This window comes from Haliotis asinina, chromosome 6 (assembly GCF_037392515.1).
Source record: "Haliotis asinina isolate JCU_RB_2024 chromosome 6, JCU_Hal_asi_v2, whole genome shotgun sequence".
Taxonomy (NCBI): domain Eukaryota; kingdom Metazoa; phylum Mollusca; class Gastropoda; order Lepetellida; family Haliotidae; genus Haliotis; species Haliotis asinina.
This window is the reverse complement of record NC_090285.1, coordinates 34,277,796-34,338,743: the sequence shown is the minus strand read 5'-3', so window position 1 is coordinate 34,338,743 and position 60,948 is coordinate 34,277,796. Positions and strand designations below refer to the sequence as shown.

The window sequence follows — 60,948 nt, the reverse complement described above, 5'->3', positions numbered from 1 at the left end:
CAAGACCTATCGAGCACTTACGACCATCGCCACTAATGTTGAGACCTCTAGAACATTTGTAGTAGCCTCGTGTTATTGTTATTCAAAGGGTGGAAACTCTAAAATACTGCCTTAGAGGCGTACCGCTTCAATAATTCTCTGTAGGAAATGTGACCGATAATAACTAACACTAAAAACCTTAAATACTGTGACCCAATTACAACTATATAATAATTACTAACAACTCAAATCACGGAATATACACTCTCGTAACAACTCACTCACTCATGAAGCATCACTGATAAAATCTACTGGGAGGAATGATACAGGTACTTACAATTACGACCGTATATTTTTCACCAGCTGTACTCGTCACTATATGCTTTAAATAATGCCGATGTGACGTAAAGTTCAACCTACCAACTGTATTTGTTAAACCAAAGACAGAAGGGTTATAACAGATTAGGTTGGTATTTGCAAACTGAAAATGAGATTACAAATATCCAATATGTTTACCTTACAAAAACATACAGTATTGACCATTTGGTATGAATTGATACTTTTCTTTTAAAAGAATGCTATTGAAAATTAATAATCTTAGGACAACACATACGATAACCTGATATTATTGACGTGGTTATAACTTGTTGTTTTATCTCACATTTGTAACAGGCAGCCAGTTTCATCACATACGTAAAACTCGGATGCCCATTACGTTTAAGTGTAAAAGGGAGAAAATAACAAAGGATGCCTTAAGTTAATCTTTATTAATAACATTGAACAAATGGAAGCCCGGTGGTTGACTGGTTGCAGTCACCAGTATTCCCACAATTTGGTGACGGTCTGTAAACAATCAAGTCTCGACCAGACAATTAAGTCATTAACAACATCTATAGCTTGTTTTTATATTGCATTGTCCATATAATGATGTCAGTTTTAACTTTCCACGCTAGTTTTAATGCTGATTGTGATATTCTAGTTGTTTTACTGTCCTTTTCATTATTAAATGTTCTCGTCACGATATGGCTGAAATATTGCCAATGTGACGTTAAATATTAACTCACTCACTCACTGACTCACAGCATGGGCATCGACCTACTCAACGATGGATACGATGAAATGAGCCAATCAAATCAGCAAGCATGGGCACCCGATCCCGTTAGTGTTAAATGTTGCAAATTGATCCCTGTAGTTCCGTTTGACGCTAGGTAATGACAGTTGTTTGACTGGATACTGCAGTCGTGGTTCCCTGCTCTTCCCTATCAAACACCCTTGGAGCGCCTTACTCCATTTGTATCGATAACTTGCGCATATATAATACACTAGAATAACAGTCGAATGTACTGTTTTTAATAAAAACGATTTCACAGCAAAAACGCGCCTTCTGTCGAACTTAAGGTCATGACGATGGTCTCTATTTTTGACAAAGACACCTTATCATTCAACGTGAAACGACTTCCAGATATGGCTATTTTAGGAAAGGTTTTTACATGCTGATCTAAACATTTTCCATTTCGAGTACTGTTTACCTGACCCCTGAACATAAATATTTGAGATGTATGGTATATATGAGTTAAGAAGCCGGACTATGTTACAGATAAGACCAGATCCAGAAAACCACCTGGTCCAGACCCAGGACAGGTTCAAGGTTGAGGACATCACCAATACACGTGAACAACATCTAAAATACTTTAGCAAGGCTAAGTGCAAACTTAAAGATGTATAGTCGATATTTCAGATCTTGTGATAAGAGTGGAGTAATCTTGTGGAAAAGGTTTGTGATGGCCGACTTAACATAAACAGCCTTGTGGGTATTCTAATGATGTCGATCAAGTCTGGCTTTAATGGAAATGCGCCATTCTCCGTAAGTGTGTTTGTTCACAGAAATAAGAGAAGAACCGACTGTGGAACATAACCATAAACAGGCGAAAATATAAATGCTGTGTAATCAACATGGAGGCGAGACTCATCGTGTTTATGAGAATCATGTAAACGATACATATATTTTTGACCAGCTGATAAATTATGAAATATTTGACAGTATCAGTCACAAGTTATCTTAATATTAATGGTGATAATCTAATTATAAATGTTAACCCCGTTTAGTAATTCCACGAACTTTTTGATCCCTTGGCATCAAAATGGATCAAACACATAAGTGTCTAAGATTGTCTCCTGTTTACAGATATGTGCTAATGCACTTTAACCTGGCATTAAATGTAGGGCAAGGACAGCTGTCACAATTCCTAACGTAATACAGCAATAATGAAAACAAAGTTGAGAATTACGATATGTACTACCATTTCAGCCTTTCTTAATCTGGTTGGTGCAACATTTACAGTAACTTTATTACACCGGTAATAGGCACAAGTTAATGTCTATGCTAATATGCACTGAAAAGGTTTACCAAATAATACTAGATTAAATACAGTCGAACTGATGTAATAAGCATATTCATTTTAATGATCAGGGGAAGACTTAGATCTCATAACTCACGATATAGTCCTTGAAAACGTCTCCAAAACTTGAAACATACTCTAAAGTTTCTCTAAAAGTTGGTTACTTAAAAGCATAAAGAAAGGCGAAAATGAAGCGGACCATCTGGCCCTGAAGAATGCACTGGAAATTCCTTTCTCGGATAATTTACGATAAGAGGATCATTATGTATAAAAGTGGCCACACAGCTAATGAAATCCGACCGAACCTTGGAACAAGTCGTACGTTGATAGCAAGGTGGACTCAAATAATGCTTATTGTGAGTATAAACATCGTTGTTGGCTGAAGATTGTTAGGTGCACGACCTATCGTCAGAATTAACAGTTCGTCTTGCATTTCGACGTCTCCTGGCAGACTGATTCCATATAGGGTATTAGAGAGGCAGTAGCTGGAAATGGAATGGAAAGACAGTACTGACGAAGGGTTGCGTACCAGGTTGCGCCCCAAAGACAGTCCTTTTCCTTCTCTTTGAATATACCTGAGTTGCTTATGATGGATTAAGAACCCTATCTTATTCAATTCAAAATTATTCAGTATATGTGACACTTTTCGGCCGACTTCATTTTTATATTTTATGATACATATATTTATTTTATCAGCTCTACTTTGAATCGTATGTACCCTGATACAAATACCCCATATTAAACTATTTACAAACTGTAGCACTGATATGGAGTTATACATAATAGTGGGGTAATTATCTATAAATAAATTTACACATGTCTGTTACGTGGCCCTGTAAACACAGGTAAATAGTGCATATATCAGCTGCCGATTGACTTTATACCGTTATAGCTAGGTCCATAAAGCAAACGATTATATTAATCACAATGATAATATTAATATTGAAGATGCAATCTCGCAAAGGTGCTTTGTGGTAAGTTTCAAGCCAATAATCAAATGGTAATTTAACTTGTCTTTTAAGGCTTCACAGAAAATGAAATGGACACTGGTCTACGTCACTTTGGTCCTGGCAGTCGTCGGTGTATACAGTGACACGACGGTGACAATCCACCCTCAGTGGCTGGCACAGGGAAATAAATGTCTTGAGTTAGATATGATCTCTGATGGCAAAGAGAATGAAAATACAATCATTGATGTGTCACTGGCACCATGGCCCGACAGTAATCTTTCCTGTGTAAATGAACTGTGTAAGTGTAAATATAAATTCCCAAGGCACCAAGCCTCCGAACCAAGGAGGTTTAATTAAGTCACATATTTGTTCCAGAAAATGGAGTGGATACTGGTCTATATCACTTTGGCCTTGTCAGCAATCAGTGTCTACAGTTACACGACAGTGACAATCCACTCTCAGTGGCTGGCACAGGGAGGTAGTGCTCGCTACGACAGCAACAGATGGAACAAGCACAATAGCCTAGATCAGGAAGATTATATTTCCAAATGTCGGAGCTTTCGGACTGATGCTGGGCGTTGGAACAACAATGGCCTTTCGTATCAGCTCTTTGCAGATGTGAGACCATCTTTTACGTAATAATCAATTTCGCTAAGCTACACCTCTTTCAAACAGATATTGCAGCTCAAGATGCAGACAATCCAGTGTCGATTATTTTGTGAGGGATTTGCTTGGTTTCAAACGTTATTACATGAGAACCTTCATACATTTAGATTGAACTCAAAAGTTTCTCAGAGCAATGTGTTACGACCTCAATTTGTTTACTATGTGTCAACATCTTTCCCAGTAGCATTTCACACATCAGTTATAATTTCCTCACCACTACTGCACGCAGGAATGAGTGTGACGCTGTATGATTTCAACTCCTTTGATGGCACAATATATACATTGCAAAATAAGTGTGCTGTATGTGTTAAAAATTGTGCTAAATGTAATTTGACACTCGAATTGTCAATGGGTTATCGCTGAGTTAGTAGATAGGTTTGGAGTTAGACATACGAACGAGAATAAAGCGTACTTGTCAGGAATACCGATGTTGGATTCATAGAAGTACAACGAAATCGACCAAATCGTACTGCCTATGTGTGCATGAGCGCCAAAATAGATTGCTATGGATATAGGGTGCTCGACATATTTTACTTGAAAGTAGGAATATCCAATAACACCGTCACATTGGAAAACACATATTTTCCTCTACAGTGAATGTATACATTGTGGAATAAAACTTTAATTCAGTGGCCGGAGGACCCAAACCGTAGCGGATACCCAGATCCCAACTACTTGAAGAATGCAACCAAACAGAAGGAAGTGTTTTCCTTGTACGTTGATAATATTAATAGTGGTTATGAGAACGACATGATCATGATGTCAGAAGGTAAGACAATATTTATTCACTGAACCTTTTATTTTATATTTTAATTCTTTGGGTGTCGAGAACAAATGATGAATTCTGTTTTGGCATATTTTCAGCTCTTCAAGTGTGCAAAATTTCTTGGATAAATTCTTATTAAACTTGTACTGTAATCTAACAGGTTTAGGTATGCAATATGTTGGTGTTTATTTATTGTTAGTTTCAAACACTTACACAATGCTTTCATTTAATAACAAACACTGAACTGTCCATGCAACGTCATTGTCAGCGTAAACATTGAATACTTATGATATACGTTTCTCAATGTTTCTTAATTAAGTCATACATTCGGAAGATGCGGTGTTAAACAATATTCAATCAGACCAAAATCCTTTTCATATGCTTTTCTTTCTTCGTGTGTTTGTCTGTTTATAGGTCTTGGTATTTACCCGAGTTGGTTGAACCAGTCTGAACACTCAGGTCAGTTCCCAAACAACGTCGATGCTGCCGCAGAGTTCATGATGTTGATGGTGCAAGGTGTTTACGACTTCACCAATGGACGGATCCCACCCTACATTGAACCCATGAATGAACCTGACCCCAAATCTAACATCTTGAATTTCACAACTGTTGCCCAGTTCCACAAACTAGTTGCGGAGAAGCTCCACTCAAGATTTAACATGAAAGTGGCTGGGCCCACACTCGATGGTTTCGCCAGAAATTCAGATCAAAACAACTTTACCCACTGGAAAGCTATTTCGAATTTCATGGACGTCACTCGAGGCTATTTGGACGTGTTTTCCTTTCATTCGTACAACTCACTTATCCTTTCTGGAAAATCTCACAAGTTTACTGGGATGAACGAAGCACGATTAGTAGCATTTGTCGACCTGGTCGAAAGCTATACCCATCAGAAAACAGGGAAACTCGTTCCCCTTGTTATCAGTGAATATGGTCGTGACATTGTGGAAGGAATGAACGAAACTACTCCATCACCAATAGTGGACTTCGCAACGATTTACCACTCTAATGCCCATCGATTCACTCAACTGGGTCTCCGGGAATACATCGACAGGGCAGTGGCTTTCCTTTTAGCCCAAGGACGATATCCGTATAACAACTGGTCACTGTTCACTCGTCAAGGACAACCTAGAAGCGTCACCGACGTATACGAGTTTTGGTACAAATTCAACTCCGACTACTCATTTATCAGAACTACCAGCCAGTATGATGGAAAGGAACGAATTGTTTCGCCGTTAGCAATGTCAAGTTCACTGAATAATGAAACAGTCATTCTTTTGCACAGCTATTCTCAGAAATCACAGACTGTAAGGCTCAACTTTGAAGACGACTGGATCAAACCAACCACCGGAGAAGCTACCTGTGTCACCATTAAGGACAATTGGTACCCAATCATCACCTTCAATGTCACATTCGACATCCAAAAGACCCAAGGCATTCTTGAGCTTCCGCCTGAAGCAACCTGTCATTTTACATTCAAGACATCCTCAGATCATCTACCAAGAGTCACACTCAATGAAACAACATATTACGGATCTGATATACTTATTCCAGTCAAAGGCAATATTGCCATGACAATAATATCTCTACCAGAAGCCCAATATCACAGCGCAAGACTGAGGGTTTCCGCCAGTTGGCCGGACAATGAAACAAACAATGTAGCATATCTTACCTTTAATGACCATCGCCTTGACTCATTCTATCAGTTGTATGACGCCAACTTGATTAAAAGTACCACCTACTGGGAGGTTTGGGAGTTTATAGTCCCTAACTCCCTTATTGTCTCTGGGGCTAACCAGGTACAAGTTTACTTCTCAAACATGACGGCAGGATATGTATCTTCGGTTGCTCTTGTTACAGCTCAGCTCATTCCTTCTGACATGACGTCACTATAATGATGGTCATTTTGAGAAATTACCCAATTGTACATTTGTAAACAATTTCCATCAATAAATCGTTGTTACCCGAGGTCAAGCGTTTCCGCTCCAAGTGTTTTTTTTCTGATCCACAAGTCTATATTAATTACCATGGCATTAAAATAATCTGCATGACACAAACGTTAATTGGCGAAGAAAATATACCGATGAGCTGTTTGACGACATGGTTGTAAAAGGCTAAAGCTGCCTGAGTAGACTTTTAAAATTCTGTTTTTTGTTTTCAGTTGTTGGCACATCTAGCACTATTGTGAGGCCAACCATTAAGAATCGTCTCGGGTGGACAGACTTTCTGAACTGTGATACATTGGCATTTGTAACCCAACTGCATAGATCGGTGCTCATGACGTTGGTCACTGGATTTCCTTGTCCAGACTGGAACATTTACCGACCGCCGCCACAGCAGGAATATAGCATGACTACAGCGTCAACTAACTAACAAACAAACCTCAGTGATGCCTGGAATATATGATATTGTTTCGGGTTGTATGCCTGCTTAGTTGCATCCAGGGGTATAGGGTTGATTTATACGATCTCTTGAGCTTTTTAAACCCAAATTGGCAATATTCCATGTGAGTGTCTTGTACAGTCTCAACTCCCAAGACAGATCAGTGTCTGGTGTTGCCAGCAACATCCACAACCTGATTAGTATTCACACTCTTTTATGAAAAGGCAGACTGAAGAATGTCATATAAGGTTGTAACAGGCTCTTTTTCAATATGCCACCATTCACACTTGATGAAGGCTGAACTGATTTCATCGATTTATTTCATGTACTGTTAGAGATCAGTGTCCTGCCTCAACTGACTGAACAATGAAGAAACGTAACCCAGCTGAAATACAAATGATCTGCATTTGACAAGGCTGTGCGTACATGTACCTATCCTATTTATCAGAATCATTTTAAACTGTACATATATGTATACTGTACATATATGTATTTGATGCTCTGTGATAGAGAGACCCGTGAAGAGAGAGAGAGAGAGAGAAAGTACCCAAGAAAATGTAACATGCATTGGCATTTAGTATTTCTTCTAAGTAAACTTATCCTCAGTACTTTTCGTACACTCCACCACTGAGTCTTACAAAACCTTATGGGAGGTCGCGTCAGGTAACCTTTGGGATTGACCAATCAGAACACAGCTTACCAAATCGCAAAAGTGCACATTCGCACATCCCTTATGAACTTTTATCTCGAAAAGGTTCGTACCCGAACGATTCCGAGTGCTATTTAGCGTACGATCGCTTCCGGGTGACGTACACGGTGTACGTACTACCATGACAACGGTGAGTAAACAGTCGCTGAAAATAGTGTTTTGGGGATTATTCAAGCATGTTATCTTGCGGAAATATTAGCTAACGGTTACCATGTCAACAGAAACCCCAAAGCATATATACTGCAGGTCAAATATCTGTTATATGCTCTGAATATTCCGTTGTTAACAACAACACGGACACAACAAATGACCGTACAAGCAGAACTCAAGTCACCACTGTAAGCACAAGGTCGGTACATCCGGGTACTACATTTGCGTGATCTTACTGCCATAGATGAGGCACAGCAGTCAGGATGCCTGGGACCATATCCGGTCAAACTGTATGAAACAGGCTCAGAGAAACTGGACTGAGAGGCAGGAGATCAGACGCTGGGCACGTACATCGTCACCACGATGCCCAAAGCCTCAGTTATCTTAAATTTGTCACATATCCATAAATTACCATACATTTCCTTCTTCCAAAATGACGTAAAAATTCTTGCACTAAAGTCTGTTTGTCGACGAGTTATGCATGTTTGAAAATGCAACACTTTCGCAACAGATATCTGCGTTATGCGGCTTTTTAAATGGTATATAGCGAAATAAAAAATCAGATTCATCAAAATTAAAAAAGATCAAAGTCATTTATGCTTCAGATTGTCTTCTGTTAGTAAAAATATATTTCTGTGTACTTTAACCTGACATAATATGTAAGAAGTCAGGTGTCATAATTCCCAACATGATACAGCGGAAATTACATGGCTAAAACGTATGACATATGGTTTCCAAATTATTGCTAGCCTTTCTCAATCCTGTTGGTGTAAGATTTACAAGTGGCTCACACAACAACCTTATCGCATCGTCACACAACGTTATTTCTTCTATTTAAGTGTGAGTGAGTTTAGTTTTACGCCGCCCCAAGCAATATTCCAGCTATATGGCGGTGGTCTGTTACTAATCGAGGCTGGGCCAGACAATCCAGTGAGCAGACTATCAACAACATGAGCATCGATCTGCGCAACTGGGAACTTATGACATCTGTCAGCCTGACCATCTGATCCCGTTAGTCGCCTCTTACGACAAGCATCGTCGCCTTTTATGGCATGCATGGGTTGCTGAAGGCCTATTCTACCCCGGATCTTCAGCGGGTCTCTATTTAACTTAATGCGTATGCTAACATGCGCTTAAAGGTTTACAAAATATCGTTCAACATATTACAGAGCATTTTCATTATAATGATCAGAGGGAAGACTGTACTGCTGTTACACGATGTTCAGTTTTTAAAAGCTTTGTACGCTCCCAGGGCAGAACATCTTGAAACCTTCACGAACGTGTCTCTGAAGGGGAATGGAGATAACGTGAAAATTAAGTAGAGCCATCTGATCCTAAAGAATGCAGTCGGAATTCCGTTCTCGGACAACATACGATAAGGAGATATCACAACAATGTATAAAGGCGTCAACTGCACAGCTGCAAGTGCTGACAGAACTCTGGAACAGGTGCTGTTGAATAATGCTTCATGTGAGTATAAACGTCTATGGTGGATCAGTAATATGAGGTATAGGGTTACGTGCACGGCCCATGATTCGAACTGACGACTCGACTCAATTCCGACCTCTCCTGGTACACTGAATCAAAATACGATAATTGATGGGCAATTGGTTGTATGGAAAGAGAATACGTAGGACTACTGGTGAGCTACGTTTGACCGGCATGTTTAATGTTTTTCATACATATGAGCTTCTTGTGAATTATTACGAAAATGACCTATTAGTGAGTTTCGTATGCCATAAGGCTCTTGAAGATCCGAGTTCAAATTGATCTTCATTAAGCCATGCTGGTCGTAAAGGCTCGCTGACTTGGTTGACACGTCATCGTATCCATTTGCATAGACCGATGCTTATACTGGATCATCAGGTACACATTCGAGTATTTACAGACCACCGCCATATAGCTGGACGTTTGTTGAGTGCGGCGTAAACAGACTCTCTCACTCACTCAAATATCGTAACACTGACTTTCTATCCTAAATGTGCCACCGATACAACTTTTGATCTTTTAGCGGAATCATGTTCTGTATAGACCTTTGACGACTCAAAAGACATACACTTTGAGGTTATGATTTAATTCAAAATTTGAAATATTCCAGACACGTTTCGAACTAAGCCAGGTACAGTGTGAAAGCGTATATATTACTTTTGTACATCAATCCTCTCTTGAATCAAATATCAGCTGGTATGTATAACTACCCTGATACAAACATTCCATACTCAACTAATTAGGATGTAACACTGATATAGATCTAAAATAACACTGACGTAATTATCCATATATACATTATACGTCGTCGGGTTTCATAAGGGTATGTTTCCGGGCAACTGTATGTATATGCTTCTGTTTATACCATTATAGAGAGGTCCACAAAGCAAAATGAGTGAATGAACGAGTTTAGTTTTACGCCGCACTCGACAGTAACCCAGCTATATGGCGGCGGTCCAAAGCAAAATGATAACGACGATGACACTAATATTTATCTCGCAAAGGTGCTTTTTAGTACGTGTCAAGGCAATAATGCAAAGCTCATTTAACTGAACTCTATAAACACAGGTAAAAAATGTCAGCTGATTGACCGTATACCGTTATAGCCGGGTCCTCACTGCAAACGATAATATTAATCACAATGATAATATTAATATTGAAGATGCAATCTCGCAAAGGTGCTTTGTGGTAAGTCTCAAGGCAATAATCAAATGGTATTTTAACTTGTCTTTTAAGGCTTCACAGAAAATGAAATGGACGCTGCTCTCAGTGGCTGACACAGGGAAATAAATGTCTTGAGTTAGATATCATCTCTGATGGCAAAGAGAATCAAAATACAATCATTGATATGTCATTGGCACCATGGCCCGACAGTAATCTTTCCTGTGTAAATGAATTGTGTAAGTGTAAAAATAAATTCCCAAGGCACCAAGCCTCCGAACCCAGGAGTTTTAATTAAGTCACACATTTGTTCCAGAAAATGGAGTGGATACTGGTCTATATCACTTTGGCCTTGTCAGCAATCAGTGTCTACAGTTACACGACAGTGACAATCCACCCTCAGTGGCTGGCACAGGGAGGTAGTGCTCGCTACGACAGCAACAGATGGAACAAGCACAACAGTCTGGATCATGAAGATTATATTTCCAAATGTCGGAGCTTTCGGACTGATGCTGGGCGCTGGAACAACAATGGCCTTACGTATCAGCTCTTTGCAAATGTGAGATCATCTTTTACATAGCACTCGATACCACTACCTATGCTAAGCCTCTGTCAATCGGGTAGTGCACCCCAAGATGTTGGCAATCCGGTGCCGATTATTTTTGAGGGATTTGATTCGTTTCAAATCATTATTACATGAAGTTCCTTCCCACTTTAGACACACTTCTAAGTAACAGACCTTACTTCTCGGAACAATCTGTCAAGATATCAATTCCTTTAGTTTGTGTCTATTTCTGTCACATGAGCGTCATTGCGTGTCAACAATCTTTGACAACTACTGTACACACTAATGAGTGTGACATCAAGTGACATAAGTTCTGTTGATGGCACCTTAAAAATATGGGCATGTGGTGTATTCTCATGGGTTTAAGATGTTGCTTAGTGGGATGTGAAACCCCTCCTCTGTTGGGAATTTGGTTAATTTAGTTGACAGGTGTGATGTATCAAAGCGTAGCATTAGACATATGAACAAGGATTCAGCATTCATTATTTTGCGTTTGGAAAATACTTTTCAGGAATAAATGTGTTGCATTCATAAAAAGTATGTGACACAGTGGCATCGCCTACGTTGTTCCACACGCATGCGTAGAAATGGATCGATATACATATTTTATTTCAAAGTATGTATATTCATTATCATCCTCGAAATCCAGTGACACATTTTCTTTTCTAAGCTGAACATTATAGAATATAACTTTAATTCAGTGGCCTGAGGACCCAAACCGCAGCGGATACCCGGATCCAAACTACTTGAAAAATGCTACCAAACAGAAGGAAGTGTTTTCCTTATACCTTGATAATATTAACAGTGGTTATGAGAATGATATGATCATGACGTCAGGAGGTAAGATTATATTTATTCACTGAGCTGAAGATAAACTATAAAGTGATGTTAATGTCTTATCGTACTTGCACTGTCATTTCACAGGTTTAAGATGCATCATATTAGTGTGTATTTATTGTTAGTTGACAAGAAACCTGAACACAATTTTGAACGTAAGGTTTTATTTGATATCAAGAAATCAAATATAATATAAATAAAACGTCTGGGCAAGATATTGAATATATATGATGCACATTCTAAAGAAAGACTTTTGCAACAAAGGTCATGTTCAACGATGCAATATTCACATGGGATGTAGGAACAAGGTGACTGCTGATGCATATTTACAAAACACATTACAAAGTTATGACATATAACACTAATTGCCAAGTCAGGTGTCTTACAAAACATGAAACAATATGAATCAAGAAGGTGGTAATATCAGTAGTCCTTTATAATGATGATATTTTGAGGAGATATGGAGTATTTTTCATTACATAGTTGATAAACGCGATTCGGGGGAAAAACTGATGAAACCGTGAATTTGACCACTGTGTTTCGTGATAAGACCATACATTCACATCGTCAAGCCATGAACATATGCAAAATGGAAGTTGCAGCGTTAATTGATATTCACTCATTGAGACCAAATTTCGTATCATTACAAGCATTCAACACTTTTCACATTCTTTGCTTAAAAAAAACAACAAATCCAACAACACTTTCTTCATGCGTTTGTTCATGTTATTTACAGCTCTTGGTATTTACCCGAGTTGGTTGAACCAGTCTGAACACTCAGGTCAGTTCCCAAACAACGTGGATGCTGCTGCAGAGTTCATGATGTTGATGGTGCAAGGTGTTTACGACTTCACCAACGGACGGATCCCACCCTACATTGAACCCATAAATGAACCCGACCCCAAAGGTAACATCTTGAATTTAAAGACTGCTGCTCTATTCCACAAACTAGTTGCGGAGAAAATCCATTCAAGATTTAACATGAAAGTGGCTGGTCCTACACTCGATGGTTTCGCCAGAAATTCGGACAGAAATAATTTTACGTACTGGAAGGAAGTGGCAGATTTCATGGACGTCACTCGAGGCTATTTGGACGTGTTTTCCTTTCATTCGTACAACTCGCTTATTCTTTCTGGAAAATCTCACAAGTTTACTGGGATGAACGAAGCACGATTAGTAGCATTTGTCGACTTGGTTGAAAGCTATGCCCATCAAAAGACAGGGAAGCTTTTACCGCTTGTTATCAGTGAATATGGTCGTGACAAGGTGGAAGGAATGAACAAAACTACTCCATCACCAATAGTGGATTTTGCAACGATTTACCACTCTAATGCCCATCGATTCACTCAACTGGGTCTCCGGGAATACATCGACAGGGCAGTGGCTTTCCTTTTAGCCCAAGTAGGATATCCATATAACAACTGGTCACTGTTCACTCGCCAAGGACAACCCAGACGTGTCATCGACGTATACGAGTTTTGGTACAAATTCAACTCCGACTACTCATTTATCAGAACTACCAGCCAGTATGATGGAAAGGAACGAATTGTTTCGCCGTTAGCAATGTCAAGTTCACTGAATAATGAAACAGTCATTCTTTTGCACAGTTACTCCCAGGAATCACAGACTGTAAGGCTTGACTTTGAAGACGACTGGATCAAACCAACCACGGGTGAAGCTACCTGTGTCACCATTAAGGACAATTGGTACCCAGCCATCACCTTCAATGTCACATTCGACATTCAAAAGACCCAAGGCATTCTTGAGCTTCCGCCTGAATCAACCTGTCATTTTACATTCAAGACATCATCAGATCATCTACCAAGAGTCACACTCAATGAAACAACATACTACGGATCTGATATACTTATTCCAGTCAAAGGTAATATTGCCATGACAATAATATCTCTACCAGAAGCCCAATATCACAGCGCAAGACTGAGGGTTTCAGCCAGTTGGCCGGACAATGAAACAAACAATGTAGCATATCTTACCTTTAATGACCATCGCCTTGAATCTTTCTATCAGTTGTATGACGCCAAGTTGATTGAAAGTACCACCTACTGGGAGGTTTGGGAGTTTGTAGTCCCTAACTCCCTTATTGTCTCTGGGTCTAACCAGGTACAAGTTCACTTCTCAAACAACATGAAGGCAGGATATGTATCTTCGGTTGCTCTTGTGGCAGCTCACCTCATTCCTTCTGACATGACGTCACTATAATGATGGACATTTTGAGACGTTCCCCAATTGTACATTTGTAAACAATTTCCATCAATAAATCATTGTTGTTACTTGGGACCAACTGTTTGCGTTGTTCTCAATGTCTCAATTTGTGCCTGAGTTTGGTTTGCCGCAAAGGTGAAAGAAATGCAGAATTATTAAAGATTATTTTAGAGAGACCATACTTGCTTCCTGATATAAGATACAAAGTTCAAATGACAAATCTTGGCCTCTGACCAGAAACAACCTTACACAAGTGCTACCTATTTTACAGCCACCGATTACCTCTCCTGGAACACACACTGCACCTTATGAAGAAAAGATGTACAAGTAATACATCAGCTAACAAAATCCTTTTGTACACAGATTCCTAAAATCAAATATATGCAGAAATAAATCTTGTAGTACACTCTCAATCCTTCCGTCATGGCACATTGACTTGTATGCATTTATTTTCCACTTTCACCTTCATCTTCATATTATCTATATGGCACATTATCGGATAGGGTTCCTATCAGTTACTGTGATTTCTTGCACTGTTACGTGGATAATTATGTTGCTAAAATCATTAGTCAAACTCAATGCATGAATGAAAGCAGTTTCATTTGACATGCATGTTAAGCTGAGTAGCGTTTGTGTGGCATACGTGTAAAATGGCTATCGCATCCTGTCGCACTCATTGACCTTTGAAGTAGTTTTCCACATAATATGCAAATTCTGTTATCTAAACAGTTTGCCTGGAATATATTTCTGCTAACAAAAGGAAAATGCCTTTTAAATGTAACTCTTCCCACAAAGCTAAAACCTGCTCTGCAAGGGAGATATTTGCAAAACTACATTTTTTTTCTCCTGCAAATTTAATATAAACATAATGTCTGGGCCAAATATATATGATGTAGTCTTTTGCAACAAAGGACATGTTCACATATGCAATATTCACAGAGGATGTAGGAGTGAGTGAGTTTAGTTTTACGCCGCACTCAGCAATATTACAGCTATATGGCGGTGGTCTGTAAATTGCGAGTCTGGACCAGACAATCCAGTCATCAACATCATGAGCATCGATCTGCGCAATGGGGAACCGATGACATGTGTCAACTAAATCAGCCAGCCTGACCACCCGATCCCGTTAATCGCCTCTTACGACAAGCTGAGTCGCCTTTTATGGCAAACATGGGTTGCTGAAGGCCTATTCTACCTTGGACCTTCATGGGTCTGGGATGTAAGAACAACATGACTGCTCATGCATATTTACAAAACACATTACACAGTACAATGACATAACATAACATAATTTCAAAAATCAGGTGCCTTACATAACAGGAAACAATATGAAGTCAAGAACGTGGTAATGTGAATGGTCCTTTATAATGATGATATTTCAAGGAGATACGGAGTAGTTTTCATCATAAAGTTGATAAACGCGATTCGGGAGGAAAAATAACTTTGATGAAACCGTGACTTTGACCACAATCAGTGTTTCGTGATAAGGCCATACATTCACATCGTGAAGCCATGAACAAGGCCATACATTCACATCGTGAAGCCATGAACAAGGCCATACATTCACATCGTGAAGTCATGAACAAGACCATACATTCACATAGTCAAGCCATGAACAAGATCATACATTCACATAGTCAAGCTATGAACAAGGCCATACATTCACATCGTCAAGCCATAAACAGATGCAAAATGGATGACTTATACATTCACTCACTCTAACCAATCGAAACCAAAGGACATGAGGAAATGTTGATGGTTGAATTGTACCTCATGGTGAAGCGGCAATAGCCTAATCATGATCAGCGTACTAAAATATATTGCAAAAAAGAACGATATTGTTAGAATACTAGTATTTGTTTTCCATTCTCCTGCAATGATTGCACCATTTTGTCAGTAACACGATGTAGATTTGTGCTGCTTTATTTGTCCAACATCTACTGAATGTGTATGACAAATGTGATGGGAATACAATTGGTTACTGAACAGTGACTTGCACTTCTTGCCATAGTGTCACCCCACCTAGAAAGTAGTGACCTTTCTTATCATATACCGATATTTATAGAGCGGTAGTGTCAACACCAGAGATAAAGGCCATGCATGGTGACTATATAAACTGTCACGACATTATTTTTTTTATGGCACATGTCATATGACAATGAAACTCACATTGGTCTTTCTCGCCTTGTTCCTGACTGTGGACTGTGCATACAGTGACACAACTGTAACGATTTATCCTCAGTGGCTGGCACAGGGACGTAGTGTTCACTATGAGACGGACAGGTGGAACAAGCACAATGGTCTGGATCCAGAGTCCCTCATACCTGACTGTCGGAGGATTCGGACGGACAGTGGGCGCTGGATACACGAAGACGATAGGAACCGTCTTTTCCAAGATGTGAGATCTTTTATTTATGTATACTTCATTATGATTAATAATATTGTATACAGCGAAACTGACAGCAAGAGGCATTCTTAACAAATACTTCGCGTCTGTGTAAGGTCAGTGTTTGGTTATTTAAAATCTTGGAAATATAACGCCATTGATACATGACACAACTTTTATATACCACATTCAAACTTTCACTGTCCCGACTTTTCATTTCCACTGCTTGTAAACCGAGTCTCATCCATCCTGACATCTGTTCCGAAGAAGTCAGAGTTAGATAATAGCAGCATATGACTGGATTCTATTCCAACACAATCTTAATCCCTGATATTTTCTTTCTAAAAGGTGGCTATGGTAGTATTTACTTAGGAACAACCCAAACAAAGTTAAACACACACACACACACACACACACACACACACACACACATATGCACACGGATACATACTGATGCACTTATAGTTGAGTTTAATGATAACAAAAATAACTACGATATGCAGAAAAGAAACCAGTGCCAATCAATGATTAGCTATTAACGTTACAATAAGTTGGAAGAACATGAAGTGCTGAAGTTATAATCGGCACAGTCTCATGCCTTCCACTTGATGAGGAGGAAAGACGAATTGCTGAAGCATTGTAAGAAGATTATTATTCCATAAAGTTTCATGTCTTCAGATGGACATTTTAATGACCATGATATCTCAATTCGTGCAGTGGCCTGAAGACCCCAACCGTGGTGGTTATCCTGACCCCAACTACTTGAAGAATGTCACAAAACAACAGGAACATTTCTCAGGCTATCTTGCCAATATTAACAGTGGCTACACGAACGAAATGATCATGATGGCAAGAGGTGAGAAAGTTCTAATAGAAAACCTATTACTGAATAGCTAAATTAACACAGAACATCTTTATGATGTATTCTTAGAAGTTGTAAAAGATAGAGGAAAACCACGTTTTTTTTTTGGATAGTCAGTTTCTTTACTGCAATGAATGCGACGTTTCGGTATAGATACTAACCCACTTATCAAACAAGTGATCACAGCATTAATATATCTGCTTCAAAGGTATGCTTTGAGCCACTTATGGTGCATATTACGCAACTTCGGAGTCATAAGTTGAAGCTTAAACAGGTAAAAGGGAATCAATCCATGAGAGAACTATGTGTGAAACCAACAAAGAAATGCGTTACATTGACAATTGTAAAGTTCACCAATCAATACAAATGGAGAACAGTACTATTAGAGTGAGTGAGTTAAGAATTTACATTGCATAGGAAATATTCTACCGATATAGCAATGAAAAAAGGTAATCAATTTAACAATCCGTCGACAAAGGACGGTAAATATAACTAGACTATCACAGATATATTATTAAAACTTGTAATGAAATCTATAATACATTAACTATAGACGGCGATACAATACAAAAATAGGCTATAGATCGTAAAAAACTGAAGGGGTAGATCACTATACTAGTGACCGTGGGGACTTTACATCATCCCTTCAGCTGCTGGCGATTGCAGAAGACATTTAGATAAAGTGAGTGAGTTAATATTTAACGTCACATCGGCAATATTTCAGCTATATTGTGACGAGAACATTTAACACTGAAGTGGAATACATATGTATTATAAAAACCTGTCGACAGAGGACAGTAAAGCAACTAGAATATCACAACTAGCATTAAGACTAGCGTAGAAAGTTAAAACTAATATCATTATATGGACAATATATTTAGTCAAAGCTGATAAGAAAAAAACCCTACTTTTTATGAGTCTGGTAAGTGTAAATCTAGCTTCGAAAGTTTTGGGTCTTGCGTATTCCCTCAGGAGGACAGTAATATTAGAGCAATAAATGCAATAATAATGTAAATGATGGCAATATTTGCAACATATGTCATATTTGGGATTTCACTTTCTTAGTAAAGTACAAATTCTAGTGCTTTCTTTGGTTGAGTCCCATCCGGGATTCGAACCCGCACCGTCACCGCGGTGGAAGTAGCGGTGGCTGAGCCGGCTAGGCGGCTGACTTTGTGTGCTGGCGATTAGGTGCCTGACTGAGGGTGTGGGTTCCCAAATATGACATATGTTGCATTTGCCCACGTTCTAAACGGCATCGTGTAATCATGGTAATATTTCTTCCTGAGTAAACAATAGGGAAGGATCATAAGCTGGTTTTCTCGTGGCTTAAGATGTAAAGGGACATGAGACGCAATAACGAGCCCCTCTCAAAAACGTATGAAAATGAAACCAGAAAAGTTGAAACTAAGACAACTGACTCTGGATTACGCCTCACAGACCTTTCCTCCCGACTCTACAGGTAAAACGTACAACATTATGGCACAACGTATAACACAGATTCGTAATAATACAAATGTGTTATAAAAATACTAGAGAATCAATTTCATGGTAGGATAAAATATATCCCTAGTAAATGCTTCGTGGTAGATTTAGAGTAAGAGACTTAAAAACAATGAAATGTTCATCGTAAGCGACTGCTTTTCCTACAGAAAAAATGGGACATGAATGTCCGAGTCGTCTAAAGTCACTGTTCACAGCTGTGTCCATTAGGTACACCACCTTAAGCTGACACTTGGAAAACATACAAAATTTTAAGAGTTCATTATAAGAATGTTGGGTTTTGTGTTAAGGGTTACGTTATGTTGTAACAGTCTTTTTATGTTAGTTTCATGTTCCCTCATTTTGTTGATTTCAGCTCATAACTGGCCAACTTGGATAAACCAATCTGAACATGATGGTCAGTTCCCCAACAATATTGATGCTGCTGCAGAGTTCATAATGTTGATGGTGCAAGGAGTATATGACTACACGAAGGGAAAACTTCCTCCCTACTTCGAGCCAATAAATGAACCAGACGCTAAACCTAACATCTGGAATTTTACTGCTGTTGCCATCTTCCACAAGTTAGTTGCGGACAAACTCCATGCTCGATTTAACATCAAGGTCATTGGTCCTACACTTGATGGAGAAACTGGGTTGGCAGACAGAAACGACTTTTCGTACTGGAAGAAAGTAGCCTATTTCATGGACCTCACACAAGGCTATCTAGATGAATTTTCCTTCCATTCGTACAACTCACTGATTGTTTCAGGGAAATCTCACAATCTTACTGGAATGAATGAAGCACGTCTGGTGGCATTTGTCGACCTTGTGGAAAGTTATGCCTCTCTAAAGACTGGGAAGCAGGTCCCTCTTGTTATCAGTGAATATGGCCGAGGATCCGTAACAGGAATCGATCCGAATGCTCCATCGGGTATAGTTCATTTTGCAACAATATACCACTCCAATGCCCACAGATTTACTCAGTTAAGTCTCAGGGAATACATTGACAGAACAGTGGTGTTTCTTTTAGCCAACGAAAAATATCCAGGACATGATAGTCTCAACTGGTCACTTTTCACTCTCGAAGGAAATGCTACACGTATTACTGACGTGTACAAGTTTTGGTACAAATTCACACCCGACTACTCCTTTATCAGAACTACCAGCCAGTATGACGGAGAGGAAAGAACGGTGTCACCATTAGTAATGTCAAGTTCCCTGCATAACGAAACTGTCGTTCTCTTGCACAGCTATTCTCAGAAAACACAAAATGTCCAGTTAGTATTTCAAGACGATTGGATTAAACCAACTACGGGAGAAGCTACTTGTATCACCATCAAAGACAACTGGTATCCAGTCATGACTTTCAATACACCCTTCGATATCCAGAAGACAAAGGGAATTCTTGAACTTCCTCCTGAGGCAACATGTCACTTCACATTCAAAACGACAACAGACCAACTACCGACTGCCATTCTCAACGAAACCACATACTACGGAGCTGATACTCTTATACCAGTGGAGGGAAATTTGGCTTTGACAGAAATAAATCTACCGAAAGGACAGTATTACAGTGCAAGAATGAGAGTATCAACCAGCTGGCCGATCAATGTTACGAACAGCGTATCCTATGTTACCTTTAACAACCGACGCCTTGACTCGTTTTACAAACTGTATGATTCTGATAAGTTTGCTCAAACCACCTACTGGGAGGTTTGGGAGTTTATAGTTCCTACGTCATTGTTTGTCTCTGGTGCTAACCAGGTACAGATTCAGTTCTCAAACAGCATGACTACGGGATATGTTTCTTCCGTTGCTCTCGTCATAGGCCAGCTTGTCAAATCTGATTGGACCTCTTCAAAACGATACTAATTCTGGGTGATGCCTCAAATGTGAAAGTTTTAATAAATTTTATTCAAAGAGTGTCGTGATATTGTTATATTCTAAAGTCTTTACACAGACTATCTGGCTATGTACTATGTTCAATTTCGGCTACCTTGTAAAACAACTAGAGTATCACAATTTCAATTAAAACTAGCATGGAAAGTTAAACTATTATCACGATTTAGACAATACAATATAAAAACAGGCTATAGATCGCCAACAACAGAAGGTAGATCACCATACTAGGGACCATGGGGACTTACAGTACCTTTGCTACCTACATGGACCACAGTTGAGTTTACACCATCCCTTCAGCTGTTGGCGATTGTAGGAAAAGTTAGCCAAAATTAAAACAACAAGAATTCTACGTTTGAAAAGCCTGGTAGGTTCACACAGACTTAAAAGGGTTTTTTGACGTACGTACCCTCTCAGGAGGACAATAATTTTACAATACTTCAACCCCTTTTAAGGGTACAGCCACTAACAATTCAAGTTACTAATGTAAACTACCAACTGTAAACTACCAAAATGCGTCTATTTACAGAACATATTACTCATAATTCAACCAAGAAATTAATTTCCTTAAAAAACAAAACAATACTTAAATGAGATCTAACAGTGTTAAAAAGGTGGTTAATTGTTTTAACTGCAACAAATTTATCTTGTGATGGAGAATTCAACACAGTCAATATGGATACGCTTGACCGTTACTCACTTATCACAAGGGATACAAAACGGAGGATCCTCACCTTTTAACGGGTATGCATGAGTACATCGTGTATGACCAATACGACATCGTCGTAAAGTAACCTCTTCAAATCTGGACTGACAACCCACGTAGGTGTAACCAATATACGGTTTTATTTCGTGTAATTTACTTATACCTACTTGGATGTCCCACTTCTTCTGCTTCAGATCACGGGTGTAGTTTCTAATGCTAGCTTTGTGAGTGTGGAATAAGAAGTGGTGTCACAGATTTGTTGAGAGCTGCTTTGGCAGCAAGATCGGCCATCGTGTTACCAGAAATGCCTACGTGGCTGGGTAACCAACAAAGGCGATGTCGTACTGGCCAGTAGCAAATTCATTATACAATTCAATGATTTCAATTGGATGTGGATGTGGAAGAAATATGTTTAATAGTCTGAAAAGATTATATACTGTTTATGTTTAGAGTGTCTTTGAATATATTTGGGAGCCGTTTGTATGGTGTTAGCTTCCGCTGTGAAAATAGAGCTGCTATCCGGTAGACTAGCAGATATTGTTCTGGATCCAATGAACGTGACCGTGCGCCACCGTCCTTGGACCTGTCTGTGAATAAGGATGTGTAATTGTTATATTTGTTTTGTTTTGTTTTTTTTATTCATGATATCCTTGTTTACAGTGTAAGTCATTTGTTTCTGATTTTAAAATGATGTTAATGTTAGGTCAACTTGTGGCCTAACCAACTGCCAAGGAGGAGAAGAAAGGAGACGGGAAGGACATATACTTTCCAGCTCAATGCCGGTAGAAGAAATAAATGGTTCAATTCTGTGCCCTACAGGTGGAACAAGAGGAGAATTTTTGTCATACAAATCCTCATAAAGCGGATTGAACACACAGTTATTGGCAGGGTTAGATTCATTAGAACAGGGGGAAATTTAGTGAATCGTTTGAACTCTGATTTCGCGTGCTTTTTTTCATCGCGTTTTTTTCAACTTTATAGGTTGAATTGGCATTTTTGATGATTTGTTTTGGTAAGTGCATACCAAAAAGTATCAGAATCTGCAAAGTTGTATTTTACGTTGCATGTGACCTTTAAGAGATATAAAGTGCGGTAAGAAGGTTAAATGAGAATCGGAAATTACACCTAAGAACTTGGCCTCCTTTACAACTTTGATGGGAGTGCCATTTAAAGATAGTTTAGGGTCCTTATGCGGCTTATATTTTCTACAAACTGTTGATCTTAATACTAAATAATGTGATACTGCCCTGTGGAACACCCTGATCCTGATTATAATGGTCAGACATGGTTGAACCCATTGGACTTGAGACTGTCTGTCCACAAGAATTGTGACGAACAACTACACACTTCGCTTTTTCACAGTCCCAGCTGTGGGAAAACGTGGTAGGATGCAGATGCTGTGACATACGGGTGTAATACAGTGTTGGGTGTAAACACTCTTGTGTTCAGATTCTAGATTTAGTGTTATTGACTTGGCAAGGTTGGGTGAGGTAACTCTAAAGCGCTACCATAAAGCCTGCTGCCAAAAAAAAAAAGTACAATACAATAAAATAAAAAATAAAAATAAAATACAAAAAGCACTGATGATACGAAATGTGACCCATAATAACAATCACTCAAAAAAACTTAAAGATTGTGACCCAAATAATAATTACTAATCAATAATACAATTTAAAGAAAATACACTCTTGCAACAACTCATCAAGACAGCGATGTTGCTGAGGTTATCAAACACTGATATCCATGCTTAATCACTTTGTGCATAACTCCAAAACCGTTCTGTATTATTCAACAAAAAATGGCACATATATCAAACAGCACCTAGTACCTTTTGCTATTTCCATTTCTTTGTCATTCGTACTTTTCTTGGTGTTTGTGTAAATGGTTTGAACTTAGTCTCAAAGGTAAGGGTGGGCCTCGTTTCCGGAGCACAACTCAAAAAACATCACGATATCTTTCAGCAAAACTTACAATATAAGTGAGGCAGAGTCTGAAGTAGTGGCCTTTGCTTTTACAGACTTTTGTGATTTATCATTTTTGGGGGGTTTGCATGGAAACGATTCAGACTTACCCTCAAAAGGGAGCGGTGGGTTTCACTTTTGGAGCACAAAGCGGAAACGTCTTTATCTTTCAGCAAAGCTTGGCAGATATGTGAGACAGATCCCAAAGTGGCGTCTTTTGTTATTTGCAGTTTCTTATGATCTATATTTCTGGATTTCCATAGAAACAATAGTTTGGACTAGTCTCATAAGGGAAGGATGGGCTTCGTTTCAGGAGCACAAATAGAAAACCTTATATCTTTCAGTATAACTTGGTAGATATAAGAAACATATCTTGAAGTTGTGCCTTTGGTATTTGATGTAACCCGGCTACTTTAACGGAAGCTTCAGCTATCTTGATTGTTTTCAAGAGGCCTGGGTGACCTAAATAGACACCTGTGTCACGATTGGCCTCAGGTAACGCTAACGGAGAAAGTTCTGGAACCTATCACCCAGGTGCGTGACCTCATTTCGGAGACCCTCGTCACACTGAACCTGATGGTATTCACTTCCCGGATCAATGAATGTCCATAGACATTGTGGGTAGCTCTTTCCCGACACGTGTCAGTTTTACATATCATATCGCATCGAATATCCACAGCCAGTATTATTGGAGTACACATCAAATGCTTGAACGAGTGTTTGGGAATAACACTTTTTATTTAGCATAACGTGAAGTTGCACTTACCCTATAATATCCATAGGAATATCACACCGTCGAATAACACATCCATTCAAAAAGTACCAATCCAGGGTGTTATGGTGTTTTGTTGGGCTGGGACAAGAAACTCATCCATGTGGAGAAAACAAATTGATTTACACTGTTCTCCACCTATGAATAAGACATTTGCCCACCCATGACGCCAATGTAAACACAAAATAGTAGCGATTTTAAAGCTATATCTTCCAGTGAAGGAAATCCGCCCAAGTATGCGTGAAACTATGTCATAGTAACGTCCCCGGTCGCCATTTTGAAACAAAATGACAGATGCTTAAAAAAATCATTTAGATGTTTGGCACACGCAATGACCAGAAAATGCAAAACTTGATTAAATACACCTTCAGTGTGAAATACAAATATACAACAAATACACTTTTACTGTGAAACTTATGTCCCAAAAAGTTCAAGGTATTTTTAACATAACGGGAACAACGTGTTTAACCTATAAAATACTGTTTAGACCGACTTACCAGTTCATCTGTTACAAAATACACAAAAATGCACCACATTTGTCCTAAAGAATCCATGAATGTAGTCACAGTTGAACTGTAACACTGCTCACACACCTGCACCAACCACAGGCCAGTCAGCATACATGTGCTCTCGCAAGCAAAGAAATTTTCGCGCGAGAATTGAGGTATATGTGTCTTCTGTCATACCAGTTCTATCGAACATGGTCAAACAAGTTCGCAAACGGCTCTGACTCAAAACGGATACATGTCCAAAATGGTTTTGTAAACCAAATACGACTCACAAGACGTGTAATTTCTAAATGCTGTTTTCTCATAATGGGAGAAAAAATACTTCGAGTTATCCAAAGTTCGACAACACTGTAGAACGGTAACTCAAAGATTATAATATACAGCGAGACACCGTAAGTTCTACTCATCAAACGTGGGCACAACAGTGTTACTTACTTAATTGTTTCAATCAAGTTGGCCATTGAGTGAGTGAATTAAAATTTAAGTCACTTCGGCAATATTTCAGCAACATCATGGCTAAAACAATATACAGATTAATAATATTAAAATTTAGATTATACAAACCTGTCATTGAAGGACAGTAAAATAACTAGAATATCACATATATACATGTAAAACTACTAATTGAATCTAAAACATTTTAGCTATAAGGGACAACACAATATAAAAACAGGCTATAGATCGCCAACAACTGAAGGTAGATCACCATACTAGGGACCACGGGGACTTACAGTACCTTTAGTTGGCCATCGAATGAAACTTAAATCTGGCAAAGGTTATTGCATATTCAGGTTAATTAAGGTTAATCACGATGGAGTAGTCTAGTAGTTAAAGCGTTTGCTCGTAATCCCTGACGTTCAGGGGCCTGTTTCACAAAACTCTCGCAAGCCTAAGATCTCGGAACTTCTCTCGTAGCTCTTGTACCTTGCATACTGTAACATAGGAGGTGCAAATGCTACGAGAAAAGTTACGAGATCTTAGGCTTACGAGAGTTTTGTGAAACGGGCCCCAGGTTAATTCCCACACACTGATGAAATGAATGGATATCTTTTAAACAGATCTTCTTCGTGATGTGAATGATTGCTGAAAGTGAGTGAGTGAGCGAGTTTATATTTAACGTCACGTCGGCAATATATATATATATATCATAAAAACCCGTCGGCGAAGGACAGTAAAACAACTAGAATATCACAATTAGAATTAAAACTACCATGGAAAGTTAAAACTAATATCGCTATTGGACAATACAATATGAAAAAAGACAAAAGATTGCTAACATCAGAATGTAGATCACCAGACTAGGGGACATGAGGACTTACAGTACCTTTGCTACCAACATGTACCCCAGTTGGATTTACACCATCCCTTCAGTTGTTGGTGATTGTAAGAAATGTTTGCCATTCAAAATACAAGAAAACCACGTCTAGAAATCATGGTAAGTTTAAGTTTACTTAACAATATGTACCCTCTGAGGAGGACAATAATTTTACAATACTTCAACTCCCTGTGACGGTACAGCCACTAACAATCTCAGTTACTAATCTAAACTACCAATAATGAAATGTTTAATTATTTCTAAGTCATTTAATAAAACTAATTCTTTAAAAACGCAATAATTAAATGATAACTGACATCATTAAAAAGATCCTTCATAGTCCGTGATTTAAAATAGCTATCCCTTGTGATGGATTGCTGAAAGAGAAGTTGAACCTTACGTATTTACAGGCAGGCCCACGGCATCCCAGAAGCCAGAACCAGCAGGTGTAGTGCACCACATTGAATGTGACTGTGGCGACACCTATGTTAATGAAACCTCCACACCACTCATACATAGACTCAAAGAACACCAGACCTCAGTTAGTAAACAGGACTCCAAATCAGCCATTGCCGACCACATCAGAGACGCCCAAACCACTCCATCAACTGGAACAACATCAAAATCTTAGTAAAAAGCCAATCAGACTACAAAATCCGCAAGCTACTAGAGGCACTCCACATCATGAAGATTGAACCAGCGATCAACAGAGAGGAAGGCTACCAAATCCCACTCGCATATAATCAATTGATAAAATAATTCTGTACTTCAATCCACTTTGTAATAATAACACCCTACTTACTTCCAATCTCCTATACCCTACTCCTTATTATCCTCTGGCCTCCCATCAGCCTGTGTACATCAACCTCATTAATTGTATAAACAACTCATCGTCTTATCATTCATTGTAACAACAAGTCATGTATATATTCCTCCACAAATTCATTACCCTGTACCATCTGCTTGACAACGACATTAGTATCTATGTCAAAACGTCGCACTCACTGAATAAAAAGAATTGTATATCCATAAATCATAGACCTCATACTTCGTGTCATATACGGCGGGGAAATTATTCAATATTGTTCGTAACAATAAGTTTCTTTTAATTTTGTTCAAGGCATTGGTGGTGCACCCACACCGAAACGTTGTTAAGCCACACATTGTTATCCTTCCTTAAGGTTCAGGGTAAAGTATCTGCCTACATGAGACACGATGGGTAGATAAAAATAGTTCATTGTCCATGGTTCTTGTGGCCTTGTGGGGATATTGCTGAAAGTGTTGTAAGCCATGCCCACTCACTCACTGGCACTAAACCGTAAGTGAACAACAGCATACCATGAAACGCTGGCAAAGAACGTAAATATAATAGAACCGAGTATATGTATTGCCTTCCTGAAAGGACACGACCAAGACCCGTGGTCTATCGCGTGTGTTATACTGCAAGACAATAAAAAATATGTGTAAACGACAACTGACTTTATTTAAACAAAACATTCAGACGTTTGGAATACAACTGTGTATGTCCGAAGTCATCAGTTCATGCCACCTGCAAAGATCGTAACGGGATCATTAAAGAAATTATTTCTGAAGTCTTGTTCAGCTGGATGTCCCTTATAGGGTGTCCACAGCTCACATGCATTGTCCGTACAATGATTGGCCCAGGTCAGGATGTAAGCAATCCTTCTTGTCGTCATACTGGCCTTGACGATGTCGAGGATCTTGTCATTCCAGAAGTTTAGATCAGTGCTGATCCCATTATTTGCCATTCCACATTCGGAAAGAGTTGGAATTTTGTTTTTGGACTCTGCCATCTCCACCAGATCAGTTAAACTCCTGTGGAAATCGGATGTGGTGTCGTTTGAAGACTTGTAATAGAAATCAGTTCCCATGATGTCAACATACTCATCGCCTGGGTAAAACTGAAGATAGTCATCTTTGTTTTGGAACTTGTCTGGACTGATGACATACAGGATGTTGTGGACATTTTTAACGTCTCGGAGATAGGTGACAATGTACTTGTAGAAGGATTTCAGATCTTCTAGTGTATTGTTGGCCCTGTTTCCATAGCCCCACCAGAACCAATCTCCGTTCAGTTCATGAAGAGGGCGAAAGAGAACAGGGATGAGTTTTCCTTCATCATCCCTTAGATTGAGGACCAGCTCGGCAATCTTGTCCAGGTTGTCCCTGTATTTCCAGTTCGTGTCTCCCCCTGGAAGAAGACGCCTGACGGTGTGGGTGACGTTGCCAGGGTCTTTGTCAACCCAAGGACTGCCGCCAGTGACTGGGTTGTCCAAGTGCTGGCACAATGTGGTGATGATTCCTCTGCTGTGGGCTTTCTTTAGGAGGTATGACAGAACGATGCTTCTGTTCGGAGTCAGCTGCCACATCCCAAGATCAAAGATGGCGGGGTATTGACCTGTGACACCCTTCACGTCTGATAGCTCATCAGGGTAATTCTCGAGAGCTTGGTCGACCTGCAGGATAACATGAACAAACGCATTGTCTATTGTTTTGCCTCAAGGTTTGTATTTAGCCAGCCAGGGTTAACGCGAACGTTTTTAGACTATGCAAGAATAACACAAGAATATTCAAATATATGTGCATTTAAGTGACTTAGTGAGTTTAGTTGTACGATCTGCTGAGCAATATTCCAGCAATATCACGGTGCGCCACACCAGAAACGGGCCTCACACGCTAAACCATGTGGCGAACCGAACCCATTAAAAGAGTTTAAAACACTTTCAATTCTTTATCAGTGCAGTTTCTCCGTTATATCCTCGGTTTGAATAAGATGTACATCTCAAAATATGTTGAGTATAATCTTATGACACGAGAGATAAGTTAATCATACGAAACAGGTTTAAACTTTCAGTACCCATGCAGTTAGTCACTGGAGTGTTTGGTCCAGATTATATCATATACAACAGGTGTCATATGGCTATTATATTGTTGAGTGCGGCGTTAAACAACAACGAGAAAAAATTACAATACAAGTACCTTGGCATGATAACACTCTATGCAAGTGTGCATTTTTCAATGAATCACAACCATTCGTTAATGAATCATTCTCCTATACTAATGATACTAACTCTTAGAAATCAATTCAAACACGTAAACTTCGCTAATATCAACGAACAAAGTCTTACTTTAACCAAACATAAAGGAACATTTATGTAGCTGACATACAGTGAAAGCCCACCCGCGGTTGCTAGTATTGGTCGTGATGTCATAAGGGGCGTGACCTCCAGTCGCTCCAAACCACGTGGAACTACTTTGGCCAAACATGATGGTGTCTGGGTTGACTGCCATTTCTTTGAGACGAGTGTACAGAGCAACAGTCTCTGGCGTGGCGTTCGGATCATTCGGCTCACACCGAACAGTTGGAAGCAGCAGAAATACAACGAAGAAACAACTATAAATGAAAAACAATTCGATATATGTTTGGGATAATTGACTAAAGAACTAAAACACCGTTCCGTGTCATGCAAAGTAGCTGATGATAACGGAAACATACAATATCTACTTACAAATACACGAAAAATAATTCATTTTTTGTATTTATGTATAAAGTTTACATTTCCACGGGTGCATTCTTACTAACGTTTATAGACAATACGTTCACGACAAACAAGAGGATAAAGGAGTAAACGAACACGTGAAACAGTGATTTCACGCTTCGATCAGTATTATTAACGATTAATGCCCTTATATGGAGTAATATCGATGACGTCACAATTGATGATGCCGTTACATGATATATGTTTAAAAACCCTAACCCTACCCCTCTGTCTGTGTACGACCCAATTTTTTTTATAGTTTTCGTTGCTGTTTCTACTGAAGCTTAGATAGTTTTAGGGAATTATTATATTGGTGCTTTTAACCCATTTATGTTACGAAATTCCTATCAGAAAGCATGTATGGTCTTCACTAGTTCAATGTAAAACCCGTTTTCTTAAATTGGATATGGCATTTGCATAACTTCCCCATTGTTTCATAATCAGTTGTCCGAAATACTAACTTACCTTGACATCTTGCATTCACACTGTCTCCAACCTCTCACATGTACCTAGTTCTTGGTTCACACATATATACATTCTTATCAGTCAGGATAAAACGTCAGCCGCTTATCAGAAGTATGATTAAAGGACACATATTGTTTGTTTATCCCACTCCTCAAGACAAGCTGTCCAGAATTCTTTAGATAAACTTCTTTGTAATTGTTTTCTGAAGTTACATTTACTGAACCTGCATGGTATGTCAGTGGTTCACCAGTTGTTCCTTCGACAAACGTTGAACCTGAGTCTAGGTTGAAGCTGAACATAAACTAACCCGAATGGGTTTCATAATGTGTTGTTTTGAAAATATATTGTTTAGCTTTTGTATGTATCAATACATTTCTTGTTTGCCTGTTGTTGAACACTGTACATAGTCCAGTCTGGTAGCCCAAAAGTTGATATCAAGAGCACCGTCCTACGCAGTTTGGATACTGTGACATATATCTCAGTCCGATGCCTGATCTGGTGGCGGTATAAGTGAGAATCGAGTCTGGACCAGACATCCCGGTGATCGGCAGCATGAGCATCGGACTCCACATAGGTGATATGATGATATGTTTCAACAGTCATTGAGCCTGGCCATCAGATCCAGTTAGTCGCCTCTAAGCGTGGGTTACTGACGACCAAATCTGACACGGGTCCTCAAGGGCGAAACAGACAGCAGAACAGCTTAATTTTGCGTCAGATCTCAGTACACGGGAAGCACGATATTGAACTATATTGCACATAATCAACAATGGTAGAGGTGTATGCTACATCAAGTGAATAGTGACAAGTGGGTGTTCTCACATATGTGAAGGTTATCACAGGTGAACTGCAACACTGAATACATTGTCATGAGACAGCTGTATATTTAAACCTCACGTCAGCCAATTAGTAGAAGAAAACGTCGAACCATACTACTGGGTACACGTTTACAGCATCCCTACCGACAAGGACATCTCTAGGGATTCTGTACATTTGTCAAGATGACCAAGTTTAAGTGCCTTTTCTGGTTTCCGACATGGACCTGTCATATCTGTTTCTGTAGAAGCCAGGACAGTATTGAATCTATCATACAAAGATTGGACCAGTTTCAGGAGGAAATGCTTGTTAATAAGGCTGATATAATCCGCTTGGAGAAAAACGTTGTAAATGGTGTTGATAATGCCAAGGCATTATTTAGAGCTGAGTTGAAAAGGAAAACGTACAACAGGAAGTGAGAAAGACCATTACGGATTTTGATCATGGCTTCAAGACATTATCAAAAGGCATGAAGAGCAGCATCTGAAACAGAGCTATCATCAGATGGAAAGTCAGTTGCATCATGTCCAAAGATCCTTAAGAAACTTCCTGAACAAGACCACCATATTTCACGAATCTCTCCTGAAGAAAACAGATATATTGAATCAAGAGAACTCCAGTAATGTCAGTCTTAAAGAGGAGCATAGACTGCAGCAGGAAACTTTGAACAAGAGGAACATACGTGAGTGAGTGAGTTGGTTTTATGCAGCTTTTCTAAATATTCCAGCAACATGGCGTGAAAAATAGGCTACGCACTTTGTCCCCATGATAAACCCAAATTTGTAACCAAAATCTGCGGCGTGACATGTAATTGTCATCGTCCGTTTATGTGACGCTCAATTCCAGACACACTGCCTTCTCATGACTCCACGTGGATAACTATCCCTGGTCATGGGACACTATCGTACTTTCCGATACATGTTCCACTCTCTGGACATCATACAGCAATGCTGCCTGTTAAACGCAATGAACTAAACATTCACATTGCCAACACATCCTCACGGGTACACGTTTTACCTTGTCAAAGAATACTACACAAATATGCCTCCTCGGGACCCGAGCCTAGGTGCCTCCACCGGGGATCGAAGCCAGGCTTTCAGTGTGACAGGCAGACGCCTTACTACTGCACTATAGAGATCCAGTTTTCAACAGCGTCAATAACGAGTGAACACTTGTTTCACAAAGACCTATAATCGTTTGATTTGATGTTCATTCACTTCATGAAAAAGTTTCGGCTTTCGTATAGCCATTTATGCATTTGGCCCTGGTAGCTCCGAGGCACCCATGAAGAGCCATTTCCTCGGGGTGGGTGCTGGGTAACGCTAAGTGTTCTTCTCCCGTGTGGATCCGGGACAGAAAGTATCCACAGCACCCCATTGCTGGCCGTAAGAGGGGACCAAATGTGACGGTAGAGAACGGAATCCTGGTGGTTGAGGGCAATTGGAGATTGGACCACCCATCCTTTACCCAACACACCACGTGCACTTTGGCCCTTACTTCAGCTATGAGGATGGTTCAATGGACCAATTCAATCAATCGGCTGGTCACGTCAAGTCGTGTGCATAGAAATTATTTTTCACACTTACATTTATGGGTATTGGTGATTTTGACATCTGGTATACACATTAATGATACATTTACCTACCGAGAGTCTTATGCCAGAAGGGTACTTTAACAAATGTACTAAGTCATGGGTAAGCTTGGACAGTTTAGCCTCATTTTTGTACATACGTTCATGGGCATTGCCAGTTGGGCAGTCATAGGGTTGGCCTGTGATTAGGGATTTATTGTTGTCTAGGGTCATATGATAGTTTTAGTCATGTGAGGTCAAACGTTAAACTTTTGGCCGATCAGTCAGGCTATTTCTTAGTCCATAGACTTGTTCTCAGTTGTTGAAATCGTATTGTCAATGCAAACTACGGCTGTAAGCGGTAGATCTGCAGTTACTTTGTCCGGCGTGTAAGCACGTTTGTTCTTCCACTACTAGCTGTGAATTTTGTAGCAATTTATTTGATTCAGAATTTGCTTTGTATATTTATTCTGTTCGTAGACGTGCGAGGGACAGGCAAGTAGGTTTTCATTAGTCATGTCTAAATCGCCTGAATTAGCCTCAGGTTATCATATGCTGCTGCTGAAATTCATCATTCTAGCGACCAGTTTGGCTTCCTCCGGGGCTTTGTCATGATTCCCGTGAGAATCTCAGACCACAGAAGAGATCTTCAACGGATGCGGGATCGTCTCAGTCTAAGAAGTCTCAGTCATTGATTTGACCGATCAGTCAGGCTATTTCTTCTTTCTGCCAAGGAGCGCTTTTCCTGCAAGAGGGCACATAGGGTAAATTAACGTATTACTTTATATGAAATCTTAGGTTGGTCATTATTCATTATGTATGTTAAGCATAACGATATTATTTGGAATACTTTCAAGATTTACAATTCAATTGCAGAGATACAGGCCAAGTTTATTTCCTAGGATATATATGTGTACATTTTGTATGCGTAAAGGTGTTAGAAATATCTTGTGTATCATGTATGTATATTATTTCAGGAAATGTATAATGTAATCTATACATGCAAGCGTAAGTGTTCCATAACCTATATCCTGTATTTATATAGTATATTTATTTGTGCAGGGCTTATATCACTGTACAGCTGAGATAATCCGGCCTGTGAACCTAAGACGAGGTAATATATTCATGTGCACGATCTTTATATAAGGGTAATATGTTTTACCTTAAGGGATTTAAAAAGCATATAGATATGAACTGTAAACCTTGAAAATATTTCGGATATTATCGTACCGTTGTGTCTATGTACAGCCATGATGTTTACGATTAAATTATGTGTGTTTTAGAGCAGATCTGGTCTACCATTTACGCAAATAAACCCCTCGAACCCTACAAATACTCGCTTGTTGTTTGAGAGAACATGAGTACTGCAGTTGCATTCATAAACTGTGTTGTAAGTGTCAGTCAAGAGTGAGTGAGTGTCAGTGACGAGAAATATTCAATACCGCATTTTTCCTTATCCTGACGCATGCTTAAATTGCTTATCTCTTCCTGTCTGTGAAGGTAGTGGAACACTTGAAATCTCTTGAAGTGCGCTTTTAAAAAGAAGCGGTCGTAAAATACACTCACGTATCGAAAGCCTCCCTTTTCCTGCCATAAAGGTCACACGAGCTGCCATGCTTGCCTCTCTTTCCTTATCGCCCGACGAGGTCGGCTGGAGGCATCTTGGGGACCCGATACGGCGATAAGTGTTGATTTATGTCGGTCCTTTAACTAAATGTATGTCGTATGCGGTATTTGGCTCATGTATAGACACCATATTATATCCAAGTTGTAACTAAAGTGGTTTGTTTTAAGCCCGTATTCCTCAAATGGGACTTAGTCTCAGTTGATGAAATCGTGTTGTCAATGCAAACTACGGCTTTCAGCGGATGATCCGCATTTAGTTTGCCCGTTTGTTCTTTCACTACTCGCTACAAAGTTCACTGATTCAGAATTTGCTTTGTATGTTTATTCTGTTCGTAGATGTGCGAGAGACAGGCAAGTCGGCTTCCATTAGTCATGTCCAAATCGGCTGATTTAGCCTCTGGTAACCATATGTTGCTAACTCCGGAAATTCATTATTCTAGCGACCAGTCTGGTGTTCCTCCGGAGCTTTGTCATGATCCCAGTAACTCGTCTGCCAGACCGCTGAAGAGATCTTCAACGGATGCGAGATTGTCTCAGTCTAAGAAGTCTCATCTCAGTCATCATCGTCTAAGACGAATTCCTCCTTTACGAAGTCGTCGCTGACTCAACATGCTAGGGCAGGTAAAAAGTCCTTCAGTGATGACATCGTCCCTCTTCAGGAACGACACATCTATGATGAGCCTCCGCTACTGCAGCATAAGGTGCAGAACGTCAGTTTGCAGAGACAACATTCACCATCATGTAGACCGGCTCCGACTACGTCGTCAACGTTCCTGGATCAGTCTGAGAGTCGTCAATCAGTTGTCAGCAGCTTCGATCATCGCATCAGATACTTCTGCGAGTCAGACGTCGCTACACACATCGCAGGCCTTTGACGCCTTATATAATTTCGGCATATATACAACATGAAGGAATTCAACAAGAAGTATCAGCTAAAGCCAGAACGCTTCATAATGAGACATCTTCCGCAGCTAAGGCTCTTCATCCGACCAGTGGACTATGTCACCAGCATCGATCCACAGGATGCATATCTTCACATCCCGATACATCGAGAATCCAGGAAATATAAGACTTCACCATCAGGCTACTATCACAGTTAGGATGGTTAGTGAATCATCTGAAGTCGGAATTGCAGCCTCAACATTATCTAAAGTTCCTCGGGATTCGTTTCATCACCACATTGAACCGAAGCATTGTCCCAGAGGACCGGTGGGTCAAGGCTCAAGCCAGGATATGTCAAGCATTATTCTCTCCGTTAACACTACGTCAGTGGCAATGTCTTCTAGGTCTTCTTTCGTCACCTCAGGACATGACATTATCTACGTCCATTACAACGGTTTCTGAATCTTCACCTAAACACCTGAGGTCGGATTCTGCTCCCTGACAATCTGAGACCATTTCGAATGTCTGCACAGGAACCTATATGTTAGAGCCGGTATACAACAACCATCTCTACAGAGATGCATCGCCACAAGGGTGGGGTGCTCATCTAGACAACGAGGTAGCAGCAGGCGTCTGGAAGAAGAAAGATCGAGGTCTTCACATCTACCAACTGGAGATGAAAGCGGTGATTCATGCTATCCATCACTGGTCGAAGGTATAGAGGACAAGCTACTGATAATTCACACAGACAACTCCACAATAGCGTTTCACATAAACAAGCAAGGGTCAACAAGATCTCCATCTCTTCTGCACCTGACCTTTCAACTCTTCCACATGGTCGGCAGTCTGAATTTTCACATAAAAGCATGTCACATTCCAGGAGCTTGCAACATCATGGCAGACGCCCTGTCTCGCTCTATCTCGTCCATCGCCAACAGAATGGATGCTCCATTGAGAGGCGTTTCAGCTAATCAGTCAGACATTCGGAGACCCACATATAAATTTATTTACAACAACGACAACCTTTGTGTCACCGGTACCAGATCCGTTAGCCAGGGCAACAGACGCCCTCAGCATTCCAAGGTGAGCATTAAACGCATTCGTGTTTCCCCCTCCTGTGCTGTTACCAAAGGTCATCGAGAAAATCAAACATGCAAAACTACTGCAACTGATTTTGATCGCACCTTACTGGCCAGCGAGAGATTGGTTCCGCAATACTCAAAGAAGAACTGGGACTACCAGCTCTACATTTACCAGATTGGAAGAACCTACTCGTCCATCCGTACACCAAGCAGGTGCAAGGCAATCCATCTGCATTCCGACTTCGCGTATGGACTGTATTTAAGCATGTTTAAAACACAGATGACATTCTACGAGAGCAGCGAAAGCGGTCACCCTAGCTCTACGTAGATCCACTTGCACTTTGTATGACAATAAGTGGAAACGGTTTGACACATACGTCAGGATGATTCATGGCTATAAAGGCTACTCATCCTCAAATAGCAGATTATTTATGTCATTTACGATATTCCAAGGGTCTGAAAGGTTCTACACTGCCTACATACTTGGCGGCCCTCAGCTCGCTTACTACTATGAAAACTGTAATCAAGCAGACAAAAGTGCCTGAAATGATTGCCTTACTACGCCCCTTCAAGCTGGAAGACCAGCAACACAGGTTTAAGGCTCCAGCTTGGGATTTAAACGTCGTACTCCAACATCTCATAAGTGATGTTTACGAGCCACTAGACGGAACATCATTTGGACCGCTGACACAGGAGACGCTGTTTGCTACTTGCATGTCAGAAATACATGCTCTAGACTTCAATCGGACAAGATTTGATTCGATTCGTCGAGAGACGGTACATCTTGGTCTAAGATAGGATTTTGTTGCTAAAAATCAACTGCCTGGTCAGCCGGATAGATCATTCCACATACAGGCATTATCTTCAGTCCTGGGACCTCATGATACCCAAGACTTATCATTATGCCCCGTCAGAGCACTGAAGATCTCATGCATAAAAAGTCTAGAAGACAACTTTTCAAGTGCCTATTTATCCCTATATCTACTGAGACATCTTCGGAAGTATCCCATAACACTATCTCAATGTGGATAAGAGCTGTTATTTGTGGATAAGAGCTGATAATTGCTCGCCGTCAGTTATAATGGAGGGCTGCTTTTGGAAGTCAAATACAGTGCTTGCCTGTCATTACTTGCGGGACATAGCCACGGAGGACATCACTGGCAATCATCAGTTTGGATCTCTTGAATTAACGGTTCCTCAAAGGTGCTGAGTTTTAATAACCCATTTATCACGTGACTTTGTGGGGACACCATTTATTTCTTTTGCTGGCATTGAGCTGGAAAATATATATCCTTCCCGTCTTCTTTCCTTTCCTCCGTGGCAGTTGGTTGGGCCACACGTTGAATTAACATTAACATAATTTAAAAAATCATATATATATATATATAATATCATTATATATATAATCTACTATCTACTACTATGTACTATGTGCTTTTCTATTTCCTTGAACATTTCGCTCCCGTTTTTTTTTTGACTATCTACTGCAGATTTGTGTCGTGCTATTTCTTCAGAATCTGCTGAATTTGCATTACGGCAAATATGAGGTGGTTGGTGGACAATGCCTTGCACGTCTTGCCACTGTGAGACCCATCCTACCCCTTATCGTGTACTACTTACAGAACAGTTGTGTCAAGGTCTGAGATAATTTATGTGATTTCGGACTATATAGGCTGTCACTACCCTATACATTAATTCAACTCTTTTTTCCATTCCAGCAACAATGAGACTGACACTTGTCTTCCTCGTCGTGTTCCTGGCAATTGGCAGTGTCTCCAGTGACACAACTGTGACGATCTACAAACAGTGGCTGGCCCAGGGACGTAGCGTTCGCTATGAGACGGACAGGTGGAACAAACATAATGGTCTGGAACAGGAGTCCCTCATAGCTGACTGTCGGAGCATTCGGACTGACAGTGGGCGTTGGATAAGCAGAGATGCGAGAGACCGTCTCTTCCAAGACGTGAGATTTCCTACCTGATTTGATTCTTTGTTTTGTCATTGTAGTTTATATATAGTCTTACAAAACGTGAGACATAAACAAGCGAGGAAATGATGGAATTAACCAGAAAATACTGGAACAACGAAAGTGAAGGGGAATCTGTTCATGAAAAGACAAAATACTTGAAAGTTTTGGAAAATAGTTGAAATTGCGAAGTCAGATAGGCAAAGAACGGTTTATGCTACCAAAGAGACAGCATTAGACTTTCGCAATAAAATACCTGATACATGCGTAACGTCATGTCAGCTCTGTAGCAATGCAAGTATTTTCATTCAACGTCCGTCTTCCTTAAATTGCTCCATGGGTTACTCTTTACAACTTTCATTCTACCTCATGACAACTGGTGGAAAATATAGACTAGCTCTAATCCAGGCTGCCATCCATTTCAGAGGAACCTTTGTTGACGCTTTCACTGTTTTACAACTTTTCTGCAAGTACAATAGTTTGTACGTCACATATAGTAGAGGTAAAAGCAAACCTACACACAGAGACCAACACACACACAAACACGTACATACACTCATACACGCACAACTGAAAGGTCATAAACAACTGATGAATTATCATTTCCATCATGAATGTAATTATGGTATTCAGAAAATGAAAAGTGCGGCAGTGTAGCCCAGTGACTAAGGCGTTCGTTCGCCACGCTGAAGACCCGGGTTCGATTCCTCACGAAGACATAGAGTGTGTGAAGCTCATGTCTGGCTTTCAACTCCACGATATTGTTTGAATATCGCTAAAAGCGGACTAAAACCATACTTTCTCACTAGATAAAAAACGAGCAAGCAGGTGACATGTAATTGAAGATATCAGAAGCTGGAAGGAAAATAATACATGAATCTTTATCCATAATAATTTCTTTCTGATTTGGAGAATTGAAAGACAAAAGTTGTTATCCACTCGGTTTTGTGTCTTCACCTGGTGAAGAGGACAATAGAAACCCTGAAGTATTGTCACAAACAAGCAACAACAAGGGTCATCCGATCGACTTTTTCATGTTCATGATATACAGTTACCTTAATTTACAATTCGCACAGTGGCCAGAGGACCCAAGCCGTAGTGGCTACCCTGATCCCAACTACTTGAAGAATGTCACCAAACAGCAGGAGCTGTTCTCCAAGTATCTCTCTAATATTAAAAGTGGTTATCAGAACGAAGTGATCATGCTTGCGAAAGGTGAGACTTCTCTAATAGAAAACTCGTTATTTAATTACTGAATAAACATAATTATTCCGGCTGTTGAACGTGCCTATCCCATGACATATGGTGCATAGAAAGTTGAGTAAGTCATAGTGAATGTCAAACGCTGAATGGCGATGTTTGGAGACATTTAGGATGTATATTATTCAACTTTTCAGAAGGATAATAATGCACGTCAATGTATTTCGAATACTCTTGACAAATTATGGGAATCCTTTTCCTGATAAGGTGAAAAGGATATCCTAAACAAAAGTTTGGAGGCAAACGTTTGAAAGCAATCCAGTTTTCTATCTACTTCAACGAATGAAGGGGATTAGTCTCCAGACCAAAAGGGCAAATGGAAGGCCAAGTCATCAAAGATTGGTGTTCACAGTTACGTCAGTGCTAGAAATCTATGACTTTGTGTTCGAATCGCAGTTCCACCCGTCTACGACCTTTCGTTTGACCAAGGAAAATAGAAGAAGAAGAAGTGCTGCAGATCATCCCTGGCTTGACCAACTTGTTACATTTCATCAGAATCTCCTTCCACATTAAGCTTACACGCCATGAAAAACAGGAAGAGTGTTCAAAGCGCCGTTGGGGTCAACTCACTCTCTATATTTGGCGCTGGAACAACGCACACACCTTGGACATACATACTAACAGGTTTCAAAAGGGAAATCAACCAAGAATGTGTAAATTATTATCAAAACACCAAATATGTTATAGTCCTATAATTGTGTTAGTTACAGGTTCCGTTCTATTTTTGATTTCAGCTGAGTACTGGCCAAGTTGGATAAATCAATCCGAACATAATGGTCAGTTTCCAAACAACATTGATGCCGCTGCAGAGTTTATAATGCTGATGGTGCAAGGAGTATATGACTACACCAATGAGGAGATTCCACACTACTTCGAGCCAATAAATGAACCGGACGCTAGCCCTGATATCTGGAATTTTACATCTGTGGCCATCTTCCACAGATTAGTTGCTGAGAAACTCCATGCTCGATTTAATATCAAGGTAAATGGTCCCACACTTGACGGAGAAACTGGCTTGGCAGATAGAAACGACTTTTCGTATTGGAAAAAGGTGGCATATTTCATGGACCTCACACAGGGCTATTTAGATGGATTTTCCTTCCATTCGTACAACTCACTCATTGTTTCGGGGAAATCTCACAATCTTACAGGAATGAATGAAGCACGTTTGGTAGCATTTGTAGACCTGGTGGAAAGTTATGCCTCTCTAAAGACCGGGAAGCAGGTCCCTCTTGTTATCAGTGAATATGGCCGCGATAATGTGCTGGGAATAGATAGATCTGCTCCATCGGGTATAGTAGACTTTTCAACTATATACCACTGCAATGCCCACAGATTTACCCAGTTAAGTCTGAGGGAATACATTGACAGAACAGTGGTGTTTCTATTATCTAATGAAAAATATCCAGGACATGATAGTCTCAATTTCTCACTTTTCACACTCCAAGGAAAACCTACACGTATTACAGACGTCTACAAATTTTGGTACAAATTCACTCCAGATTACTCCTTTATCAGAACTACCAGCCAGTATGACGGGGAAGAACGAACAGTATCACCGTTAGTAATGTCAAGTTCCCTGAATAACGAAACTGTCGTTCTCTTACATAGTTATTCTCAGAAAACACAATATGTCCAGTTAGTGTTTCAAGACGACTGGATCAAACCAACTACGGGAGAAGCTACTTGTATCACCATCAAAGACAACTGGTATCCAGTCATGACCTTCAATATTTCCTTTGACATCCAAAAGACCAAAGGAGTTCTTGAACTTCCTCCTGAGGCAACGTGTCACTTTACATTCAAGACGACATCAGACCAACTACCAAGAGTCACACTCAACGAAACCACATACTACGGAGTTGATACTCTTATACCCGTAAAAGGCAACACGGCATTGACAGAAATAAATCTACCGAAAGGCCAGTATTACAGTGCAAGAATGAGAGTATCAACCAGTTGGCAGATCAGTGTAACGAACAGTGTGTCTTATCTTACCTTCAACGACCACCGTCTTGACTCGTTTTACAAACTGTATGATTCTGACAAGTATAACAGCACCACCAGTTGGCAGGTTTGGGAGTTCGTAGTCCCCACCTCCATGTTTGTGACAGGGTCTAACCAGGTACAGATTCACTTCTCAAGCAGCATGACTATGGGATATATTTCTTCAGTTGCTCTTGTCACAGGCAAGCTTGTCCAATCTGGTTTGGAGTCCTGATGATTCTAATAATTCTGATGGATGTCTCAAATTATGCAATAAAATGTATCAATGAGTATCATACTTTTCTTGTTTTTCCATGTATGTAAGCAGCCAGTTTCAACAATCTCAACAGCCATGTCCATTTTGAGGCACACTGTTCAACAGTGTTCACACATACACACATAGACACACTCACATATTTAAACTGTTTGTTGTCCATATCTATTTACAACATTTATTGTTATTTTATAGTCATCATACTGAATATGGACCATTCCGGGTTTGTAACTGGCCTTTTCATCATAGGGAACCTGCGTTGTATCACTAAACACCTTTCCACCCGAGCAACTATAACCTTAGTATATCTCACGTCGTCTCACGTCTTCATTACTCAGATCCCAGAGCAGATCCACATCATTCCTTGTTGTCCCCAACACAAGAGCAACTATAATCTTAATATATCTCACATCATCTCACGTCTTCTATTTACAACATTTATTGTTATTTTATAGTCATCATACTGAATATGGACCATTCCGGGTTTGTAACTGGCCTTTTCATCATAGGGAACCTGCGTTGTATCACTAAACACCTTTCCACCCGAGCAACTATAACCTTAGTATATCTCACGTCGTCTCACGTCTTCATTACTCAGATCCCAGAGCAGATCCACATCATTCCTTGTTGTTCCCAACACAAGAGCAACTATAATCTTAATATATCTCACATCATCTCACGTCTTCAATACTCAGATCCCAGAGCAGATCAAGCCCTGCCACTATGGCCAAAGAACTTGTGCATATGTCGCAGCTGAGTCGAATAATCTGCTCCAAGAATTCAAAGACACTCAAACCTTGTCATCTTCCAAATTCCTACCGAAAACATTCCAGTAGAATTTTCGTGTACACTGCTATAGTTATGTTACCCTCAAATACACAATACCACGATACCAAATTTGTTACTGTTTATAAATTACTCAGATAAAAAGCTTGTGAGCCCCTTTTGCACGCTCAGTGGTTTAAAGCTTTGTGATCCATAACAACCTGAAGTCAATCAATGTGACATTTTCATTACCAAAAAAGCACCACATCCTCACATCAAAACACAAACATCCCACCCAACATATGAACTTAAACTGCACTTTCGGATGTTGGCAAACCGATTTTTCTGAAGTAGTTTGGAAAAATGCGTCTAATTTCTACGCCCTTTTACACAGCGATTACAACATTCGTCTGTTCAGAGTCGGTAACTTCTCCTAATCCATTTTATCAATGTCTTTTTCCTACTCTAAGTCGTATTATCAAAACTGTGTTGTTAATCTTAAGTAAATAGCAATTAGCTATGCATGTAAAATCATGTCAGTGAAGGACAGTAAAACTACTAGATTATCACATATTGATTTAAACCTAGATGGCATACCCAGGATCGGAAACGTCAAGAGTCACGATACCGGCCGAAGACAAATAGGTACTCATTCTCAAATGTAGTGCCCAATTCCCACAATTCAATGTCGGACGTATGAGAAAAATGAATAATGAAATATCGGCATTTATCACTTCGCATGTCTTATTGCATTCACGTATAATGTAACAGGACGTGTAATCCACAGAACAGAATCAAATCATTCATCTCACTTTGCAATTGTCATCACATTAACATGAAATATAATAAACTATTATTCATAAACGAACGTCTGATTCTTCATGAATTGACAAGAAAATAGTGACAGTTCGTTACACGTATATTTTAATGATGTGTTCCAGTTTTTTAAACACAGCTTTAAGGTTTAAATATATAGCTGAATAGCTGAAATATGAGCATTTTATGTTATGTCTAAGGGTGAGGCAACAGTAGATATGTTAAGCATTGTCACATAGGTGACATAACCCCCTGCGAAAATTATTCAATAAAATTTATCAAAGAATCAAAGTGAAGGTCATAATTTAAGATGAAATTAAATGTCACCCAAAACATAACCAGTCAACCTATCTTGATATATTGCTCTGTAGTTGTTCAAAGGAATAAATAGTTTCAAGACTCACTTTGACTTTGACATAGTGTACGAAATATGCAAAAATAGTTTTAAATAGCCCATTGAAAAATATTCAAAGGAAGTCGCCAAATTGTATGAAAAAAAAGCCGGGGAACTGTTCTTGAGATATCTCCCTGACAATCTTTACATGCAGATCAACATGCTAAAGTGTCGCCTTGACCTTGAAACTTACATGAAGGTCATCAAAATCGACCCTGCCTTGCGCCTTCCTTGGATGAAGCTTGGTGTCGAAAGTGAAGAAAACCCGGTGAACGGTTTTGAGGTATCTCTCTGACAAGCTTAAGATTCAGCTTAACATGCAAAACGTGTCTGAAAGTGTCTGTTAAAGCAGAGTCCCAGGGACGAATGGATAAGGGTGTATAATGCGTGATGCTGTTTTCGTGTACATGATGAGAATGAAGTGTCCTTTGAGGATCATATATCATTAGTATGTATCCCATGTGTTTATAGAAGTAGAGTTGTAGTTCTGCCTTCACTTTGGATAAAGATCTTTGTGGAAGGTTAGGCTTAAAGTATTTTACGCAGCGTAAATTACGTTGCAGTATATTACATACTAATGATGTAAGTGTGTGACAGGAACACAAATTAGGACTTGAACATCACAAGCGTTGTTGACATAAAACGTAGAAACGATTATATCATCGACCGTTGCGTAATTGGACATCTGTTTTCTCACTGAGGTAAGTTTAATGATTTGTTGCGAACTTCATACCGCTTCATTTTTTCACTCTGTTAATTACACGATATTAATTAGTTCTTAGAAATCGCGTGTTTACACATAACGAAAATACAGTGATTGTAACGTTTATCATACAATGTGATTTGAAGCGAATGGCAATTATAACTGTTTAAATGTGTTCATTTTGTTAGTGGGAAAGTGGTCAATTAGTAGGGTATACAATAAGTTTAATCTAGGTCAACAATGGGAAATTATGGCCACGTTTTTCTACTCATACAGTTTTCTCAACATACAGAGTCCAGTTCGCGCTGCGCGCACCAATAATTTAGCTACGTCATGTAAAAGCGTGCATTTCCAGTTTGCACAGACGGCCCATACTGACAGAGGTGTGCCCCGGGAAAAGAGATGTGAGTGAGATCGCTCAACTTACATATCGTCTTTACAATGTACCTGTATTTTCACATTGTAGTCTTTGTAAGGAGGAATATTTTCAAAGTGTCGCTGGCATGTTCGTTCTTGTAGAATGTATTATTCAGAGTAGCGCTATTGCTTTGCGTAATGTAATTAGGTATTGTAGAATTTCTTTTCAGAAAGTAAGTTTAATTTAGGTATATTCCTCTCTTTTAAAGTATGACATGAGGTCTGAATTAGTATATTGCACAGAGAATCTTATTTTGTTTTCAATACGATACAATTTTCATCCCTCTTAGTAAAGTGGACAAGACCATGAGATTCAAGTCACGTTAGCTTTACAAGTAAATGCACTTTTCCTTCTTTCAGGGATTATTTTGTGTAATTACTTATCGTATTTTGCAGTTTAGACATTATTTTCAGAGTTAATGGTTCAGAAGCTGTCAGGTTTTTGTATGTGGGATACAGTACGAGCGTTTCACTCATTTTGTGTTTCAGTAAGTATTCAGTAAGCATTAGATCCAGAAAGAGTTCCCTCTCGTAAAGCGATATAAACTTTGTTTCAAGGCAAACACTGCAAAAAAGTCTACATTTGCAAGCTTATAAATGTCTTAGAAAGATGATGTTTCAAAGACATTTCCAATTTTGGAATAGTCCACAAGGGGAGGTAACTGCTGGATGATGGTAAATGATTGTTCTTTGTACGCCATAGGACCTAAAACCTTGTTAATTGATGAGTGAGTCAAGACAGTTAAGACTCGCCAATTAACAAGACCTTCTGTTTTGTTAATTAATGAGTCAGTTAAGAATGAAAACGGTCAAGTCCCTAGTCTACATGCCTCTTTCAGAATCCTCTGGAAGTAAGTTAAGTCTTCGTAGGTATTTAGAGGTGGAATGCATACGAATAGCAAAATTTATGGAAGTCAACATCTTTATTGTGACCTGTGAAATACTATGAAATCACAAAATACAATGGATATTCTACATGTAGCAACAGCGAGTTCTTCACCTTCTGGTCATCTCTTCATAATCTATTCAGGTGCAATAACCCAGAGATTATATTATAAGCGCATTTGCAATAATCATTGCAGTTGGAATGGAGTGTGTATCTATTTCATGACTGGGATTTGGGAAAGTGTGTTAAAGGTATAGCAAGCAAATATCTTTGTAAGCAAATATACACTGTCTAACTACTTATACCTTCCTTGACATATACCTGAATGGACCACACATGTATCATGTAAACTGTGGAAATAAAGATGATTTTAAAAACAAATCTTTGTGACCTGACTTTCACCTGACGAAGGAGCAAGCATACGTTCCGAAACAGCGTGTCATCGCAAAAAAAGACGCTGACATCCACAAACCTTGCTTTTCATGTTTATAAAGTAAGCTATCAAGTTATCAGCTGAGCTGCAGGCTTGTTCGACATGTTGTACATTATGTTGCATGGAACGGTGTTAACATAAGCAACAATGCTTGTTCACCAATCCAAATTCACTTTCATGGATAAAAATATGTTAAACCAATGAGGGATATTATAACATCGACATCGATTATTTCATGATCAATATCGCAGTGTTGGTAGTACTCGAAAGTTTGTTCCTATCATTTATTAACAAGTTCATGATATTTCGTGAACACGCGAATTGCATAGCACCACGGGATGGCTAACATTTACTTTTCAGATGTCCTGGGAAGTCTGATATGTATATTTCGGATTTCCCAGGAGATCTAATTTCCAAGGAAGTAGGGAGTACCGCCAAAGCAAAAGAAATCCACGTCGGGAGTAGAGTTCTACCTGAAGCTTGACTACTCGGTTACATCAAACCAATATTTAAGAACAGATTCTAGTCAGACCTTTGATACTGTTTGGATTAATGATAGTTTATGGATTAAAATGACTGTAGTAACATAAGCAGCAAATGTTATAAGATAAGACAGACAGATTTACTCAATAGAGAGGACTTGGGCCCATAGTACATACATTTTTCTCATATATATATATATATATGTTAAGTTGGTAAATATATAATCACCAAGCAGACACAAGAATGGAAATATGGGTCAGTGTACATGTACATGTAGAGGGATTTACGGAGCAGGGTAGAAACATTACTATATACCACTAGTAACTGCAAAGCTAGGTGCTAATGGATCAACAATGATGACTCTCATTTTCCATACTTTACATAAACACATACATGTAATATACAGAATTTGAAACATTACAGTGTATAAGTAATAGCTGAAAAAAAACAGTACTTATGGGTTAATTATGCAACTCTCGCTTACCCTACTTTACGAAGATACAGACACACACACAATGCAAAGTAGAGGCATTACTGTGTCAGGAGTAACTGCAAGGCTAAATGCTTATGGGTTAATGGTGTTGACTCTCAATTTCCATACCTTATATAAATATAAACCTATACTATGCAAGGTAGAAACATTGCGTGATGTCAGTATATTCTCCATATCCTGGGACACATAATGGGATTTAACATAAGGCACAAGCGGGTATACTGTCTATAGTATTTGCACTTAGAAGAAGTGCTTAAACTCGAACTTCATGACTGCTTCAAATTATCTGATAGTCTTTGCCTGAACAAAGTAATGAAATATTTTATGCAACCAACCTGCTGGGAAACCCAGACAAAACCGAACCCGAATCTAAATAGAATCTCTCGAATGTGTGTGACCCAAGTATGCGGTCTACTTTATCGAGGGACATAAGCATCTGCAAAACTGATTTTGTAACCTGCTAGGAGGTAAAGTAATGAGCCGACACCGGTATTTAACTGCCATGGTCATGTGTACCAGTTGCAGAGGCAAACGCCCACACTCTCCCAATACCATATTATCAGATGTAGATGGATTCTTTACTATAATATATACCCCACAATTCTGAGCCATAGCACACAACTGGCACAACCATACTATCGAATATTTTTAATATATCCTTACATGGCCTACCTCCTACCCTCTTAGAAAAAATATAAATTGACATAATAGCTTTGTTTGCTAGTGAGCGAAGGGTACATTGTGCCCTGTGTTTTAAGATAATGTACAATGGGTACCAACTAATTAAATCCTGCGTAAAACATGGTGATTCTACTTCGCTACTCTTCCACTATGATATTGGCGTTATGTAGGGTGGAAATTCATCCCGTTTTTTCACTTGCTCTCTACCTTAATGACCTTGAAACGTTTTTTAATGTGAACACATGTAACTGTACTTTGTACTGTAAATTGTTTTATTGAGGAACAGCGTAGCATTTATAAACAATTATTTGCACTATTACATGTATATGCAAATGACACTGTTTTGTAATCGGAATGTGCTGAAGAATTACAGTTAGCATTGTTTCATCATAACTTGATGTCACATGTTGTTATTAAACAGTGATATCTTCAACGGGTGAGCAATTAATGACTATTACAATGCAGAAATAAATCTTTCAACTTGTGTAAAGAACTTTATCTGTATTTCTAAATGTGTCCAAATACAGTGTTCATGTTAACCCTCTTTGCAACATTCTCAGAGTTTCTCAGAACTCTGACTACAAACCCAAACGGATTGCCCTCTATTTGTTACATCCAAATTTCATGGTCTGTTGACTGTTGAGTGCGCAATAAAAAAAACCCTAAATGGTCCATCCCTCGAGACAGGTGCTAATAAGAGGGTAAGAGATAGAGAATATATTCTACAACAATAAGCCTATTATTCCCTGGCAAGGGTTCATTTTTATGACATAATAAACCCTGTCCTGTAAGTCAGTGCGTAAAGTATTATTTAATCCATGATGTAATGTAAGTTTATGTAATTTGTGTTTATTCAAACCGTGACAGGAAATATTATATGCGCTTCTGTGGGAAATAAGTAAAGCATACACTTAAAACAGTCAATATCCATTTTTGACAGTTAGTACAAGAAGGATGCAGATGAGTGAGAATATATAGAATTGATTCCTAGTTGATCGCATAGGAGTGAGTGAGTTAATATTTATCGTCACATCGGCAATATTGCAGCCACATCGTGACGAGAACATTCTTGAAAAAAGGAATTTATGTATATGGTAAAAAACCTGTCGACGAAGGACAGTAAAACAACTAGAGTATCACATTAAGAATTAATACTAGCGTGAAAAGTTAAAACTGATATCACTATACAGACAATACAATATAAAACAGGCTATAGATCACCAACAACGGAAGGCAGATCACCATACGAAGGGAGGCCAATGCGTTTTGAACCTTGAGCATTTTTCATACCCTGGTGTCACAGCCTATGGCACGACCTTGAGGTGTAGCTGATGTGATATATAAGTTTTGGTATCCTACTCTCAGAGGTTATTGAACAACTCACATTGAGAGAAAGAGACCCCCTTCACGGCAGTGAAATTGAATAAAATTGAGTATAGAGCAGTACTTAAGTTTTTAGTTCTTGAAGGAAACTCGGCGAAGAACATTGAAGAAAGGCTTTCCCCTTCATCTGCTACCATCAAACGATGGGTCAATGAATTTAAGCATGGTAGAGAGAGTCTTGAAGATGACCCCCGTCCAGGTCGCCCAGCAGCAAGCACTAGGAAAACATTGACAGAGTGCATAGACTTGTGCTGGAAGATCGTGGAATCACACTCCACGAGTTAGAGGAGACCACAGGCATTTCACACGGATCCATCGAGACAATTCTTCATGAACATCTCGTCATGTCTAAGGTGTGCGCAAGATGGGTGCCATGGATGCTTACAGATTAAATGAAGCAAACAAGGGTCACCATAAGCAACTCCATGCTAACCAGATACAACAAGAATCCAGAAGATTTTCACTTTAGACTAGTAACCTGTGATGAAACCTGGATCCAACACTATGATCCTGAGAGCAAACAAGAATCCACGGAATGGAAACATGTCACTTCTCCCAGGATGAAAAAGTTCAAAGCCTCCAGATCAGTGCAGAAGGTAATGGCGACAGTCTTCTGGGATAGGAAATGCGTCATCCACATAGATTAATTACCAAAAGGAAGAACAATGAATGGGGAATATTACGCTAACATGTTGAGGCAAGTGCGACAGTCAATCAAGGAGAAGCGCCGGGGCAAGATCAGACCAAGTGATTACCATCTGTTCCCATATCTCAAGAAACACTTGCGTGGTCGTAGATTTCAGGCTGATAATGAGCTTATTGCTGCTACTGAGGCTTGGTTTGAGGACCAAAATGGCGCCTTCTTCAGAGATGGCATCAGCGACTGGCAGAAAAGATGGAACAAGTGTCTTGACTCATAAAGGGACTATGTTGAAAAATAAATGTAGTTCATACCAATATTTTGTGTTTTTCTGTGCAAGGCTCAAAACTTATTGACATCCCCTCGTACTAGAGACTTACAGTACTTCTGTTGCCTGCATGGTCCCTACCTGGATTTACAACATTCCCTCAGCTGCTGGCGATTATATGGAAGATTAGCCACAAATTAAAATGACAGAAATACTACGGCTAATGGCTAAACAAATGGAAGATAAATTTGACCTTAAATGTTTTGGGAGGTCAGTAATTTTACAATACTTCAACCCCCTTTGAAGAGAACATATTACTCATAATTCAACCAAACAAAATCAAATTCCTTTAAACAAAACAGTAATTAAATGAGTACTGACTTTTGTAACGGATTTTACAGTAAAATACAAATCCCTTATGATGGAGAATTCAACACAGTCAAGTAGGATATGCTTGACCGTGAGTCTCTCATCACAAGGGATACAAAATGAAGGATCCTCAAATTTCATGTAATTTACTTATACCTACTTGGGTGTAACACTTCTTCTGCATCAGGTCACGGGTGTAGGTTCTAGTGGTTGCTTTGTAATCAGAGTATGGAATAAGAAGTGGTGTCACAGATTTGTTGAGTGCTGCCTTGGCTGCAAGATCGGCCATCGTGTTACCAGAAATGCCTATGTGGCTGGGTAACCAACAGAAGACGACGTCGTATTGGCCAGTAGCAAGATTATTATACAATTCAATAATATCAATTAAAAGTGGATGTTTACAAGAAATATTTTTAATAGCCTGAAGGTAAGAAAGAGAATCGGAATAGATTATATACTGTTTATGTTATGTCTTTGAACATATTTAAGAGCCGGTAGTATGGCGTTAGCTTCAGTTATAAAAAACAGAACTGTTGTCTAGAAGATATTGTTCTGAATCCAATGACAGTTCTCGGGAGTATTAGTTTCATGTCAAATCTGTTTGACAAATTATTGACGTAGTTAGGACTTATCAAATAGCGTTCTGGAGACTGATGCGTACGTTTCGGTCTGCCCTGGGGCTTGTAGGTGTCTTTTAGCTTCTGTAATATTTATGTTTCTACTGAATCTAATCTTATTAATCTCCATCTGCTGTGTCCACATCGGGCAGTCTTGAGAGGAAGGTGAGTGTGTTCCAAAGCAGTCGGCGCACTTTTTAATATTGTTGTCACAATCTTCTCTTACATGTGTCTTCTCACTGCAGTGAGCGCATTTAATAAACAATGTGCAGGTGTTCACACCGTGGCCAAACTTCTGACATTTGAAACATTGGAGATGGTTAATAATGTATGTATCAACCCTGATATTGCAGTATCCCGCCTTTACTGATTGAGCTGCAGTTGACGAGGAAAACGAAAACAGATGTGTGTTTGTCAGTAGGATTTCTGAGTTTTTGCGTGTGATAAACCGTTTTACAAAGGTAACTCCTTGATCTTTCATTTCTTTGACTACACCCAGTTCTGTCATATCAGCGAACAATCGACCCTGATCTCACACAATACCTTTGCAATGGCCTGAATGCCTTTAGAAACTGCAAAGGGATTGCAGAGTCATTTTATCAATAGTCTCAATCACTATGAAGCGTGGTGAGTAATCGATAGACTGTGAAGGTCGCTGTTCATCATCATTGTCGAGTGGACGTTTAGGTGCTTTTTTAGGGAGTTTCGTGAGTCATATTGAATTTGTATTGTTTCATCATCAGCACGGTGTATCGCAAGGACAATGCTAAAAACAAGCGGATCTCCAGCTTGCAACACCAAGGATACCCCGATGATATGCTCCAGTAGGAAAGTTAACAGATTAATGATTCCACCAGATTGGCCCATGAGCCACCGCCTTCTGGCATACAACTCTAGGCAAAACCGACATTAACTTATGTATTGAAGAGTCCGAAAAATTCGCCAAGGCTCCATTGATCATGAATATATGTTTTATGTTCACTTTTAACTTCAGTTGAGATAACATGAAATACCTTAAGCTTGAGGTTGTGATATGGAATCTTTCATTACTGAAGGAACTTAAAGAAACTTTGACTTGTGTAATATCTAATTTTGCCCGCTTGGCACTTTCTTAATGCAGTAATGAATCGCGACATTTTCATTACAGCATTACGGTGAATTTACAGTCGAACATGATTTCTGTTTGGAAAATAGTTATCATGAATCTCACATACGTCTTTGTTTGTGTATGTTTGGCTCTTTGATAACTTTCGTTACCCCGGTACAAGTGACATCTGATCTATTAAGGTGAAGAAAGTCAAAGTAGTTCATTGAAAGTAGAGTTCCAGGTATATTCGTACATTGATTAAATTCGTCTCATTTTTGTTTGAGGTGACAGAGCCAAAGATACTGACAGGAAGTCACCACCAACCATTGTAAAACAATGCTAAATTTTAATTTTAATTCTGAAAGGATTCGTGTTTTAGGAAAATAGCTGAAGACATGAGACAACCGACAAGGGGTGTATTCAAAAATAGGTACGGCTGTGATGATAAAAACGAGCTGGAACCGGGCACAGTGGTCAGTTGGTTAGTCGGTAAAGGTTCTTATCAGGGCAAATCGTGCCAGTCGACCTTACAGCAGTGTTTTTACTGCTATGTACTCATATTAATAGCACGGACTTGTCAAGGTTAGAGATAACGTCCACGGCATCTGGCAACATAGACTGTCACATGCATTACTTCAGCTCTTGTTTGGTTACATGGCAGTTCAGCAGCAATGAAACTGAGACTGGTGTTTTTCAGAGTATGCCTGACAATTGGCTGTGCATACAGTGAAACGACGTTAACGATTTACCCTCAGTGGCTGGCACAGGGGCGTAGTCTTCGTTATGAGACTGACAGATGGAACAAGCACAATGGTCTGGAACAACAGACCCTCATACCTGACTACCGGAGCATCCGGACTGACAGTGGTCGATGGATAAACAGAGATCTGAATGACCGTCTCTTTCAAGATGTGAGATTTCCTTCTTAATTTGATTCTTTGTTGTCTCTTTGCAATTGATGTATACTCTTTCTTGAATATCTCTGTTGGTAACATATATTAGTTGTCTGCAATAATTTACTTCAGGTTTCTTAAAAAATCTTGATATTGTTAAGTAAATTTTCCTTACTTCCATACTTCTCTCATTGTTTCAGTTATATATTTTGGTACTTGATATAAATAGACAAATTAGAAAATTTTTAAATCATCTAGAAAATTTACATTAACTTGAAGTAATGAGAAATTATTTGTAGCAGCAAGAAGCAACGACGGATATTTTACTAAAGTGGTGGCATTGCCTTTCGCAGTTTTACAGCGATTGTGCATGTAAACTTCTTGACATCTCGATGCTACATCTACAATTATGTGTGCACCTTTTTCTGCACATTCCTATATATTCTGTGTGTCATTGGAGTGCAGAGGTAATACAAACACGCGAAGGTGCATACACCGAAACAAATCATTGTCACATACACCCTCACGTGTAACAACTCCGCAAGGGAAAACACATAATGGTATTATTATTTCCCAAAGTACAACTTCTAGGGCGGCATGAGCAGTTTACACAGTGCCTGCTTTCAAAAGCTGAATAGGACTTCTTCTTCAGTGTGCCACTGTCATTTGGATTCAGAATAATATGTTTTTGTTTGCCTGATAACAGCTGTGTTTTACAGCAGAAACTAACGCCTTATTAACAGCCTTAAAATAAATGAATATCTACCCTCGATCAATAGATATGCACAGTATATAATATTTTCATACTCTCTTTCATGCTTGCGGGATATTAATAAATCTTTCCCGTTAACATCTATTTTTATTAGAATTTAAAGTACATAATGATTTCATGATTTCATGGACCTCACACAAGGCTATCTAGATGAATTTTCCTTCCATTCATACAACTCACTTATTGTTTCGGGGAAATCGCACAACCTAACGGGAATGAATGAAGCACGTCTAGTAGCATTTGTCGACCTGGTGGAAAGTTATGCCTCTCTGAAAACAGGAAAGCAGGTCCCTCTTGTTATCAGCGAGTATGGCCGCGATATTGTGCTGGGGATTGACAAATTTGCCCCGTCGGGTATAGTTGATTTTTCAACAATATATCACTGCAATGCCCACAGATTTACCCAGTTAAGTCTGAGGGAATACATTGACAGAACAGTGGTGTTTCTTTTATCCAATGAAAAATATCCAGGACATGATAGTCTCAACTGGTCACTTTTCACCCTCCAAGGAAAACCTACACGTATTACAGACGTGTACAGGTTTTGGTACAAATTCACTCCAGATTACTCCTTTATCAGAACTACCAGCCAGTATGACGGGGAAGAACGAACAGTATCGCCGTTAGTGATGTCCAGTTCTCTGAATAACGAAACTGTCGTTCTCTTGCACAGCTATTCTCAGAAAGCACAAAATGTCCAGTTAGTATTTCAAGACGACTGGATCAAACCAACTACGGGAGAGGCTACTTGTATCACCATCAAAGACAACTGGTATCCAGTCATGACCTTCAATACTTCCTTTGACATCCAAAAGACCAAAGGAGTTCTTGAACTTCCTCCTGAGGCAACTTGTCACTTTACATTCAAGACGACATCAGATCAACTACCAAGAGTCACACTCAACGAAACCACATACTACGGAGCTCATACGCTTATACCCGTAAAAGGCAACAAGACTTTGGCAGAAATAAATCTACCAAACGACCAATATTACAGTGCAAGAATGAGAGTATCAACCAGTTGGCCGATCAGTGTAACGAACAGTGTGTCTTATCTTACCTTCAACGACCACCGTCTTGACTCGTTTTACAAACTGTATGATTCTGACAAGTATAACAGCACCACCAGTTGGCAGGTTTGGGAGTTCGTAGTCCCCACTTCCATCTTTGTGACAGGGTCTAACCAGATACAGATTCACTTCTCAAGCAGCATGACTATGGGATATATTTCTTCAGTTGCTCTTGTCACAGGCGAGCTTGTCCAATCTGGTTTGGAGTCCTGATAATCCTAATTCTGATAAATTACTTTAAATTTGACATGTTTGAATAAATACTGCCAAGGTGTTTCTTGAGCCTGCATGCCATTATCAGTGTATATTGACTTTAAGTCACAATATTGGTGACTGTTCCTTCCAAGATATAACTGATATAATTAAACAAATTTATATCATATGACGTTTTATCAATCTAATCTTTCCAAAATGTGATAAGACCAAGAAACGATCAGTGGCACTGAGTGAGAGCGTCGCCCTGACAACGTAAATGTTGGTTGATATTTGCCATATAAATGTAGAGTGCCATTTCCACTGTACGTGCATCCTTTATGGGTGTTTATGGACGTTGTTGCACGTCGCAAATATCTGTTGTCATTTTATCTTTTGTGTCAGTGTGTCCTTTTCTTTAAGAAGGCAAACATACTATATTGCAATATGGTTACACAAACTGTGATTATCTGCTTTTGACGGGTGCAGTGATGTCGAGTGTTTAACGCCTCGCAAATTGCAATCAGCATTTTCAAGGGGTTATTGAACACAGTACACTTGAACAGATACCCACAATATCAGACCCATAACCGAGTATATGAACAATGGTCGCATCAATAGTCAAATTAATCTTGGTAGTTATGTAATAAAGCACATGCCTTCTGGTGGTGTGCCATAGAACCAGACTGATTTGGTCCAAGAAAGCGTAAGTACAAACACAACCCTCAGATTCCAGTAGAGATTGACAGAATCTATTTTGGCGTTCCTGCATTTCCAACGACTACCATTATTATAGTTTTACTTATGTTTATAGTTACATGTATGTCATACTAATACTTTCAAAAAAGGTGAGTGAGTGAGTTAACAGTTAACGTCACACCGGCAATATTTCAGCCGTATCGTGAGGAGTATCACGAAAGGATTATATACATTTCACAATTATTCTCCAAAGCTCTGTGTTGTCTTATTGGAATATCGTTGACTGGTTAGACATTAATGATCATCGACATTTCTAGGTTTGCGATACAGACAAGAAGAAAACAACAGCAATTATCCTTTTCAGGAATTTTAAAATCTGTGAAATATTGGGACGTGCAACTACAGGAAAGTATTTAGCTTACAATACTTGTGTTTAGTGAGTGAGTGAGTGAGTGGGTGAGTGAATTAAGTTAAAGTCACATGAGCAATATTCCTGCCACATCGTGACTTTAGCCATTTTGTGTAGTACAAGTGTAATAGACATCCACATCCACGTTCTTCCATTAACAGCTGCATGTACAACACCAGATTGTCGGTTTTACACCATATAAGCCAAATCCTATGGTTTCACGTGCTGAACGTGTTATACAATGACTGTCTATGGTGTCAGGAATATGATAAATTTTGGGTGAGATATACAGAAAAACATCAATGTAGTATATTTAAATTCCAAACTGTGAAGTCTGAAACAACAGAGCCTCGTTTGTTACGAAATATACGTGTAACAGTGATATGTTCAACGCTATGTTAGTTCACAAAAGCAACTGTAACTACTCCAATAAAAAGCCCATATTGTTGTTACAGGGCCAACATTGCTACAGGTGATTTATCGAAATAGTTGTAAATCATTTACAACACGAACGAATGATTCACATTGTACTATAAACTCACAGACGAATGGCTGTATTCGACATACGTTGCACTCACTTGTTAACACAGTCCTTCTGCATTCCAACCTGATACAGTCAGTCTGAGCCTTCAGGCTAATCTTCCAAAATTTATGTTTTCACAAGTTTGGTAGGGTAGGGTAGGGTAGGGTAGGGTAGGGTAGGGTAGGGTAGGGTAGGTTTCTGGGCGACCTTCGGCCTTAAAAGGCCCATATGCGCTCAACACTTAACAAACTGTAATATTTTTCCTTAGTTACAAATAAAACGTCGTACTTATCAGTTTAACGAGGAAGTCTCATATAGCTCTTTGTATGCAGCCATACGCTAAATTATCGCCAAGTACTGCGTTCAGTGTAAAAATATGTTTGGTTTTGCAGAGTGTCTCTAAGAGCCTTACGTGGTAGTATGGAAACCGTGAAGGGACATTGTCGCGTTGTCGCATTGCCGCGTTGTCGCTTTCTCAAAAACAAACATAATGAGGCAAAAATTAACCACCACATCTTACATAGGGCATTGTCGCAATGCCGCGTGTTGTGGTTTCAATAACATTTTCTCTATTCCTCTAAAGTGCAAAATATGTCGCGTTGTCGCATTGTCGCCCTATCTAAGATGTGTAAAGAAAAAGCTAAGAATATACTAAACACGCATTGTCGCGTTGTCGCTCTTTTCTATTACCGGTGCGCATACGCAGAAAGTCAATTATGGTACGCATGCGCAGGAATAGTTATACTCTTTTTCGCACTTTTTTACTACCTCCAATGGTTTTGAATAATGAAGCAGTGCTCGAAATGGCAGTCGGGCTGCTTTTCTTGAATTTTATGCAAATCTTTCATTGTTGGTTTGAAAATTATTTTATATATGAGTGTATTTAGCCAGTCAAATATTCATTGTAATCACGGCACACGGTGGCCCTGCCATTCAAGGCGGGGCAATTTGCTGTGCAGATAACCATGATCATGGACAATACACATCCATGACATAGGATATTTCGCCGGTATCAAGCTGACAGGCTCTAAAAAACTGAAATATTGTTAAAATTCAGGCCACATCGATATCGGCAGAAACATCAGGTGATATCCTCGAATGGGTCTTTATGTTCGATAGTGTGACTCCTGACACAGTTTCATACTACAGTCCTGTCCGACGCTGGTGAATTTGTTCGAGATCTGCCTCTGTCAGCCAGCAGTGGATGGATACCAGGTCGAATGAGATAACATTTAACCATCCGACAACTCAAAGACAGTTTAGGTCGGCTTGAAAGTGGTATTGGGAAAACGCCATACAAATGCACTGTAATCCTTATATTAGAAACAATGAAATCACATGACAGAGTGCGTACCCTTGAAATGCCAGACATCAACTCTCCCTCTCTCACAACTTGCTTCATGTTTGAACGTTCTTCACGTGTAGGCATATATCTTGCATTAGTACATACAGTACCGATGATGTAAAATATATTCGCTTTGTCGCTGTGTAGGAGTGCTTGTTGTCGCCACACACTGCCATACACTGTTAAACACTGCCAACACAGCAACACATCCCACTTTTGTTGCAATATTGCAACCATTTATTAATCAAGTTTTTATATTGTCTTTACAGAATACAAAAATTGTACACCCATAAAAAACACTCTTCATCCTTATTCTACCCAACGTCTAGAATGGGAATTAAAGACGTCAGGGGAATAACGTACATGTATATGTACTGTTGCTGACGTTAAAATGTTCACCTGGACACTTCCTTCCAACTAAGTTACCCACCGAAAAAGTCCAACACTAAAACAAAAATACATCAGCACACGGAGGTATATAATATCTACAAAACCAAAACTTACAATACAAAAGGCTATCATCACCTCCCTACTCGTAATAATACAGGATTCACTCAGTGTCATCACACGAATGTTGCGACCCGTGAAGGTCAGCAACCCATGCTTTCCATAAAAGGCGACTATGCCTGTCGTAAGAGGCCACTAACGGGATCGGGTGGTCAGACTCGCTGACTTGGTTGACACATGTCATCGGTTCCCAGTTGCGCAGATCGATGCTCATGTTGTTGATCACTGGATTGTCTGAATATTGCTGAGTGCGGTGTAAATCTAAACTCACTTACTGACTCAACCACACAGCTCCAAAATAAGCACTCAAAATCACGAAACGACCTAATTCATAACATCACCCTACAGAGTCGCTCGCTCCAACAACAAAACAAAAACTTAAAACTCCTATGGATACCAGCCCACACTCACAACCTGGGAAATAACACACCTGACACAGCAACAAAACTAGCCACAACCCAACCCTCACCATCCATTAACCAACACTCATCTAAAACAGAATTAAAACCCGTACCCTCAACCAAACTACCAACACAACATCAGCACATATAAATCCATCTGGGGCAAATCTATCATAGCAAAACCCATATACAAAACAGTTCCTTTGACAGACTCCCAGCACCTAGACACACTTATCACCAGACTAATCACAAGCATCACAAATCTACCACTGTAAAACCACTGTAAAACACCAGAAACAACACAACACATTTACTCACTGCCAGCTACAGCACACAAACATATCACAACTACACAAAACAATCCCAACCAAATACCACCATGATGTTCAGCTACTTCTTAACCCATTAAATCCACCAAAAATATTTAAAGCCGTAACAAACTTCCTCACCAATTCTAACCTCATACATACGATTTTGACAAACCCAAGCAAATTAACTACATTCAAATATCCATCATCTAACTACAACCTTTAGACCGGGGAACACATTTGTACTCTCCAGCGTGGTCGTCCTCTCCGACGTCCGCGCCCGTCCCGCTATACTGTCAAGCCATCCCTTAAATAAACACCTGCCAGTCCAGCTACTCTCACGAGGCCACATTCCAGTACACCACCCCTACCCCACTTACTACATTCCACATTGGGCCTGCAGCCAGATGTTCGACAGCGATGCCATGGCAATGTCAGGACCTCCATGCACGCGCCGACAATTTCGTATGTGATACACCTGCATGTATGTATTGGTGGATGTTGCGGTGTCCCATTTAATGCCGGTGGTGCGACATGTATTGGAGAATGATGGCGGTGCCTCATGTACATGTATGGTGGTGTCAAATGTTGAGATGATTTCTCACTTTAAACAAAAAGTAAACCAGACATAGTGAAATTAATATTGTGAATCCACATAATTTTATCTTGTCATTTGAAAATTTAAGTCTTAGAATTTTATTGAAATCAGGATAAAATTTGTTTATGAAACGATCATAGATTCAAATCGTTATTACTGGCTGGTATTGCAAGGGGTAAGCGCAGCAGTTAGAAGAGTGAAACAAGAGCACTTGAGCGTTAACTTAGACCAACCCAACTACTTCTCGGCATTTTGTTAAATGTGTATACTCCCATGTAATACGAATTGATTTGAAATTATGATCGCTTGTTAAACAACCTTCGTCCTAAGTTGAATAAAATTCTGAGAATTAGATGCTCGATTGGCAAGGTAAAGTCATGAGAATCTTCAGTCTTAATTTCACTTTATTCTATTTACTTTTTTGTTCAAAGGGACATTCATCGGTACGTTTTCACGACAAAGAGACTATAGTCCCAGAATAACACGAGTGAGTCACGAATGCTATGAGCGATGATAAGCACATCACAATGTTCAACATTCCCGCCCACAGACGACAGTTTGTTTTAATTCATTTGCATTGAATGAGCCAGATACCTATGTCACTTTTGGTTTAACTTGTAATATTAAATTTACAATGTGTCATACCTGTATTGTATTAACCGTTGATTATGTATTAATTATATTGTCTTATATAAATAAATCTATAATTAATGAAAGAAATATTTGTTTCGTTTGGCTTCAATAAAGAACATTACCAGGTGTAACTTGGCTCACGCTAAATCAGAAAACATGTCTCTCTGCATGTCACTTGTGATGGACTTGATTTCAATATCTTTAAGCCTTGTTTCGGCGACGGGGATTAGGTTATGTAATTGGCTTGTTTGCTCTTTGTCGTTTCCAGCTGCACACTTTAAGCGAGCGACTGGAATCTGAGCACCAACACACAATGTGAAATATTCATCGTGGGGGCAAGACGACTGCAAGGAAGTCGACAGAGGACTGGACAGGCAAGTTTTTTTCTCCAATTTTACTATCATGAAAACATACTTGTTTACGATAATGTCTCACTGTATAGTGCACACTCACGTCCTTAACGTATCCAGCCACGGAGATAGATAAAAATGATAGTATTACTGTTT

The 60,948-nt window shown here is 39.4% G+C and overlaps 5 protein-coding genes across 5 annotated transcripts; 4 read left to right on the top strand and 1 right to left on the bottom strand.

Moving 5' to 3' along the window:
• The first annotated feature begins 3,412 nt into the window (after window positions 1–3,412).
• On the top strand, window positions 3,413–6,655 carry LOC137287813 (beta-porphyranase A-like). Its single transcript, XM_067820201.1, has 4 exons — window positions 3,413–3,502; window positions 3,791–3,946; window positions 4,625–4,763; window positions 5,175–6,655. The coding sequence occupies exons 1-4, from the start codon at window positions 3,413–3,415 to the stop codon at window positions 6,653–6,655; spliced, it is 1,866 nt and encodes a 621-aa protein (XP_067676302.1).
• A 4,308-nt stretch (window positions 6,656–10,963) lies between these two features.
• Window positions 10,964–14,350, top strand: LOC137287350 (uncharacterized). Its single transcript, XM_067819604.1, has 3 exons — window positions 10,964–11,209; window positions 11,917–12,055; window positions 12,789–14,350. Exons 1-3 carry the CDS (start codon window positions 10,970–10,972, stop codon window positions 14,270–14,272), a joined length of 1,863 nt encoding a protein of 620 aa, XP_067675705.1. The 5' UTR covers window positions 10,964–10,969; the 3' UTR covers window positions 14,273–14,350.
• Window positions 14,351–16,427: 2,077 nt separating this feature from the next.
• LOC137287383 (beta-porphyranase A-like) lies at window positions 16,428–20,880 on the top strand. Its single transcript, XM_067819643.1, has 3 exons — window positions 16,428–16,673; window positions 17,379–17,517; window positions 19,382–20,880. Exons 1-3 carry the CDS (start codon window positions 16,428–16,430, stop codon window positions 20,878–20,880), a joined length of 1,884 nt encoding a protein of 627 aa, XP_067675744.1.
• Window positions 20,881–27,636: 6,756 nt separating this feature from the next.
• On the bottom strand, window positions 27,637–30,203 carry LOC137287812 (mannan endo-1,4-beta-mannosidase-like). Its single transcript, XM_067820200.1, has 3 exons — window positions 30,196–30,203; window positions 29,360–29,585; window positions 27,637–28,647 (listed from the first exon to the last, which is right to left on the bottom strand). The coding sequence occupies exons 1-3, from the start codon at window positions 30,201–30,203 to the stop codon at window positions 27,706–27,708; spliced, it is 1,176 nt and encodes a 391-aa protein (XP_067676301.1). The 3' UTR covers window positions 27,637–27,705.
• Window positions 30,204–37,894: 7,691 nt separating this feature from the next.
• LOC137287402 (uncharacterized) lies at window positions 37,895–41,618 on the top strand. Its single transcript, XM_067819666.1, has 3 exons — window positions 37,895–38,134; window positions 39,214–39,352; window positions 40,132–41,618. The coding sequence occupies exons 1-3, from the start codon at window positions 37,895–37,897 to the stop codon at window positions 41,616–41,618; spliced, it is 1,866 nt and encodes a 621-aa protein (XP_067675767.1).
• The last annotated feature ends 19,330 nt before the right edge of the window (window positions 41,619–60,948 follow it).

Bases quoted from the DNA above. Each gene is read 5' to 3' on its own strand.
- LOC137287813 (XM_067820201.1), top strand. From the start codon at position 3,413: ATGAAATGGACACTGGTCTACGTCACTTTGGTCCTGGCAGTCGTCGGT. The intron at 3,503-3,790 runs GCACAGGGAAAT...ATCCACTCTCAG, and splicing joins CAATCCACCCTCAGTGGCTG to TGGCTGGCACAGGGAGGTAG. The intron at 3,947-4,624 runs GTGAGACCATCT...ACTTTAATTCAG, and splicing joins CGTATCAGCTCTTTGCAGAT to TGGCCGGAGGACCCAAACCG.
- LOC137287350 (XM_067819604.1), top strand. From the start codon at position 10,970: ATGGAGTGGATACTGGTCTATATCACTTTGGCCTTGTCAGCAATCAGT. The intron at 11,210-11,916 runs GTGAGATCATCT...ACTTTAATTCAG, and splicing joins CGTATCAGCTCTTTGCAAAT to TGGCCTGAGGACCCAAACCG. The intron at 12,056-12,788 runs GTAAGATTATAT...TGTTATTTACAG, and splicing joins TATGATCATGACGTCAGGAG to CTCTTGGTATTTACCCGAGT.
- LOC137287383 (XM_067819643.1), top strand. From the start codon at position 16,428: ATGACAATGAAACTCACATTGGTCTTTCTCGCCTTGTTCCTGACTGTG. The intron at 16,674-17,378 runs GTGAGATCTTTT...CAATTCGTGCAG, and splicing joins GGAACCGTCTTTTCCAAGAT to TGGCCTGAAGACCCCAACCG. The intron at 17,518-19,381 runs GTGAGAAAGTTC...TGTTGATTTCAG, and splicing joins AATGATCATGATGGCAAGAG to CTCATAACTGGCCAACTTGG.
- LOC137287812 (XM_067820200.1), bottom strand. The intron at 28,648-29,359 runs GTATGTCAGCTA...GTTATCCTGCAG, and splicing joins ACCGCGGGTGGGCTTTCACT to GTCGACCAAGCTCTCGAGAA.
- LOC137287402 (XM_067819666.1), top strand. From the start codon at position 37,895: ATGAGACTGACACTTGTCTTCCTCGTCGTGTTCCTGGCAATTGGCAGT. The intron at 38,135-39,213 runs GTGAGATTTCCT...CAATTCGCACAG, and splicing joins GAGACCGTCTCTTCCAAGAC to TGGCCAGAGGACCCAAGCCG. The intron at 39,353-40,131 runs GTGAGACTTCTC...TTTTGATTTCAG, and splicing joins AGTGATCATGCTTGCGAAAG to CTGAGTACTGGCCAAGTTGG.